This window comes from Engystomops pustulosus, chromosome 4 (genome assembly GCF_040894005.1).
Source record: "Engystomops pustulosus chromosome 4, aEngPut4.maternal, whole genome shotgun sequence".
NCBI lineage: Eukaryota > Metazoa > Chordata > Amphibia > Anura > Leptodactylidae > Engystomops > Engystomops pustulosus.
Genome location: NC_092414.1, coordinates 26,110,860 through 26,182,948, shown reverse-complemented (window position 1 = coordinate 26,182,948; position 72,089 = coordinate 26,110,860). Strand labels below are relative to the sequence as shown.

General features: G+C 44.4%; 2 protein-coding genes across 2 annotated transcripts; one reads left to right on the top strand and one right to left on the bottom strand.

The window, feature by feature from the left end:
* Window positions 1-15,070: 15,070 nt before the first annotated feature.
* Window positions 15,071-16,416, top strand: SMIM3 (small integral membrane protein 3). The gene is made up of 2 exons (XM_072145569.1): window positions 15,071-15,184; window positions 15,385-16,416. Exons 1-2 carry the CDS (start codon window positions 15,086-15,088, stop codon window positions 15,586-15,588), a joined length of 303 nt encoding a protein of 100 aa, XP_072001670.1. The 5' UTR covers window positions 15,071-15,085; the 3' UTR covers window positions 15,589-16,416.
* Window positions 16,417-43,294: 26,878 nt separating this feature from the next.
* Window positions 43,295-71,580, bottom strand: LOC140126298 (protein NDNF-like). The gene is made up of 4 exons (XM_072145568.1): window positions 71,463-71,580; window positions 55,731-55,945; window positions 48,456-48,556; window positions 43,295-47,361 (listed from the first exon to the last, which is right to left on the bottom strand). The coding sequence occupies exons 2-4, from the start codon at window positions 55,904-55,906 to the stop codon at window positions 45,989-45,991; spliced, it is 1,650 nt and encodes a 549-aa protein (XP_072001669.1). The 5' UTR covers window positions 55,907-55,945; window positions 71,463-71,580; the 3' UTR covers window positions 43,295-45,988.
* Between the last annotated feature and the right edge of the window lie 509 nt (window positions 71,581-72,089).

Below are 72,089 nucleotides of genomic sequence, written 5' to 3'. Positions count from 1 at the left end.
AAAATTTTGAAATTCCAATTGTCACTGGGGTAAAAGAAAAAAAATTGTCTAGAACTTCAATTATAAAATATACAGTTCCGACTTACATACAAATTCAACTTAAGAACAAACCTCCAGACCCTATCTTGTATGTAACCCGGGGACTGCCTGTATATATTTTTTTTATAGTTCTGCTTTAATTCCTCTAATTATGTCCGATAGAATTGTTTTCTAACATTGAAAATCATTCTGTATCTGATCTCTCCGAAAGCTTTTAAGAAAGTTATAAATGGAAGCAATTACAGCCGTAGCAGAAACATTTTTCTCATTTAGCCGAGAATAAAGAACGCCAGTCCCGAGCAGGCACATAGTCTGAGAGCAATTATCTGAGTGACATCAGTGAAATCACACTCGGAATAATTGTCTTGCATCCTCTCCTCTGTAAAGATTAACTTGGTTCTCTGTCCAGGCTTTACTGGAGGGAAGCGCCTATGGTTGGCCCGCTGCTTGTTTGTCTTGTGGCCAATCATTTCCTAATTGCTAAACAAACAAGTAAGGAACGTAGCCAAGCGCTGGATATACAGGGAAGAGGAAGAGCAAACACATTTATCATGTGAACATAAGTATCTCTTGTTTGCTGTTAAAATTCGCATTATTCGGACCTGATGAAAGTTATAGATAAGGCCGTCCTCCTTATGCAGTGTTTCCAGAGGATATGTCATTATGTTAATTTGGCATTAGGTCTTATTATGCAACCAAACTGCGTTCGATTCTCTAAGCGAAATGCGAAAAAATTCTGTTATGCCTTGCACCACATTTAAAGGGGAACCTGTCAGCAGAAATTAATTTAATAAACTGCTACCAAAAGCTTAAAACTTAGCAGATAATGTTCATGTCAAGGCCCAAAATTAAACTTTGAAGTTATGTTCAAAGTTATGGGGGCAGAGAGCTCTCCTTGCTGATGTCAAGCTCCCCTTGCTGAAGTCAAGCTCGCCCCCTCAACCAAGGTGATCTCTCTATTTATTTTTTTGCTTGAATTTTTAGGCACAATATTATGTTTTTAAGACCCGGGGGATACTGTGATGGTCCAGTCCAGCCCCTTGAAGGGACATACTCAAGCATATCCTTTGTTTCAATAGTCATGAGGTATTGGATGCAGTGGAAACCTGGGTTGTATCTGGAGTAAGGGAGAGGTAAGTAAAGATTTGTTATGTTTAGGACCTTATGATCAAGTGAACGTGGGTGAAACCACAAAATAAAGAAGCTGTGCTTGGTCTTTTTGTTATACCCTATCCACAAAATTTGGGTATAATAATCTGGTGGTGGAGGTGCTATACCGCCACTGGTCACGAGAGCAGTTCATACAACTGAGTCGAGCCTGAGTCCTGCAGTTTTATTCACTGTCTATGGGAGTGCTAGATCCATTCACAATTCACTCATAGATAGTAAAAGAGAGTGATGGATATGTTCATGTGGATAGGGGATAACAATAAAACAAAATAAAACTTGTACAATCCCTTGAAAATTGGACAGGGTGTCGGGCTTCCATGTCTGAAATGAAGTTACTTCCTATATATCTGGTTTTCTATAGCTCCAGCTATAGAGGTTGATAGTTCGGAGGGGTTCAGGCCACCAGGGCTATTGGCGCCCCCTTAGCTCAGAGCATGAGATTCACCCTGTACATTAGTATGCCTACTCTTAATGCCAGCCCTGAGAACTCCGGCTCAGATAAACAGAAACTAGTTCTGCCCTCGGTTAACATTTGTCAAAGGTGCCACTAATAATTATGGTTAATAATATTTCATATTAACTGTATTATCTGTATTATTTTATTTGACATGATTATTCGGGTCATTCCTCTAGGGATATATTTGTTCATGGCAAAAATCGATTTTGAACAAAGTGCACAGACTCTTTCATTAATGTGAAAAAACCTATAATCAGAAATGGCCTAATAAACCATTACCAGTATGTTGTCAATCTGTTGAACAGCTTCTAGATCATGTTTCTTTCATGACCCAGTGTGGTGGCATCATCCAGAAAATCTAGTTTGAACCGAGATGTAAGTAAGATCTATAAAGTCAGGGAGGCGGAGAGTTAAACACTGAAGTCAAGCTCTCCTTGCCTCGGAACACCTCATCCTATGTGATTGACATCATTCATTGGACTTCAGTAGATCTGATCAATGATGTCCCTGGACAGAGGACCATCAATTACAGTAAAGGGGTCGTTCTAAGGCAGGGGGAGCTTGATTTCAGTGTTAAACTCTCCGCCTCCTTGACTTCATAAAATCAATTTACATCTCACTTCAAAGCAGATTTTCTGGATGATGCCACCACACCAGGCCATGAAAGAAACAGCATCTAGAAGCTGCTCAGCTCCTTGCTAACCTACTGCTAGTGATTTCTGATGTGGATATGGAAAAAACAAAAGGTTTTTTGGAGCTATGTGTTTATGCGCTATTAACCGAATTTAGGAGATAAAGGATAAAAGAATGGGAACAAGCTGTAAGATGGAAAGATATGTGTAATTTTATTATTAGTAAAACAGCAGTAGGAAGTCCAAATGGTTACGCGTTTCGGGATACAATCCCTTCGTCAGACCATAAATGTAGTGGGGGACCTGCGATGTTTGGTTGCTGTTAGTTCGAACTCAGAGGCACTTGATACAGAATATGATTCTGTACTACCATCCAGGCTTAATATCTGTTAAGAAGTGTAAAGGGGTAGAATCACATGTGGTCTGCATCTGTAAATGGGGGTCGGGATGAAGTTTGTAGATTGGGAGTAGGCTGGCACACAATATAGGTCTGGCTTGTGAAAACTGTTGTCCTGGCCTGTTTTAGTTTAGGGAGTCTGGTGTGTGGCCTGTGTAATATTAGGGGGTCTGGTGTATGGTCTGTATTCACTCAGGGGGTCTGATGTATGGCCTGTATTAGTTAAGGGGGTCTGGTGCATGGCCTCTATTTGTTTGGGGCGTCTCATATGTGTGCAACATCCCCCACCAGGGCCTAGCCCTTGAGGTGAGGCCTGGAGACAGCCGGGGCCCGCGGTACCGGAGTGGCTGGCGGTTGCGGCCTAAGCACGCTATTGTCACGGTGCTTGGTACGGGGGGAACCGGAGGGCTGTCCTACAGCCTGGCAGGTCTCCAGCAGGGTGGTGTTGGCAAGAAATAATGAGGGAGAGGCTACTATAGCGGATCTCCCTGGGGCAACCCCGTAATGTCCCGAGTGTGAGTCTCTGGGTGATGGACAGGGTGCCGGTGATGAAGGCAGCCGTATTAGCAGGGACCAGACGGAGACAGAAGTTGAAGAAAACAACTTACAGTTCTTTATTTGAACTGGCAGGAACCGCAGCAACGTGCCTTTAACAGGTAGATGGAGTGCTGAGATGCTTTTGGAGGGAGCCTCAGGAGATAGTTCACCAGCCTGGATGTAGAGGGCAGGCTGGGAGGCAGCTGTGTCCTGGTAGGAAGCTTCAGCTTGTCCTGTAGGGCTTCAGATATCACCTTTAAAGGTAAGATGATACCCCTTTCCTCACTATACTAACTCTAGTCTTCTTGCTCCACTCTTCAGAGGCAGGGGCTAGGCTCTTCCTGCTCTGGTATGGGCTAGACAGAGATTACTCACTCACTCCCTAGATAGACGTACTAGAATTCTCCACACTAGAATCCTCCTGAACATTCCTGGCCAGGGGTTTTATTACTTCCCCTCTGGTCAGGTGGTGGCTGCTCCTCCAATCACATCTCAGCTTACAAAGGACAGGATGTAACACAAGACATTGGATGATAGGTTTTACATCATACACAGATTAACTTCTGCCTTGCCAGGCAGGATTCACCACTGCAATATCCCCTATGTCCTATCAGGACCATGTAGTGTGATGTGGGTACATGCAGGTGGGACGTATTCGCAAACACTCCCTCGCCATTGCATCGGCGAGGGTGTTGCATACCCCGGGGGCAATTGAAAGAGCCGCCCTCGGCTCGACTACAGATGGTTTGGGGCGCAGAGGTGGCTAAAGGCACTTCTGGGAAGTGCAGGCTATGTGAGGTGTAGGGACAAGCCGCCCATGGTCCTGGAGACAGGCACCTGGGTTGGTGTCGGACTAAGACAAAACATGTAAGGGCTTGACAGTTGGTCGCTGACGCCATTAAACCGAACTGTACAGTAGGAAAGGTGTGGTGTCATGTCCTGTAATCCACTCCTTGCACCAAGGCCTGTATATTTGTTATATCAACGCTTCTTCCCTGGCGGCAATTATATAGTGTGTATATCTGCATTGCGTTAGCATATGCGACACGAGTACCTCTTGACTGGCATCCTTACCCATGTATGGGTGGCATCCAGGTGCTATCTTTGTAACACCCCCGGTCCCCGAAGGACCCGCAGTTTACGGACTACCCCCATGTGCAAACCTCGGTTTGAGGGATCAGGTAGCGGTCAGTGTTTTACAAATAGACGGTCCGACACAGCCACACTACAACCTGAAAAGCCTATGAAAGGGTTAATGCAGACTACTGGCATATATTTTGACAGTGTGCAAACATTTGGTAAATTCACATTGGCTTAGGAGCCCAATGGGTACACATCTTGAACGTTACAAACGTTACAGAGGTAGTTAGGCTACTCAGGGTAGCAGCATAGTGAATGTCTCTTCACCTGAAAAGGAAAGTCACAAAGAGTGCAAGCAGAATGTCCATACCTAACAAGGAAGGCATCAAGTGCAAAATAATAATAAATTACATGGCAACTTTTCCTTGTAGTATCTGGCAAAAGTCTCACAGAAGGTCTCTAATGACAAAGTACATCTTCTGGGTACAGCCCTTGATGTGGGGAAAAGTGCAATAAAAGAAGCAAAGGGTCTCCTCTAGTGTAGAGGGACAGAGTCCTTTGGTAGGAATCTCTGCTGTGGCAGAGGAAGGGGTGCTATCATAGCACAGGACAATAATCAGTTCAAGGTATGTCTCTTGACTGAGATAAATAGGGATGAGAGTCTCAGGAAAGTCTCTGGCTCTTTAGGGAAAATGGAGATAAATACACAATATGTACACATGGAACAGTACCTGGAGAGGGCTACAGCCCTTCAGGGGTTACTCTGCATCGCTGGGTTCAGCAGGGACAGGATCCAAAGTCAGTAGGGAATCCTGTGCATCCTCAGCGGGAGTAGGTGCCGGCTGGGGACACCCGGTGGCAGTAGCGGGTACTGCAGGTGCAGCAACATCCTCCGGACCTTCAGGGGGAGGAGCGCTGTCGCCCGGGGTGTCGGCTGTTCCAGCCGGGGGCTCAACTGAGCCAGGGACCACGGAGGGGTCCAGGAAGACATAAATAGGAACCTGCGGCAGCGCCGCGGCTCCTTCCAGCTCCGGTTCTTCTGGGGCCGGGTCATCACCCCATTGGTAACCGGCAAGCGGAGAAGTGGGCCTCGTTGGAACCTCCGGACAAGGTTCACTAGCCGGGATGTCATCTCCCACAGAAGAGCCGCGGGACCTGGCAATGCTCCCGGCAGGGGAGACGGTGGGGGTGGTGCCCTGGATCATGCCCGGCCCATGGATGGCAATGGGACCCGTACTCACGATTACCGTGGATGGGGCATTCACGTGGGTCACCGCCCGGGGACTCGCAGCCGAGGAAGAAGAAGTGTTCGGGGATTCTGGCCACTCGTCGTCCTCATACAGCTCGTCGTACGATGGATAGCGGTCCTCATCGGAGTCCGGGATTCGGATCACACCAGCTGCCCAGGGTCCTCGGGGCCCCTCCTGCAGGGAGAACTCGATGCACTCTCCTGGCTTCAGATTGTGCAGTCTCTCTGGCAAGTCAGGCCTCTTGACAGACCGGCGGGGAATAAAGACCTCCCGTCCGGTGTAGTCCTGGGTGGCGAAGCCATAGCCACGGTGCTTATCGAAGAACCGGACCATGCCGGTGGTGCGGTTCTTTTCCACCCAAGCTCCAGCTGTAGACCGGCCGCCATATACCGTTGGGCCTCCTTCTCCCGGCGTCGCTGTTCCGAGACAGCGTCTCGGAGTCGCAGGCGGGCGGTCTCACCTGGGCCTTGAGGCTGCGGAGGTGCCGGTGCTGGGGCTCGTGGCTCCGGTGCAGGCTCGGATCTCCTTGGGCGACAGGTAGGTGCCGGAGGATCAGGAACCGCCGGAGGATCAGGAACCGTCACAGCGGGGCTGGCAGGCCGCACAGTGGGAACGGTAGGCCTCGGAGCAGGTGGAGCGGCAGCAATAGGCCCAGGCGTTCGCTCGACAGGAGTCGGGGCCTCCCCACGTGGCGCCTCCACGTGGGTCCGCGGTACCAGCATGGTAGCCGGGAGAGGCACGAGGAACCGCCCGGGTGGTACCTGGTGCTGCGTCACCGTTTGGAAATACGTCCTGGTGACGAAGGCCCGTGTCAGTCCTCGGTGCAGCCGGTGTCCAGCGGAGGGTCTCCGGACCGGCTGGGCAGAGACCACGACCATAGTCTCCAGTACTTCGAAGAACTCCGGCTGCTCCACAGGGGGGAATGGCGGAGGACCCCACATGGTGCTGACCTCACTCTCCTAGATCAGCACGAGTTCAGGCGCTTCTCTGAGGCGGGGCAGGAAGTCTGCCTCGAGCCAGTCGGAGGAGTCCAAGTCCTTCCTGCCAAGAGCTGTGGCGGGCTCTAATTTTTCCTGCGCCACAGGAGGCGGGGTTCGCGCCATTCGCGCGTGGGCGGAGTTTGGTGAGTCATCTGGGTTTCCCGCCAGTGAAGGTTTTGGCGGGCTTGAATTATTTGCTGCGCCACAGTTTCTGAGGTAAAAATCTTCAGGCGTGGCAGCGCCGGATGTAGCAGAGCTGGTACAGTTCTTTGCAGGGATTAACCTCTTGAGTGCTGGAGCGGTGCTCGACAGCACGTGGCAGCATTAACACAGTTCAATCCAGAAACACACAATCACTTGGGCCTAAACCCGAATGGCAGCAGGGTTAGGCAGCACAGTCTTTTCAATAAAGGAAAGTCTTTAATGCCGGAATAAGGCACAGAAGTATCAATCCTGTTCGTGACGCCACTTGCAACATCCCCCACCGGGGCCTAGCCCTTGAGGTGAGGCCTGGAGACAGCCGGGGCCCGCCGTACCAGAGTGGCTGGCGGTTGCGGTCTAAGCACGCTATTGTCACGGTGCTTGGTACGGGGGGAACCGGAGGGCTGTCCTACAGCCTGGCAGGTCTCCAGCAGGGTGGTGTTGACAAGAAATAATGAGGGAGAGGCTACTATAGCGGATCTCCCTGGGGCAACCCCATAATGTCCCGAGTGTGAGTCTCTGGGTGATGGACAGGGTGCCGGTGATGAAGGCAGCCGTATTAGCAGGGACCAGACGGAGACAGAAGTTGAAGAAAACAACTTACAGTTCTTTATTTGAACCGGCAGGAACCGCAGCAACGTGCCTTTAACAGGTAGATGGAGTGCTGAGATGCTTTTGGAGGGAGCCTCAGGAGATAGTTCACCAGCCTGGATGTAGAGGGCAGGCTGGGAGGCAGCTGTGTCCTGATAGGAAGCTTCAGCTTGTCCTGTAGGGCTTCAGATATCACCTTTAAAGGTAAGATGATACCCCTTTCCTCACTATACTAACTCTAGTCTTCTTGCTCCACTCTTCAGAGGCAGGGGCTAGGCTCTTCCTGCTCTGGTATGGGCTAGACAGAGATTACTCACTCACTCCCTAGATAGACGTACTAGAATTCTCCACACTAGAATCCTCCTGAACATTCCTGGCCAGGGGTTTTATTACTTCCCCTCTGGTCAGGTGGTGGCTGCTCCTCCAATCACATCTCAGCTTACAAAGGACAGGATGTAACACAAGACATTGGATGATAGGTTTTACATCATACACAGATTAACTTCTGCCTTGCCAGGCAGGATTCACCACTGCAATATCCCCTATGTCCTATCAGGACCATGTAGTGTGATGTGGGTACATGCAGGTGGGACGTATTCGCAAACACTCCCTCGCCATTGCATCGGCGAGGGTGTTGCATGTGGCTTGTATTTGTTTATTGGGTCTGATGTTTTGCCTGTAGTTGTTTGGGGGCTCTAGTGTGTCGTCTATATATTTTGTGGTTCTTCTATGTATCCTGTATTAGTTTAGGGTGTCTGGTGTGTGTGACCTGTATTTGTTTAGGTAGTCTGTCGTGTGTCGCTGGATTAGTTTAGGGGGTCTGGTGTGTGGCCTATATTTGTTTGGGGTGTCTCATGTGTGGATTGTAGTTGTAAATTGGGTCTAATGTGTTGCCTGTATTTGTTTGGGGGCTCTAGTGTGTCGTCTATATATTTTGTGGGTCTTCTATGTATCCTGTATTAGTTTAGGGTGTTTGGTATGTGTGGCTTGTCTATGTTTAGGGGGTCTGTGTTTGTGGCTGAATTAGTTTAGGAGGTCTGGTGTGTAACCTGTATAAGTTTAGGGAGTCTGGTGTATGGGGCTGGATTAGTTTAGGGGGTCTGTTGTGTGGTCTATAATTGTTTAGGAGATCTGACTTGTTCTCTCACATGTGGACTTTATGGGTCACGTTTTCTAAGAACAGTGCAGCGAGTACAATGTGCAGTTTGCCTGTGTATAGTTCAGAGGGCGCTAGATTCAGGATTTCTGGCGCCCCCTTCACTCTCCGACAGAGTGCACCTTTAACATGGGGCGTGCAACACATTTCTGTCGGAATTTGCATGTCAAATCTGGCGCACGATCTGAGCACCAAAACGCCCGTTCAGTGCAGAGATGAACATACTGGGACAGATTTAATTACCCGGTCCAGTAGCGATCGGGTTCTCCGACGCTGATTCGGGTCCGGCCGGGATTCAATAAGGTCCGTGCGCCGATATCCACTAGGTGTCGCATCTGCTCCGAGGTCCGCTGGAGTTCACCGGAGTTCACCTTCTATTTTTTGATGCAGGTAAGTGCGTGTCAAGCAAACTTTTTTTTTTAAATAACGCAAATTTTTTTAATCGTCGGTTTTCCCGACGGCCACGCCAACCGATTTCCGTCGCATGCATGCCGGCGCCAAAGCACCACAATCCGATCGCATGCACCAAAAACCCGGGACATTCGGCGCAAATCGGAAAAATTTGTGAAACCCGACGAAAAAAAGCGATTCATGCCCTTCGTAAATGACCCCCACTGTATGTGGTGCGGACACTTCAGTCAGACAGAAAACTGGCACATGGACCTTAGTAAAGGGGTCTGGCGTCAACTTCTATTTGTTTAGGGGTCTGATGTGCGGACTGTACTAACATAAGTGAGGCCACTTTGCTGTTCCATCTTTAAAATCCTTTTGATAAAATCCTTTCATCACAAATGAGGTGACGGATCTTATACACAATGATACCAGTGGTAGCTGATGGACTTCTTATTAATATTCATATGTACCAATAACTCAAACATCAAAGCTCCATAGTTTCTACAAAATCAATTAAAGGGGTTGTCTGAGTTTTTGAAAAAAACTAAAAGTGGCCGGGACAGGGCTGCTTAAAAAAATAAAGTCCTACTCAGCTTCCGGCCGGACCCGACAGCCTTCCGGCCCCCATACACAATGCTGTGTATAGGGACGGATAGGCGTGCCCAGCCACGGCCGGCTGGGAACTGAGTCCTGTGCTGCTCCGGCGGCCATGTTTGTTTACATGGCGCCCGGACCGGAGTGACAGCAGCGCTGGATACCGGAGGGCACCGGAAGGTAAGTAGGACTTTATTTTTTTTAAGCAGCCCTCTCCCGGCCACTTTTAGTTTTTTTCAAGAACTCGGACAACCCCTTTAAGTTCCCCTTTTTATCTTTTGTGTTGGTGTCATCCGCAGCCGAATTGTGCAAGTTCACTGAGAATGTGAGAAATAGGGGAAAGTTACTAGAATTGTCTATTTCTGTTTAACTTCCCTTTGAATTGTCATAAATATTTTTTGGCTGTCAGCTCTATGACCTTGACCCGACTTTTCCTACGAAGGACTGAGACTTCACGGCTGATATTTTCAGTGGGAAAGAAGTACACAAAAGCATCTGTGGATTATTTCAAAATAGTCGGCCTGGTACAGGGAACGTACAAATCACAAGGAGCTTTAGAAGCTGAGGTTATTTTGACATCTTTGAGGCTAATTTAACCCCTAGGCGCACCAGGACGTTATAGTACGTCCCCGGGGCTAGATGCTTAGCGCACGGGGACGTTCTATAACGTCCTGCTTCTGGCACCGGCTCACGAACGGAGCCGGTACCAGAAGCAGCGGCTGTCAGCTGTCTAGTACAGCTGACAGCCTGCGCTAACACCCGCGATCGGAGCCGGCTCCGATCGCGGGTGTTAACCCCTTACACGCCGCGGTCAAACATGACCGCGGCGTGTAAGGGTGTAAGCGCTGTGGATCGGATCCCCCGTGCCGCTTACCGGGGGATCCGATCCTCTGCCGGGCAGCTCCGAGGACTGGCATGTGCCCCGGAGCTGCCCGGTCTCCATGGCAGCCAGACCCCTTCCGGGTCTGGCTGTAAACTGTCTGAGCATGCGCAAGCTTGCTCAGACAGTTTACACTGCTCTACAATAAAATAGTATTGTAGAGCAGTGTATTGAACTTAAACCAGTGATCAGAGCATCACTGGTTTAAGTTCAAGTATGTATAAGTAAAAATATGCAAAAACAGTTAACACTACACATTATAATAAATAAAAAATAAATACATAAAAATATAAGCCCCTAAAATGTCACTTTCCCATAAAAAAACTTAATAAAGTATAAAAAACATAAAAACACAAAAAAACCCCGCATATTTGGTATTGCCGCGTCCGTAACAATCTGCATAATAAAACAGAATTGTTACTGGACCCGCACGGTAAACGCCGGAGGAAAAAAACGCAAAAAACGTTCCGAAAAAAGATAATTTTTAATTAATACCCTATAAAAAATGCTCTAAAAAGTGATTTAAAAAATGTTATGCACTCCAAAATAAGCCCACTAAAAAGAACAACTGTTCTCGCAAAAAATAAGCCCCTAACAAGATTTATCTGCCAAAAAATAAAAAAGTTATGCATATAAAAAGATGGTGATGCTAAAATGAATAAGATTTTCTCCAAATTAGTTTTTATTCAGTACAATTGAATAAAATACACAAAACCCCCACATATTTGGTATCCCTGCGTCCGTAACAATCTGTATAATAAAACAGAATTGTTATTAGATCCGCAAAGTGAACCCCGTAAAAAACAACCTAAAAAAACTCTCTCTGATAAAGATGATTTTTTATTAATGCCCTTTAAAAATGCTCTAAAAAAGTGATTTTAAAAAGTTACGCAATCTAAAATAAGACCACTAAAAAGAGCTATCATTCTTGCAAAAAATAAGCCCTTAAACAGATTTTTGAGGTGAAAAATAAAAAAGTTATGCATATGTAAGTCGGTGATGCTAAAATTAACAACAATTTTGCCAAATTACTTTTTATTCAGTAAAAATGGGAAAAAATAAAAAAATATATATAAATGAAGTATTTTCATAAACGTGGCGACACAAAGAATAAAAATAATATACTATTTTCATGGTATGGTTAACGGCCAAAAAAAAAAACACATAAAAATTTTCCTAAAAATTGATGATTTTCATTTCCTCCACCAACAAAGAGTTAATTAAATCTCACCAATTAGCTATAGATGCCCCAAAATTATGTATTAGAAAAGTGCATCTCATGTGGCAAAAGAAATAAGCCCCTATAGGTCCTCATTAAAAAAAAGAAAAAAATTATAGCCTGTACAATGTGACAGCAAATCTGCTCCGGATGGCGCCTCCTTCCCTTCTATGCCCGGCCGTGCGCCCATACAGCAGGTTACCACCACATGTAGGGTATCGGTGTACTCGGGAGAAATTGCGTATCAAACTTTGTGGAGCCTTTTTTCATTTTATCCATTACAAATGTTTAATTTTCCACCCAAAATGAGTGTATTGTGAAAAAATATTACAATTTGCAGACTCCACCTCCATTTTGTTTTAACCCCTATAAAACACGTAAAGGGTTAACAAACTTCTTAAAAGTGGTTTTTCATACGTTGAGGGGTGTAGTTTCCACAATGGGGTAATTTACGAGTCTCGCTATTATTTAGGCCTCTCAGTGTCAATTAGAAACTGTGCAGGTCCATCTAAATACAGGTTTTGGCGATTTTACAAAAAATGTGAAAAATGGCTCCCAAATTCTGAGCTTCATAACATTCTAGTAAAATATGTGGAATCTGAAAAAACCATGCCAACATAAAGCAGACATTTGGGAAATGTAAGTTATGAATTTATTTGGGTGCTATGACTTTCTGAATCAAAAGTAGAGAATTTAGAACGTTGAAAATAAAGAATTTTTCAACATTTTTGCCAAATTTTGTTTTTTTTCATAACTAAACGCAAAAGATTTCATCCAAATTTTTAAACTAATTTGAAGTACAATGTGTCACGAGAAAACAATCTCAAAATCCCCTGGATATCTCACAGCGTTCCAAAGCTATAACCACTTATAGTGACACAGGCCAGATTTGAAAAATGGGGCCGCGTCCTTTAGGCCAAAAGATGCTGTGTCCCGTAGGGGTTAATTTTAGGTATGACCATTATGCTGGAGATTTTTTGGAATGACTTGAAAATATGACCTCCTTTACGTAAGACTCCTGTTAGCAGAGAGCAATAATAACCTGCAGCAGGGATGTAACTACAGCAGTAGCAGCCATAGCAGCCACTATGGGGCCTGCAGTGTCAGGGGGCCCAGTCATCCAACCTGACACTAAAGAATGGGATATGTTCACCATTATATACAAATTATGCTGCACATTGTATGGTATGATATGATATAGAGCAGGAGGAGCTGAGCAGATTATACATAGTATTCCATTTGAAGGCGGCATGTTATAGAGCAAGAGGAGCTGAGCAGATTGTACACAGTGTCCCATCTGCACCATGTTATAGAGGAAATGGGCTGAGCCGATTGTACATAGTGTCCTATCTTCAAGCTGCATGTTATAGAGCAGGAGGAGCTGAGCAGATTGTTCATAGTTTCCTATCTGCAGGCAGAATGTTATAGAGCAAGAGGAGCTGAGCAGATTGTACATAGTGTCCTATCTGCAAGCAGCATGTTAAAGAGTAGGAGGAGCTAAGCAGATTGCACACAGTGTCCTATCTACAGGTAGCATGATATAGAGCAAGATGAGCTGAGCAAATGGTGCATAGTGTCCTATCTGCAGGCAGCATGGTATAGAGCAAGAGAAACTGAGTAGATTCAACATAATCTCCTATCTGCAGCATGTTATAGAGCAAGAGGAGCTGAGCAGATTGTAGATAGTGTTCAATCTGCAGGCAGCATGTTATAGAGCAGGAGGAGCTGAGCAGATTGTACATAGTGTCCTATCTGCAGGCAGTAGGTTATAGAGCAGGAGGAGCTGAACAGATTATAGATAGTGTTCTATCTGCAGGCAGTAGGTTATAGAGCAGGAGGAGCTGATGAGCAGATTGTATATAGTGTAATATCTGCAGGCAGCATGTTATAGAGCAGGAGGAGCTGAGCAGATTGTACATAGTGTCCTGTCTGCAGAAAAGTAATTTAGCACATACAGTTTTTTTCTATTTCAACCTTAGTTCCTTCTGGCATAAGAATACAGAGAGTGGTTGTGTTTACCTCTGTCTACATGTACAGTGCAGGAAATTCTTGCCACCACACAGGAGTACCGCCCACTGGACTCTTAAGCCTATTACATGTTAATCTGTATATCTTTCTTCTCCCTGTAACATGCTATCTACATACATGTTCATCATGATAGACCCCTTTATCAATGTGATCCAACCCCATTTGCCATAGGAATAAAGCAGAACCTCCCTGCAAACCTCTCAGGTTATTATGTTATTGTGGCACCGGGCCGGTTCTGTCATCCTCTATTATAGAAAATGGAAATACGTGAAGCCATTTAATAACTAGAGCTCTGATGATTGATGATCTGTAAGATCTTCTTAGGAATATTTACAGTGCAGTGATCCAGAGCGTAGCCTGCAACTTATTATATCAGCTGTCACTGTGTGCATTAAACCCAAGGTTATTTCGGAACATCTGTGCTGTGTACTTATACTGCAGTCACTTCTATGGAGCGAGTAATGCATGAAATGTAGCTGTGTAATGCTATAATAATACATCTACTAATATAATGTAGAATGGTAATACATAGAGTAGAAAAAGAGTTATGACACTTTTAAGCCGGTCAGAATGACCAGAAACACAAATCTATTGGGGAAGAGGTATTAGACCAATTTTTCCAGACTTTTAGAGTAATTTGCGCCACATTTATCAAGGCTTTTAGACCTGTTTTCAACACTTGTCTGACGTAAGGGGCGGGGCATGCGAGAAGAGGGTGTGGTCTCTTAGAAAAGGGGCGTGTCTGTGGCCCTGAACTATTATTCTGTGCCAGTTTTGTGTCTGACTTTGCACTAGGAAGAATATCTTTGTAGAAGGGTTTGCGGCAGTTTTGTGTCGCGGCTGCAAGACAGAAAAATGTGCACCTAGAGGGGGGTAGAGGGAGAGGCTGATGTACTGGTTCTCTCTGGGGCAACCCCTAAGTGTCGATATGTCCCTGGGTAACGGATGGGGAAGGCCGGGGTGGTAGACAGCTGTATCCAGGGATCCGACGGATAACATATTACACCCATTTAACTATTGCCTGTCCAGGCAGAGGCTACAGCTGCAGATTACCTGAGATCTCCCTGCATTATCCATTGGGTGAGTTGATCAGACTCACTATATGGATCCTGACAAGTAGAGGGCCTTATTCTCAACCACTCCCTTGCCTACACGTTGGCAGGGGTGTTGCACACACATACAGCAAATTAATACCCAATTCCTGACACTAACTCTGTGGAGCCTATGCATCATTGTTACATCTCCCTCATTGCATCTAAAGTAAAATATTAATCTACAGGATGAACTACAAATAATAATACATGTTTTGTATATACAGGCAGTATGCAATTCTGTGTGTCTCCATGGTTACAGACTACAAAAAAGAGCTGTGTAGTCTGATCCTGTAGTCATAAAGATATTGTTCGGATTGGAGTTCCCAAGTGGTGTAAATATAACTGAAACTCATAAATACTTTAGTCCTTACCTCCAAAGGGTCATCAATGGCGCCTTGTTTCTCCACAGCCCAGTACAGACCACAACCACTACGGGAGCGTACTGACAACACGACATCCCCGCCGAGCCTCTGCATATCAACAGAGGTGATACTAATCTACTACGATCTACTTTCTGAATTCAATGGTTTAATAAGAGAGCTGAAATAGATAAGAAGGAATTGTAACAAGAATGACTACACACAGTTTGTAGTCTGTTACCGTGGAGACACTTCATAGGAATTCTTAGTATTTTAGGAGTTTGTTATGAGAGATCTTCACCTTCTGAATTTATTTTTGTCTTGCAGACTGTTGTATCTACATCACAAGCCATCATGACTGATCTTGTGACTCCGACTCCAGCTGCTATCCCCAAACACATCCTGGACATTTGGGTTATCATTCTCATAATATTGGCTACCATCTTGGTGATGACATCATTTCTCCTATTTCCAGCTGCCGCCGTCATCATCTACAGAGTACGGACACATCCAATCAGAAGTGGGCGATAGCGCTAAGAACTGTTGGTATCATTCAGTGGACAGAGAGGCGATGAAGAGGAGGAGGGGCCAAGATGCCAATTGTTCTTTCCTCATACATTAACATTAAATGTTACATAGATCAATCTATGCTTACTGTCATACATAGCAACCTTAGAATCCCAAATTTGGAAAGAAATTAAAGAACACCTCATTTGACTTGGAAACGCCTCCAAATTTGCATTAACTCCACCCCTTCAGCAGCACAGGAGGCGATCTATCGGCTTGTAAGCCTGCAACTGATCTCATATTGTATCTACGGACTTAAACAACCCAGTATTAACCTAATGTCATGACTAAGCACTAAGAACAATCCCAAAAATTGTTCCACATATTACTTTGTTGGGTTTTTTCATACTTTTTTAGTGTATATCCACTTTCAAATGTCTCATTCTGGGAAGGCTAAAAATAGATGTTTTTTTATGCTCTGTCATAATTGTGGTTTACTCTGGAAATAACACCACAGCAACTCATGCAGTGTTATGTAATAAAATATTCAACTAAGAAGAGGGTGTAGACTGATAACACCAGCTAGAAGACATAGACATCAAGGGAACGGATTCATCTAGGGCCATACCCTTCATATGGGCCTAGGAGCCTATGGTAAGAGGCTTTCTTCTCCCTGCCACTAGGGGGAGTTAATACTACAGAGCACTTTCTAGGTTTAAAATTAAACTATGTGTAGGGAGCTCCACCTAGTGGTGGCAGTGATTCTATAGAGATTTATCATTTCATTTTTGACTGTGATAATGAAGAAGGGATTTGGAGAAAAAAAATAAAAAATCCTTCTTTTTAACCTTTTTGTACCCTACTCCACAGATTTTTTTTGTATAGATTTTTAATCATTTTATCTATCATGTGAAAATGTCTTTGTCTGATATTGTTTCATGAAATAGTAATAAGCTGTTGCCACAAGAAAGTACAAGATAAACTATGATAAACTCATTTTCCTATTTTTAAAAAGCATTTTTTGGGGGGCTGATGAAAATAAGAAGACACGGATATGTAAGTGAGCTCAGCTCAAAACAGAAGTGTCCAGTGGTTGATTTCCTTTAGCTACATCTATGGAGCTGCTATGATTATTGATCTGTAGTAATATGTACACTATTAAACCATCAGCTGTATTGCAGCTACTTGACATCTATTATTTCCTTGCTATCAGCCCTTGTCACTTGCTGTTACTGAAGATCAACATGACCTCTGACCTGCCGAAAATGCTGATTGAGTCATGTAAAGTGCATTCGTGACTCACAGATATTTAGATCTTACAGGCGGGGTGCACCCTGATGGTATTGTGGTAGCAGCTGTATAAACACGTCAGTGCGCGCAACTCCGATATTATATAACCTGCTCATAGTGTATTCAAGCTGATTGATATACAGCCCCAGGAAAAAGCAATACTAAACCTAAAGGAATGCTGGAACTTTTTACTTCTCTACAACTCTGGATTCTTAGTTTATACAAAGTTCAAGTTTGTGGGGGTTATACTGAATACAGGTATAAACTATTTCCCCCTCTATGCAACTTGGTTGGGAAGGACCAGGGCTGCCGCCAGAACAGGGCATACCTGGGCAGGTGACGGGGCTCAGAGCTGCTGGGGGGGCCCACATACGGCTGTAGATAAGGAATCCATGGGGGCAAGGGAGGCTGTATCTAATGAATCCATAGGGGGGCTTATTTAAAATAACCAAGAGGGGGTTGTTTGGGATGATAAACTACAGAATAGGGAACAGGAGACTGTTTTAGTTTCTGAATTTTTAATTTTAGTTTTGAGTTCACTGCAGAGGGGCCCACTGAGGCTCTGTCGCTCAGGGGTCTACTGAAACCTGGAGCCGGCCCTGGGAGGGGCAGTGCTGGGGTGTAAAGTATAGTGATAGGAAGTTCGACTTTTTATGGAGCCTTAATGTCTGTAGCATACACTCAAGACATGCATTTTATGTTGTGTTGTTTTATATATGTCTTGAGTGTATGTTTTTATATCTTTTATATTGTGTATTTGACGGAAGCAAAAGAATTTCCCCCCAAGGATTAATAAAGTTTTATCTAATCTGGATCATTAGTGGCTCCGCTCATTAAAAAGATCCAGTTCTAATGGCTCCCAAACAGCATGTTAGTCACCCCTCTGCACACCAATTTGAACCTGATTTTATTGGGTTAAAGGAGGCGTGGTGAGCCGATTAGGGGCGGGGTTTAGGGAGCCATGTTGTTTACACAAAAGTGCCAGCTCATTCGCGAGTGGGCTGCTAGAGGGGGAAAAAGGGTTGAAACTTGTTGTAGACACGGTGTGCCCATCTCACCAAGAGACCCCAGGGGTGGAGCTGACACAGGGCCGCCATCGGGGAAGGCTTACTGTGACTGCAGTCAGGGTCCGAAGTCACAGAAGCCATCAATTACATAAACATGCTGCTGATTCTCACAGGCAATTTGCAGTTCTTCATAAAAAAACTTTGTAGAAATCAGTAGTTCACTAGTAGCTTACAGCCTGTGTAGGGTCTGATCAACCCCACAGCAGGTCACTACATAACACAGAGGAACACTGCAGCGGTAGAGTCTGCCTGGCAAGGCAGGAGTTAATTGTTTTATGTGATGCAATTCCAGCAACCAATCACATGTGTTATACCTTATGTCTGTAAGCTGGAATGCAATTAGAGGAGTAACCACCACCTGACCAGTGGGAGTAATAAAACCCCTGGTCAGGAAAGTTCTAGAGTTAGGCTACATTCACACTGCCAGCGCAGCTCACCCCCGCCCCTCTACATAGGAAGTTATGGCGCACGGCGCCGTACTACAGAGAAAGATAGGACATGTCCTATCTTTTTCCGGTGTACGGAGCGGTACGGTGTGCTGCACCGTACGGCTCCCGTAGGGCGCCGTGCGCCCATTGCCGTCTATGGGGGACGTATATCGGCCGTATATATGTCGGCCGTATATACGTCTCCCATACGGTAGTGTGAATGTAGCCTAAGTCTTAGGCTAGAGCTGACACAACTCAGTACAGCTAAGCAAGTCAGTGCAATCAGCACACCAGACCAGAGCAGGAGAGCTCAGCTCCCTGCCTGAGTGGAGTGAGTTAGTTAGTGAGAGGAAAGGGGTATCATCCTACCTTTATGGGTGATATCTGAAACAACCCAGGACAAGCTGAAGCATCCTACTAGGACACAGCTACCTCCCAGCCTGCCCTTGCATGCAGGCTGGTGATCTACTCCTGTGGCTCCCTCCAACTACAGCCCCAGCATTCTACCATTTGTCAAGGCACGTTGCTACTGTTCCTGTCGGTTCCAATAAAGAACTGTAAGTTATTTTTGTTCAACGTCTGCCTCCGTCTGGTCCCTGCTACTACGGCTGTCACCATCACGGGCACCCTGTCCACCACACAGAGACTCATACTCTAGACACCAAAGGGTTGCCCCAGGGAGAACTATTACAGCAGCCTCTCCCTCATCATTTCATTGCCAACACCACCTGCTGGAGACCTGCCAGGCTGTAGGACAGCCCTCCTGTCCCCATACCAAGCACAGTGACAATAGCGTGCCTAGGCCGCAACCGCCAGCCACTCAGGTATTCCGGGCACCGGCTGTCTCCAGGCCCCGGTGGGGGATGTTGCAGATGTCCCTAGTGCAGTCTTTATCTTTAACATCTCAGAGGGAGACTCCCCATCTCCTTTCCTTAGACTTCTAGAAAGATGAGACAATGAGAAAGGTGTGACCCACAATGGCATTATGAGAATAATATTTTTTCTAACTGCACCCAATGGTAACACCGGCGATAGGTGCCACCACCCAGGGGCAAATTAAGACATGAATCAATCTTCTCGAATCCTGCGTCATTTTTGCATTCTTTCAATCTGTGGTTCCAGGACCTTTAGAGGACCTTCAATGGTTCTTGTGTGTCCATGTGTATTGAGACCAAGAACAAATGAAGGAGGGTTTCATGGGCGAAGGCCATTCTCCCTATAAAATTTGGTCAGGGGTTTGAGTGGCCATGGGTCCCCTAGATAGCTTTGGCCCCGGGCTATCGCCCAAACCCCCTATATTATAATCCACTAATGCCACCACCGGTAACATCTGCAAGAGGCATGTGGGCGCCGCCATATTGCCTTTGTTTGTCATTCCCTGTGATGTCAATGGGGAGCGACCATCTTTATAAGACTCCAGGACCTGTCATTGCTGAAGATCTGTAACAGTGGGCCAGTGGAATATTTTAACAAATCTGTATCAATTTCTCCATATACTGCAATGCAGTAGTATTGCAGCATATGAGAGGAGCAATCAGACTTCTTAGAGTTAAAGCACCCTACAAAAAAAAATTTTTAAGAAAAAGTTGTTCCCAGTGCTGCCCAAATGTCCAAAATTCCACTTTTTCGCACCACATAAAAAATGGCATAAAAAGTGATCAAAAAGTAATGCAGTCCCCAAAATGGCAGAAGAAAACATCAGCTCATTTTACAAAAAAATGACATTTTATACAGCTCAGTATCCCGAATTATGAAAAAGTTATTAGCGTCAGAATATGGCGAAATGAAGAAATTTTATTTTTGTATAGAAGCTTTAAATTTTCTAAAATGTACTAAAACACAATAAAACCTATATAAATTTGATATTCCTGTGATGGTACCGACCCAAAGAATTAAGGAGACATGTAATTTGTAGCACACAGTAAAAGTGTTAAAAACCGAGCCCACAAGTAAATGGCGCAAATGCGTTTTTTTCACCAGTTTCACTGCATTTGGAATATTTTTCCCGCTTTGAAGTGCAGGGAATGAAATAATAAATATCGACACTATGAATTACAATTTTTTACACAGAAAATAAGCCCTCACACAGCTCTGTACACAAAAAACAAAAAAGGGCAAGTAGTTAAGGGTTTTATATTTTTTTAGTCTGTAACTGAAGTCTGTTTTCAATTATTTTTTATTAAATCCAAATTATCATAACTAGGATTTTGCATATGCTTATAATTAACATTGTGTCTGCACTAAAAATAACAGGAAGCGATTTGTCTTCTTAGGCCCCTTGGAGAATTTTTTGCTCAGTTTCTCCGTGAAGTATTGATTGTTACTGACGAGTCTCTGTTTTCCATTACCAGACTGCGGTTGTAGCGCATGAGACTCACACGGGGTTATGATTGGAAAGAATTTTCGTACTATCCATGTTTCTGCAGTGTGAATAGATATTGATGAAATTTAAGGGGGAAAGGATATTGGCGGTTTTAGAGCAGAGAGGCCTCTAACGTAAGTTTTTTACTCATTAGAAGGATCCATTGTAAAAAGGGAATTACAGTCCCCTTTGGGACCCTCAGCAATCAGTTGTAATCCCATGGAAAACTTTGCTGGAAAAATTACAGTAAATATTACAGTTTCCATTGAAATCAATAGGTTGTCTGTGTTAGCGGGAAATGACAGGTCCTCAAGAGGCAAAGACATTGGAGGAGATTAATCAGAAGTGTCTGAGAGCAAAACTGTTCTAGTTACCCATGGCAACCAATCAGAGCTCAGCTTTAAATTTCCCACAGCTGTTTATAAAGAGAAAGCTAAGCTCTGATTGGTTTTCATAAGCAACTAAAACAGTTTTACCTCAGACACTTCAGATTAATCTCCGCCATTATCTGTATTCGATATTTTGATAAGAAAATTCTGCCACAGTACAATATTGTGTATGAAAATGGGTAACCAGTCCTCCCATTAATTTGTAACTAGACATGAGCAGACCCAAAGTTTGGGTTCTGGGTTTGGATATTGTCAAGGAAATACTATTCTTGAATGTGTAAGATTTGTTGATCTATTGGGCAATTACAAACTTGGTTGAAATATGTAGCATCCATTGAAGCGTCCAGGCCTCATTTACAACATCCTGGAGATCCTTACAACCTGATAAACTCTGACCTGCAGAATGTTCTCTGGTGACCTCAAAAGCCATTTGGTCACCTCTCCTCTGCACCTACCCCCACTCCTGCATCTAGCATTTTGGAAACAAAGAACTGTTTAATTATTCCTGGACTCTCCCCCCTCATTAACACTTTGCCCAATCGTGAATGACCCTCTGGACTAATTAATGAATGGGCGGTTCTGAAATCTGAACCAAACTGAGAAGTTATAAAACAATATGAAATCCAGGAATTGGTGTTCACATTTTGGGGGCTGCTTGACAAGCTGAGTGTGTCCCTTATTTCTCCCACCTCCAGGGATCAGGATTTACTTTAAGTTGTAAGTTTCTGTTATTTTTCTCCCTTTTTATTTTATAACTGTTTTGCCGTGTTGTGTGTCATTTTATTTTGTAATTCTTTTGTTTTTAATATCTTTTTTATGCACTGACCAACTTTTCGTGATTAAAGCTTTTCACTTTAATTTTGGTCCCTGTATGCTCTGCGAACTCATAGCCTTGTGAAGTGTGACTAACTGTGTGACTGCTAGAGTGCTGAGTGTGACAAGGTGACTGCTTGAGAGCAAGAATTGATGTAGAGTGGGATACTTATTGGTCCCAGTATAAATGCAATAAGTGGTGGCAGCGGGTCTGGTTCTGGTGCTGGAGCTGTATGAGGTGTGATTTATGCTCAATTTGTGTCCTGAGTGAAAGGTGAGCGCAAGTTTGAGTAGGCTAAATTAACCCGTACAGTTGCACCCCACGTCACGTGACGAGGCGGCGGCGTCCTTCGCCGTGACAAATTGGTGGCAGCGGTGGGATAAATTCATTTTTGTCAGAGCATTAAGTGTTGGGATTAAGTAACTAACCCCTGCACTTAAGGACTAGTGGAATCCTTGCGAGGAGTACCCTAGTTTTACACGGACCAAATCAGTGCTGTTCTAAGACACACGTGCAAACAGTTTCCCTTCCCCGTTTTTCTTTTCTATCTTTTATTTGGCAAAGGTTGCACTCAGTGATGGCAACCATCTACAAGAGACAGAGCAAGGAGGCTCTAGTTCACCTCTGTGAGCAGAGAGGCATCGACCCGGCTGACAAGTCCAAAGAGCTGCTGGTTTGTGCTTTGATGGAGCAAGATGCAGAGCAAGGATCTGGCATGGCTCAAGGGAGCCAAGATATGGACATTAATCCTGGAAGAGTTTCCCCTGAGGCTACCCACAGCAGGAGCCCTCAGGAAGGCATGGATGTGTCTCTACAAATGGCCCTACAGCAGCTAGGTGAATGTGATCCTAGCCTGCGTCTGCAGCTTATCCTTCAATTTAATCAGGCGGCCGCAGCGCGAGAGAAGGAGAGAGCAGCCGCAGCGCGAGAGAAGGAGAGAGCGGCCGCAGAGCGAGAGAAGGAGAGAGCGGCAGCAGAGCGAGAGAAGGAGAGAGTGGCCGCAGAGCGAGAGGAGAGAGAAGCCGCAGAGCGAGAGCGCCAGGCTGATAGAGAATTCAGGCTGGAAATGGCGCGTATTGAAAGGGGTATCAATTCTGTGCAACCCCAATCCCAGGATGTAGACCCCAAAAGACCTCGTCAAGAACGATTTCCAGTACTGGACAAGGATGGGGACTTGGACATTTTTCTGCGATCTTTTGAGAAGACCTGCAGACAATACCATCTGCCCCGTGAGCAGTGGGCACAGTATTTAAGCCCAGGGCTAAGAGGCAAAGCCCTGGAAGTATTTGCTGACCTTCCTCTTGAGCTTGATGAGGACTATGATGCTATAAAAGCTGCTTTGATTAAAAAGTACAACTTAACTCCAGAGGTGTATCGCAAGAAATTCCGGAGTGTAAAGCGAGAAACAACTGTGAGCTACGCTGATACAGTAGGCAACTTAAGGACTACCTTTCTACAGTGGACCCGAGGACTTTCTGTCAACAGCCGTGAGGACCTGGAGGATCTCATGATAAAAGATCAGTTTCTGCACATTTGTCCTGTGGATGTACGACAGTTTGTTTGTGACAGGGAGCCTAAAACTGCGGATGAAGCTGCGCAGATTGCAGACTCCTATACTGCCAACCGGATGCCTGAAGCCAAGAGGGAAACATCCCCCCAAAGGTCCACCAGCTGGAAGGAGAAACAAGCCAGGACAACATCACAGCCTTCTGTCTCCAAAGTGGGTGAGAACCTTACACTGAGGGAGTCTATAAATCAGGGGGATATGCGCAAATGTTTTAATTGTAACAAAGTGGGTCATCTGAGGTCTGCGTGCCCAGAGAGAGGGGCAACTGTCTGCTCTACAGTACCAGTAGTCATGCTGCTTTCTGGTGATATGGACAAGTTACAGCACCACATGCAGACTGTGATAGTGGGTGATAGAGTCACCCAGGGATTAAGAGACTCAGGTGCAAGTTATTCATTGGTTCGCCCTGAGGTTATAAACCCTAAGGACATCATTCCAGAAAAGACTTTGCCTGTGAAGGGGATAACCGGATGCCATCCAGGAGTGCCCGTTGCCAAGGTTTTTATGGACTGGGGTTCTGGTAGAGGTATCAGACAAGTGGGAGTGTCACAAGAATTGCCTGTGGATGTATTGTTGGGAAATGATTTGGGAAAAATGACAACTGTGTATGTGCCTGATGTACAACAATCATATGAGAAAATGGGCAGAAGCCCAAGGGGACTGGTCTGGGAGGGAGGACAGGATAGCAAGAGCAAGGCTATGCCTGCTCCAGAACCAGAGGTGTCCCAGTATGAGGAAGCTACGGGGGAGGGGGTGGTGAATGGGCCCCCAGAGATAACCCTGCAGTCAGCAGATATGATGCAGGGTGTGAGAGGCTGCCAAGATGGAGTCTCTGAATCTGCACCTCAAAGCTCTAAGGTCCTGAGTGTGGATCTGGTGGAGGCCATTACTCAAGGAGAGGTCCTAGAGCAGACCAGAGGTGTCAAGATGAGTAAGGCTCAGAGCATGAGCCACAAAGATGCCTCTACTCAGACTGGGGAGATGCAGTGTGTCTATGAGCCAAAGACAGCGTGTACACTAGAACCAGTGCTGAGAGAGGAGACTGGGGTCCACAGTGAGGTCGGGTTCCCAGTGATGAGTGTTGCCAGTGCAGTTTTGGGGAGCGATCAGAAAGGGGAGCAGGGGCATAGGGACTCTGAGGAGAGCGTTCAGTCAGTGGTCCAACCTAATCCCTGTAGTATAAATGATAAAGAGAGGGACCCTAATAGCTGTACAGCTGGAAAACCAAAGCATAATGTAATTGGGTACAGTAGTCCTACACTTAACTACATTGGTATTTCATCCAGCAGGGAGAGGGTTAAACGTTTCACACTTGGGAGAGGGGACACAGAACTTAGTGTTTCTGCAGCACAAAGCCATAAAGTCAGCAGGGGGTCCCAGCACAGCAGTGTACAAGTGACCAGGGGAGATATTACTTGGCCTTATACACAGGACAAAGGGCCAGATGGTTGATGTGCACAGGTAATCACATCTTATGGCAATGATTTTTATGGTACTGAACTTCTGCTATGTATTATTGGTAATTGGCTTGGGAAAATTTAAAATGGCGTGGGTCATTTCAAATTTGCCCAATCTTGAAAGGGGGAGGTGTCAAGGAAATACTATTCTTGAATGTGTAAGATTTGTTGATCTATTGGGCAATTACAAACTTGGTTGAAATATGTAGCATCCATTGAAGCGTCCAGGCCTCATTTACAACATCCTGGAGATCCTTACAACCTGATAAACTCTGACCTGCAGAATGTTCTCTGGTGACCTCAAAAGCCATTTGGTCACCTCTCCTCTGCACCTACCCCCACTCCTGCATCTAGCATTTTGGAAACAAAGAACTGTTTAATTATTCCTGGACTCTCCCCCCTCATTAACACTTTGCCCAATCGTGAATGACCCTCTGGACTAATTAATGAATGGGCGGTTCTGAAATCTGAACCAAACTGAGAAGTTATAAAACAATATGAAATCCAGGAATTGGTGTTCACATTTTGGGGGCTGCTTGACAAGCTGAGTGTGTCCCTTATTTCTCCCACCTCCAGGGATCAGGATTTACTTTAAGTTGTAAGTTTCTGTTATTTTTCTCCCTTTTTATTTTATAACTGTTTTGCCGTGTTGTGTGTCATTTTATTTTGTAATTCTTTTGTTTTTAATATCTTTTTTATGCACTGACCAACTTTTCGTGATTAAAGCTTTTCACTTTAATTTTGGTCCCTGTATGCTCTGCGAACTCATAGCCTTGTGAAGTGTGACTAACTGTGTGACTGCTAGAGTGCTGAGTGTGACAAGGTGACTGCTTGAGAGCAAGAATTGATGTAGAGTGGGATACTTATTGGTCCCAGTATAAATGCAATAAGTGGTGGCAGCGGGTCTGGTTCTGGTGCTGGAGCTGTATGAGGTGTGATTTATGCTCAATTTGTGTCCTGAGTGAAAGGTGAGCGCAAGTTTGAGTAGGCTAAATTAACCCGTACAGTTGCACCCCACGTCACGTGACGAGGCGGCGGCGTCCTTCGCCGTGACAGATATATTGCCTGATTAATGGCCCAAAATCCGCCAAATAGATGTCCCTAGCAACCAGTCATCTCTATGATCAGCCAAATCTAAATGAGTCACTCACCTATAGTCATAAACATGTCTTTAATGAAAAATTCATGGCCCGAATGCTGATATATCTCCATTTTTACTAACTGTATATACTTGAGTATAAGCTGACCCGAATATAAGCTAATTTTGTCACAAAAAAGTTGGAAAACCTATTGTCTCGAGTATAAGCCTAGGGTGGGAAAAGCATTGGTCACAGCCTCCCCCCAGTATATAGCCAGCCCCTACTCCCTCAGTATATAGTCAGCCAGCTCCCTGTCCCCCAGTATATATCCAGCCAGCAGCTGACCCCCAGTATAAAGCTATTCAGCCCCCTGCACAACAGTATATATACAGCCAGCCCCTTGTCCCCCCGTTTATAGCCAGACAGCCACCTAACCCCAGTACATAGCCAGTCAGCCCCCTACCCCCCAGTATCTAGCCTGCCAATCCCCTGCACTCCAGTACTTAGCCAGCCCATGTCCCCCATTATATAGCCGGCCCCAAGTATATAGCACGCCCTTCAGCATATAGTCAGCCCCCAGTATATAGCCAGCCAGACCCCTGTATATAGCCATCTAGTCAGCTTGCCCCCAGTATATTGCCAGTCCCATCCCCCCCAGTATATAGCCAGGCTGAGTATACCCAGCACATAAAAAAAGTCGATACTCACCTTTCCAACCCTCCCAGAGGTCTTCTCTTCTGCTGCCATTACATTGTGTGTGACAGCAGCTGGCCGTACTATTACTGCACGTGTCGGGAAGGGTTAAGCAAGAATTTTTCTTGTTAAAAGTGTCTTATAGTCCGAAAAACGTCTTTTCTCATTGGAATCTGAAATAAAAAGAGGTCCTGGGAGTCACCCTGTGTATTAAGGGTAGTCCATGAGGGTTATTAAAGGGATCATAGCAGCCTTGGTGCAGTTTACTGCTTAATGGTGATGGTCAGAATTGTGTTAGGATTGATCATCGAATATATGGGGTTAATCTGCAATGAGCAGCTCCTGAGCTGCTGCCATAACACACCACACAGGACAGCTCAATACTGGGTCTATATCTCAGGATCTGAAGGTACATAATGCTCTGCTGTGAGACTGATTAATATGGAACACAGCGCTATTCATCCTCTCCTGCCGACACACACACATGCGCTGAGTGGCCGCCTATTGTGTCCGCTTTTATCAGGTAATCTATTTTCTACATCCCAGACTGGTTTTCTTATGAAGTGTAAATCACCTCATCCATTGTGTGTGAGAAGCGACTGTTCTTCTCTCCGCGATTATTTCTCTGAATACAAATATCCTTCGGATACCTGTCCGAGGGCCGATACCTGCTGTGGTCGGAGAAGAGACGAGACTTTCCATTAGTGATCGCGGTAGGGGGGGTCATAAAGTTATAACCTAGAAAGTGACAATATTCATAAAAGATTACCCAGAATTTCTCTCGTATTATGTATAATATAATTATACAAATGAATCACTATCTGTCTACAAAAAAAGGAGCCCAGCCATAGGAATAATGAGTGCTATCCCAGGACACCATCCAAAAGGACCACCTGTAAGTAAATGCCAGGCCACACTCCAACTTTAAAGGAAACCTGTCATCAGGAGCCCTTTTTCTGGCTCCCTAATGCCCCCATAGAGAGTCACATTGCCAAAGTGTTTTTATAATAACATAGTTTTTTTTCTGATAAAAAGAAAAGTTAGATGAAAGTTCACCTTTCTCTCTGCAGAGCAGCGTCCCGTTTCCCATGGGAGTGGCCAATGAGTAGTGGTCCCTCTCACCCCCACCCATGGGAAACCACTCTATTATGTGTCTATTTGAATTAAAAAAACACCCATGTCCCTCCTATTTGAAATCGGTCTGTACTATGCGCCAGAATTCCTAAGAGAACCTATAGGGGGCAGCACAAGGGGAGGAGGGAAAACATACTCACAGCGGCTACTGTGACAGAGACAGTAGTCCCAGAGACTAATGAGCATAATTATTTTTATCAAAAACCAGTGGTTTCGTGGTTAATAAAGATAACATACAGATTCAGTAGATACACAGCGCCAAGTAAGTGGTGTGCTTGGCTCAAAACACGTTTATTGGTGGTAGGTAGAATGTCTAACATGTTTTGGGGATGCAATTTTTTTTTTTTTTAAATGTGCACATTTTTACATAAAAGAAAGGGTTTTCAGCTAAGCCAGCCAAGAGAAGTTAAGCTTTTGCACATTTGTTTTGCAACATTCATGCATCAAAACATTTGGAAAAATAGATGGATTGCAAAGATGTCTTTCTGGATTGTGAGTTTTAACTTACCCTGCAGACTGACAAAATCCTATTCTGCGTCCCTGGTTTGCTCTGGTTTGGCTGCATTTAAAAAGAACCCATGTGATTTGTCTGTGCTATGGACTGCTCGGCTCTGAGCCCTAACCTTTGTGCTCCTGTAAAGCTATCTATCTATCTATCTCATATCTATCTATCTATCTATCTATCTATCTATCTATCTATCTATCTATCTATCTATCTAATACAATAAAGGAAAGTTCAGAGCAGCACAGCAACGTTGGTGGGTGCACGGACCGTAGGTCCCCAGGACAGGGGACTGTAGGGTTAGGAAAAGGCAGCACTCCAAAAGCAATGTTTCATGCATGCTTGAAAAAGGCTCGTAATGAGCTGAAATGTTGCTTATGGAATAAAGACACCCCACTTCGTTTTACACTACTTTTGGAATGCTGCCTTTTCCTAACCCTATCTACCTATCTATCTATCTATCTATCTATCTATCTATCTATCTCATATCTATCTATCTATCTATCTATCTATCTATCTATCTATCTATTTATCTATCTCATATCTATCTATCTCATATCTATCTATCTCATATCTATCTATCTCATATCTATCTATCTCATATCTATCTATCTATCTATCTATCTGTCTCATATCTATCTATCTATCTATCTCATATCTATCTATCTATCTATCTATCTATCTATCTATCTATCCCATATCTATCTATCTATCTATCTATCTATCTATCTATCTATCTATCAATCTATCTATCTCATATCTATCTATCTATCTGGCTACTATCTGTCTATCTACAGTATCTATGTCTATATAGGGCAGAATTATCAAGTGTCTGAAAGTCAGAATATTTCTAGTTGCCTATGGCAACCAATCACAGCTCCCCTTTAAAATATACATGAGCACTGGTAAAATGAAAGCTGAGCTGTGATTGGTTGCCATGGGCAACTAGAAATATTCTGACTTTCAGACACTTGATAAATCTGTCCCATATATGTATCTATCGTTGTCTGTTTATCTTATATGTAAAACATATCTATCTGCCTATTCCATATTTATCTACTGTATTTTATCTGTTACATCCATAGAATGATTCACTGAAATAACCAGTTACATAAAGATAATAAAACCCCAATGACTTATGGAATAACCTTCTGTGTAATGAAGAGACGAGGCCTAGAGAAATAATCCATCCTGGAAACAGCTCACACAATAAATTGTCATCTCCAACACGGAGACGCTACAGATGAGATTGTACAATGTGCTTCGTGTATTCATGAGTTTTGGACTAGAACATTATTTTTTCGTCTCTTGAGGAAATTTGGATTCCCCGGAGACATTATGATTGCAGCGTGAGGAAAGTAATAGATGACAACGTGCTGTGCGGAGAATTCCTCACTGTATACACAGGCCCCATCATGTTTAAAGAAGCCTCAGCTGCTCTTCACAAGGTGTCATGAGGGTGACGATGATGAGGGAAAGCAAGTGAAGGGAAATTTCGGGAAGAGCCTCCTACTTTTCACAGAAATGTGAGATTTCATGGAAGACCTTGAGGTAAATCATAACAATTTATTGTTATAATTCTTTGTGTGACGTCATCAAGGCCTGAGGCATGGGAGACGTCACGTCTAAGGGCACGTTCACATTGTTTATGTTAACATCTCGTGCCTATAAATCGTGAAGTGGATCCAGTAATGGATTATAATATTGGTGGTTTGTTCAGCTACCCAAGGCCCATGGATACCCAACACAAACACGTATATGATATGATATTGCCCTAGAGAGATGATAGAGAGAAGGACCTCAAGCCCTGATATCCTCAAAACATATTGCACCAGACTGAGGTCGCTTGGGCCCACCAGACAATATAATTGTAGGGACCCACCCTTGAAGATCTTTTTGTAGCCTTCAATCTAGACCGCCTATTACACAATTTCTAAAGCCCATTAGTGTATTATAGCTTGAGACCAATGGAGTATCCTCTGAAATAATGATGGGACAGTCTAACCATGGTCCCACATGTATACAAGACAAAGGTCTTCCAAGGGTTCTTAAAGGAACTCTACCATCAAAATCAACCTCTCTGTGATCTGGCTTTGCAGGCTCTTACCTCCCTCTCCCCCTACTCCCTCAGCACTTGTGCAGTGAGCACTTCTTGCTGTATTCTAAGTGCTGACAAAGCCTGTAAAGACAGATCATAGAGGGGCTAGGGTAGCTCATAAGCTCATGATGGATGGTAGATGGTAGATTTCCTTTTCCTCTTGCACTGAGGAGAGGTTTCCATCATTACATTCAGCCACAGGGATCTTGGGGTTCTTCTTTACCCCTCTCACCAAGGCTCTTCTCGCACAATTGCTCAGTTTGACTGGACAGCCAAGTTGAGGAAGAGTTGTGGTCGTCCCAAACTTCTTCCATATAAGGATTATGGAGGTCACTGTGCTCTTAGGAAACTTTCTGCAGAAATTCTTTTGTAATCTTGGCCAGGTCTGTGCCTTTCCACGATTCTGTCTCTGAGCTCTTTTGGCAGTTCCTTAGACGTCTAGATTCTCATGTGCTTTGACATGCACTGTGAGCTGTGAGGAGGTATGTACCTTTCCTAATCAAGTCCAATCATAATGTTAAATGTTGATTTCAGAAGGAAGGATGCCATGGATAACAAATATAAGAGATTTCCCACAGTCATGGTGCCTGAAACTGTTTGTAAGCGTCTCTGGTTTATCATGATGAATTTTGATGGTAGATTTCCTTTTAAAAACAGAAAAATTCCTTCTCGGACCCCAAAATTATTTCAGACACAGGACGCTGGATGATGTATAACACACCCTAACTTTATAAATAGGCATGTTATTCATTTTAATTTCCTCGATTATGCCATGTTGGATGTTGATATTGTAGAAAAAGACATGGAACTATAGAATAGAAGGATTCATAGAATGTTACTCAAGTGATCCACAACAGTTGGCAAATAATTGATGCGGTTTGTGTAATGAAAAGTTATACAATTTTCCAAAATAATTTCTGTATCATATTTCTATCCACTGGAAGTAAACCTGGAGGCTTTCTATAGAAGGACAGCAAGCAGAGATCTAGAAAACCATGAGGAACTGATACAAAAAGTATATTGGAATATTGTATTATATATATATGAGGGGGCTGTTTGGGATGATAAACTAAGGAATATTTAGGAAGCAGGAGACTGTTTTAGTTTCTGAATTTTTAATGCCACCACGTGAGTTCACTGCAAATGGGCCCAACCGAGGAGCTATCGCCCAGGGGCCTACTGACACCTGGAGCCGACCCTGCCTTTAAATCAAACAGTACCCAACATTCAGGGCCGGCGCCAACATTGGGCATACCAGGGCAAGTCCCAGGGCCCAAGGCTGCTGAGGGGCCCACATAAGGCTCTATATAAGGAATAAATGGGGGTGAGGGGGGCTTTATATAAACAAAACCATGAGGGGGCTGTTTGGTATGATCAACTATGGAATATTGTAGGGAACATGAGACTCTGTCGCCAAAGGCCTACTGAAACCTGGAACCAGCCCTGCCAACATTGCCCAGTGTTCCCATGAATTCCTTCTATTCCCCCTGGAGCCCAATGGAAGGTGCCTGAGCCTAAACAACTCCTATGTTTAGTTGAGTCCTATAGTCTTTGGGTCCTGCAGTCATAGGGTATTGTACATGGATATTGCAGTCACTTGTATTGCTATAGGAGTACAAAGGTAGCATTCACCACTGAACATTGAACTCCTATGTAATATCCTAATGATACAAGATACAAGTAACATGCGAAAGACCTCGGAAGAAGTCTCAGATTTTGTAGTCCTGTCTAAACTATCTGTTAGGAAGCTTTCACAGTTACTGGCTCTTCCCTGGTATAATCTAAATATTTTCTTAGCTGAGGCCTCAGTTTCCACTAACAGAAGTGACCTCTCGTATTCCTCCGGGACTTCTACACCCATCATTACTGACGTGTGATCTCACCAGGGAGATCTACAGCGAATCATGTACAGGGAGAAATACCAAAACCAGGGGACGCATCTATCTCTTATTATAATATATTATTACCATATTTCTATAGCGCCATCATATTCCGCAGCGCTGTACAGATTACGGTGCACTTTAAATAACAAAAGACGACATTACAGAGTAACAAAACAGTCATCAGCTGAAATACTATAAATTATGTATACACTGGGACCGGAAAGTATTCAGACCCCTTAAATTTTTCTCCCTTTGTTTCACTGCAGCCAACTGGTAAGATCAAAATAGTTATTGCTCATAAATGTGCACTCTGCCCCCATCTTGACAGAAAAAACAGAAGTATAGATATTTTTACTAATTTATTACACAAGAAACACTGAAATATCACATGGTGATAAGTATTCGGCCCCTTTGCTTAGTGTTGAGTAGAAGCTTTGGAGCTGGTGCAGCCAGTAGTTTTCTTGGGAAGATGCTACAAGTTTCTCACCCCTGGATTTGGGCATCCTCTGCCTCTTCCTTGCAGACCCTCTCTAGTTCCCTCAGGTTGGATGGTGAACGTTGGTGGAAGCCATTTTCATGTCTCTCCAGAGACGCTCAATCGGGCTCTGGATCGACCAGTCAGGAATGGTCACAGAGATGTTCTGAAGCCTCTGCTTTGTTATTTTAGCTGTGTGCTTAGGGTCATTGTCTTGTTGGAAGGTGAAACTTTGGCCAAGTCTGGGCCAGTCTGAGGAGAGGCTTCCATCGGCACACTCAACCACAGCGATCTTGGTCTTCTTTACCCCTCTCACCAAGGCTCTTTTCTTACGATTGCTCAGTTTATCTGGATTGCCAGGTTGTGGAAGAGTTGTGGTTGTCCCAAACTTCTTCCATATTAGGATTATGGAGGCCACTGTGCTCTTAGGAAACTTAAGTACTGCATAAATTCTTTTTGTAACCTTGGCCAGAACTGTGTCTCCCCACAATTCTGTCTCTGAGCTTCTTGGGCAGTTCCTTAGACCTCATGACATGCACTGTGAGCTGGGAACTTTTATATAGACAGGTGAGTGCCTTTTATAATAAAGTCCAATTAGTTTCATTAAACACAACTGGACTCCAAAGAAGGAGTAGGACCATCTCAAGGAGGATCAGAAGGAAATGCACAACATGTGAATAAAATATGAGAGTCACAGCAAAGTGTTGAATACTTATGACCATGGGATATTTCATTTTTTCTTGTTTAATAAGCAATAAAAATAGCTATGTTTCTTTTTTTTCTCTCAAGATGGGTGTCAGGATTCGGGAACAGTGGATCCTCTGGACCACCGAGGGAGGTGGTACTAGCCAACACCTGGGACCGGAATCTAAGTGGCACCTGGTCTTCAGCAGAGCCTGCCGCAAAGCAGGAAGGTCTTGCTGTGGCAGGGTACCACCAGGTCGTTCCACCGGTGCGACTAACCCGTGTTGGCAGCCAAGGTCGAGGTACCTTTGTAGGAGACAGTCTCGTGGTCAGGTTCAGGCACAGGCTCAGGGCAGGTAGCAAAGAGATGCAAGGTCAAGTCCAAATCCGGGGTCATCAAGAGGTCCAGGCAGAAGGGAAACGGGAACACAGGAACGGACTGGAACACACAGAAGCCCAGGAACAGGAACACAGGAAGGGACTGGGAATTTATCAGGAACGGCAGGTGGCCAGTGCCAATTATCGGGGCACTGGCCCTTTAAATTTAACAGAGCCAGCGCGCATGCGCCCTAGACAGCGGGGAAGTGCAAGGTGCCACTGAAACCTGGCGAGGCGAGAAGCGCAGCGGGGCACACAAAGGAACACAGGTGCGCCGGCGACCCAAGACAGGGGTCGCAGGGGCACCCGTGACATTGGGGAGCAGAGTGGACATTAATGAGCAAAATAAAGAACATTTTTGAACTTTAAATTGAAAGGGGTCTGAATACTTTCCATACCCACTTTATGTTTCTCCATCTATGATCTGCGTGGAACTTATTTTTCTTCCTTGAGACACCTGTGCTAATCCTCTCCGTCATGCGATCTCTTACAGAAGACGGCTAACTGTGTTTTCTATGCTAATTAGTATTTTAATTACATTCCGTCTAAATCCTCTCTGCCTTCAAACACTGGAGAAATATCTTTACAGATGTCAATTCTCCATAATATAATAAAGGATTTAGAAAATAAAAACGTGGCTCGGAGAAGTCGGATAATTATAGGGAGTTGGCCTCCTGCGTCACAGCATTAACACTCAGCTGTAACCCTGTGTGACTCACTGATACAGAGAAATGATGATGTACAGCAGGTGATCTGCTCCAATGTTACTAGTGTTTGCCAGTTTTCTTCATTTGTAATTTCGTGTTTCCAAGGGTCTGGAGACAATAGTGTAATAAACAATAAATGATAGAAATCTATAGTATTAATAAGTAACTTGAGAATGGGATTATTACTACTTCTTCGCTACACTGGTTATATTTGCACTTTATGCTTATGTAGATGGAATGTAAGACTATAGCTCTCGGAATTACATGACTGTCCAGCAGGGGGCATAAAGTCAGCCCATTGGGGCAAACAAATGAAAGGGGTCAGCCACTTATACCAAACTCTAACAGGGTAAGTATAATATCCTAATATATCTGCATGCCCCTCCAAGCACTGATATGGATGGGGTTATACAGTAATGACTGCACGGCCTCCTCCATTCCCCGGACAAGAATGGGTTGACCACCTTTGCTCTATAAAATATATCCCTGCACCTATATAAGCTACTTATACCAAACTCTAACAGGGTAAGTATAATATCCTAATACATCTACATGCCCCTCCAAGCACTGATATGGATGTGGTTATATAGTAATGACTGCACGGCCTCCTCCATTCCCAGGACAAGAATGGGTTGACCACCTTTGCTCTATAAAATATATCCCTGCACCTATATATGCTATAAATAATATTATATGGTACCCAAAAAGTCCTTCTAACTTTTTTAAAAGTTTGCAAGAGCAGCACAATAAAAGGCTACGGGCCTCATATATCCGTTGCTGGAGTGGACGGACAATTCTACCCGGGCCACACAGCGACCCTCCAGGTCCATCTGGTATGGAGGTGGAGTAAGGGTGAGGGGTCACAATTTCTGTCGGTATGCTGGCATACAAGCCATGGTAAATCTCCTCCTTCAAACCACACCCCTAAAATAATTTAGTATGAACCACAATCTAGACATCAAAATTTATTAAGACCCTAGATCACATTGAAAAATTCATTTAGACTCCCAGACCCAACTCTTAAAAATTCATAGTCTTATCTAAATTAAACTAAAACTCTGAATAGACAAAACATTGGTTTAGATCCTTCTTTACACTCACCGATCCACACTCCTAGATTTTCAAATGGTAGGTTTAAGCTGCAAACACCGAGCACCAGCTCAGGGTGAGCTGGTGCCGGTGCTTAGTCTCGTTAGTGTTAAAACCGCGGTATCGCGGTTTTAACACTTTTCAAACTTTATAGCATAAACTGCTTCGGCGCTGCGTGCGCACGATCGTGCGCGCGCCTACATAGGAAATGCCGCTGGCGTTGCGCGCGCACGGTCGCGCGCAGCGCCGAATTGGCTTCAGCTATAAAGTTTAAAAAGTGTTAAAACCGCGATACCGCGGTTTTAACACTAACGAGACTAAGCACCGGCACCAGCTCACCCTGAGCTGGTGCTCGGTGTTTGCAGCTTAAACCTACCATTTGAAATGGTAGGTTTCCTTTGAGAGCCCGAGCTTCACTATAGTTGGTCTGCTCCCCCTAGTGGCTGGTTTATGGTGATTAGAAGTTTTGGAGGTAGTCTTCTAAATAGATTAAGTTTTTGCTATGGATTGCACAGTGGCACATATTAAAGCAAGCCTTTTACCAGAAATAGAATTTTAGCTGGTGACAGATTCCAATAGCCTCTGCTAAGCTTATTTTACCATTCTAGTTGATTTAAGCATTTAGCTGTCAGCATTCTGAATCGTTTCAGTACTTTATAAAACTCAATTTCACATTACCTGGCTGCCTGCCAGCAGCGCGTGAATTCTAGGTAGTGGGGAGGTGGCAGCTGTAGCCTGTGCGTGCCTGCGTCTCCTCATGCATTCTCTAGCTACTCCACACCATCCCCCTCCCTCTCCTGCCTGCTCAATGCACATGACAGGAAGTGGAAATGGGGGAGAGAGCTGGAAGAAGTTGGAGGAGAGGAAAACTTCTGAGACACATGCACACACAGGCTGCAGCTGCCTAAACCCCATCAAAAAATCACCACACGCTGCTGGCAGGGAGTCAGGTAATGTGAAATAAAATTTTATAAAGCACTGAAATAATTCAGAATGCCAAAGGCATTTTAAAATCAGAATTGCATAGACTATTGGAACCTGTCTATTGGAACCTGTCACCAGCTAAAAATCGAATTCCTGATGACAGGTTTGCTTTAAGCTCCTCACACCAAAGCAGGTTAAAACTCTGGTTTTGAACCCCCTTCCTCCAGCACTGGCACAGGACTTATGTCAAGTCTCAAATTATGGGAAAACATACTCCAGAAAGCCTGACTTTAAAAATTCGTCCTTCCGTCTTATTTTTCAATGCTTCAGAGCTCTATTCTGCGTTCCGCTCTCTGCGTCATCATGTCCTGCCACAGAGATTATACCATAGATGAATGGTCTATAAATTAGAACTGTGTCATGATCTCTATGGGGCGCGCGGCCAAGAAGCCTCGGCAAATGCTCTGCGCTCAGAAATCATAGCTGTAATAAAAAATAATCAATCAACCAAGGCAAATGAAAGGGTAAGATTTTCTGGCTCAGCTTAACGCTCGCCACCTCACATCACAATGGCGTTACATTGGAGAAAGATTGTTCTAAGGGGAAATTTGGCGCAGGTTTAGGGATAGATGACAAGTCTACAGTACATAAAGAGCTCATACCTGGCCTGTCTGCTAGACTATAGGAGGAGATTTATCATATGTGTGATCAGGGTAGTTTCTAGGTAATTTACTTAAACTTAAAAAAGAGCCCACTCCCTCTCCCGCAAGTCTTACATATACATTGCCCCCCAAATTCATTACAACTGTTTTAACAGAAGCAATTTCCCCCCTGCAATTTAAAAATCTGAAATAAAATTAGTATTTCGTGCTTCCCCTGCACTAATTACCCATATACAGTGACCCCCACCTTTAATTAGAAAGTGTACAGAGTCTGTCAAATTATAATATATTGCCTGCCATGAATTATTAGAATAATGTAGTGCATAACTACAGACCCAGAACCAAGCTCAGTATATAAATACAGCAAAAGTACTAAGCTCCATACAAGAATACAGCACCAGAAGCCAAGTGATGTACAACAACACTGCAACAAATTCAGGGTCCTTTTACACATATTTACATGTATTTATATATAGTATCCTCAATGATTTTACATATAGAAAATGCCCCCTATAATAGAATAATAATACATAGAGTACCCCTATAATTATAATTACAAGTGTAATATATTTACATACATACATACATACATACATACATACATGCAGTCATCTAAGCATACTGTGCCCTCTGTTATGATATAAGCATACTGTGCCCCTGTAATTATATAAGCATACTGTGCCCCCTGTAATTATATAAGCATACTGTGTCCCCTGTAATTATATAAGCATACTGTGCCCCCTGTAATAATATAAGCATACTGTGCCCCCTGTAATAATATAAGCATACTGTGCCCCCTGTAATTATATAAGCATACTGTGCCCCCTGTAATAATATAAGCATACTGTGCCCCCTGTAATTATATAAGCATACTGTGCCCCCTGTAATTAATATAAGCATACTCTGCCCCCTGTAATAATATAAGCATACTGTGCCCCCTGTAATTATATAAGCATACTGTGCCCCCTGTAATTATATAAGCATACTGTGCCCCCTGTAATTATATAAGCATACTCTGCCCCCTGTAATAATATAAGCATACTGTGCCCCCTGTAATTATATAAGCATACTGTGTCCCCTGTAATTATATAAGCATACTGTGCCCCCTGTAATTATATAAGCATACTGTGCCCCCTGTAATTATATAAGCATACTGTGCCCCCTGTAATTATATAAGCATACTCTGCCCCCTGTAATAATATAAGCATACTGTGCCCCCTGTAATTATATAAGCATACTGTGCCCCCTGTAATTATATAAGCATACTGTGCCCCCTGTAATTATATAAGCATACTGTGCCCCCTGCAGCCACACACACATATGTTGTGCTCCCTATTAGCTAGGATGGAGTTATGAACACCAGCATAAATGATGCTACCAACCAGAATGCTTAGCACGTTCTCTAAAATTTGGTGGAGGAAGGATACTGGTCTGAAAGAGTTTGCTACAGCCAGGGGCGGATTAAGACTGCCATGGGCCCTGGACTGTATGATTATTATAGCCTCTATAAGTCTGGAAACTTCCCACATCTGGTACTAGAATCAGCTTCTTGGGGAATGGAGGATGTGTCCCTTCTGCTGCTTTCAGTCTTCAGTTAAAAGACCTTTGGAGGACCTTCTAAAATGCTCTTATGTACATGTGTATTGTAGGAACAGATGTTTGAACAATTCATGGGTGAAGGTCCTTCTCAGTATAAAATTTGATGGGTGCTCTGAGTAGCCTTGGGCCCCCTAGAAGACTTGGGCCCTGGGCTATTACCCAAACCCCCTATATTATAATCCACTACTGGCTATAGCAGTTACTTTGCAGAACATTTTAGGGAAGGCTCTTACCCCGTTCTATCATGACTGAGTTCTAGTGCACAAAACAAGGTCCATAAAGGAATGGGTGGGGAGTTTGAGATGGAGGAAGTCAAGAGGCTGCAAATTGACTTGACTGCAAACTCCTACAACCCATTTAGGATGAACATCTGGTGTGTCTGGAGGCCTCAAATTTGGCCCATTTAGTGTTGTACTTACACCCATGTGTAAGTACCTACACCCATAATTCACTTCTGGAAATATAGGGGCACATTTACTAAGGGTCCGCGGAACGCATTTCCGCCGGTTTTCCCAGAAATTTCCGCTTTGAGACGCATTTAACTGGGGTTTTTGGCGCACGTGATCAGATTTTGGTGCACCTGCGCCAGCTTTCACGTGACACAAATCGGGGGCCGGGCCGTCGGACAATGCGACGGATTCGGACAACGTGCAGGATTTAACATCTCAAATTGTTCGTAAGACATGAACTCACATACACCGGGAAGAAGAAGGTGAACTCCGGCGGACCTGAGCGGGGAAGCGACACATGCAGGATCTCTGGTACACGATCTTGGGGAGTTGCGCCGGCCTTCATCTTCGTGGGACCATCCGGATCGGGGATCGCGACAGGACCAGGTAAATAAATGTGCCCCATTATTCATGGCAATGTTGATGTTCACATTTTTGTCAAAGTTCACCACATTGATAATTTCTCCAGAATTACACCCAAAGTTGTTATATTTAGATTGGAGTCTGCATAATGTTGCTTTCATGATGCAGACGTTTTCCCACATGTGACCCGTGTCCCCAGAGGCAGAAAAATGCAGTATCTGATATCCTGTTTATGGTGCACGGAGAAATATTACACAGATATGGGGGATGGGAAACGTGGCTACAGAGAGGACATAGATGGATAAGGACCTTATACAGGTCCTTATCCCATGAGCTCTCTCCATACATCAGCCCATGAGCTCTCTCCATACATCTCCCGCAGCACGTCTGCGCGTAGGGGGTGAAAGGAAATCGGCCATTTGCTTTAATGTATTATGAACCAAACATACCCTGAGAATGCTGTAGCTACACACATGCGGAAACATAGTTTAATCCCTGAACCGAGTGGTGCTGAAAAAAAGATTGTGAGCCCCATGGGGACAGGGACCAATTTGTCATGCTGTGTGCAGCGCTGCGTAATCTGTGTGCGCTATATAAATAAAGAATTATTATTATTAAAAAAACAATTATGCAATTATGATAATGCGGCTGTTTTTCCTGTGGCTTCTCTTCTTAACCTGATTATGCACTGCTTCAGAAAACGCTGTATTCACTGTGTTGACAGGCAGAAGTAATCAATCACTGCACCATTCCCCAGCTGCTGTGTATGATCTGTGCTGAGTCATCCAGCTCAGATTAATTAGTCCTGTCTGAACAGTTCAGAAAGTTCTGTGGCCCCAACGTGTGTGGAAGAGACCTACACCAGGACTGTGCTACCGTGACATCCGTAGCTAGGCCGCAACCAAGCCAGTCACTCATTTTGGGCCCCGGTGGGGATGCTGCAGGTGCTACGTCAGCATCCCTTGTAACTACACTCCTACTTTACTGTTCAGTTACTCTTTCTTGATGGATATTTTTGAGTTCCACCCTTTGTTGTCAAATTTTTTGAGTTACAAAGAAGGCTGAGGCCCTGTACTATGTTTTGCTACAACAGCGACCAGGGCCGGCGCTAGCACTTTGCATATCCGAGAAGGTGGCGGTGGCCCAGAGCTGATGGGGGGGGGGCTGTACATAGGGAATTCACGGGGTGAGGGGGGCTGTAACTAATGAATCCATAGGGGTTGAGGGGGGCTTTACATAAAATAAACATGAGGGGGCTGTTTGGGATGATAAACTAGGGAATATTTTAGGGAACAGGAGACTGTTTACGTTTCTGAATTTTTAATGTCACCACGTGAGTTCACTGCAGAGGGGCCCACTGAGGCGCTGCCGCCCAGGGGCCTTCTGAAACCTGGAGCTGACCCTGACAGAGATACTTAAAAAAAATTGACTGCAGTTTCACTGTGACCACTAGAGGTCCACAAGTAACCGCATGAGGATTGTGCAAACACAGGACCAGGTGCATCCACTAATCCCTTCCCACATAGTCATCTGCATTGTAATGAATACATGGAGTCTGCATTTAGGAAGCATTTGGCCCACGCTCCCTATATTAATATTCTGGGTGTGTTGTGTATGATAGGAGTACACTTTGCTTAGGTGTGAGAAGAACACAAACTCCTCTGAGGATTTGATGCAAAAATAAAACTCAAGTTAAATATTATTCCTGGCCTGTGGTATATTGGGGCTGCCAACCTGCAACCCAAAAATGTAGTCAACGACTCAACCCCCTTCCTATTCTACTAGAAAAAGAGTCACGTATACAGGCCCTGCTCTACAAGCCAGAATAGTGACCTGCTGAATCCTTAGGCTGCGTTCACACATTGCGTTTTGTTTGCGTTAACGCAGCTGAGAAGAGGAGATTTGCCCAATGACATAGTTATCAATATGTTAACACATGAGTTAACAGTGTTAACAATCACTTATGTTGACACATGGGTAAATGTTGTGTTTGCGCATACGTTTTGTAAACGCAAAGTTAACATGAACGTAATTAGGCAACATCTCCTCTTCTCAGCTGTTGTGATGCGTTAACGCAAACAGAACGCAACTCGTGAACGTTGTCCACAGGATAAAAACTATTGCTGCTTTCTCCCAAAAACAGTAGCACTCCTGACTCTGAGTAGTACATGATATTGCAACTAAGTTCCATTCATTTCTATTCAGATGAGCTGCAATACTAACACACACCAGGATCAGGGTGTGGCGCTGTTTTTAGGAAGAAAGCAGTCATTTTTTTCATTCGACGGAAATCCCGTTTCAAAGTGGTTTAAAAACATTTCCATGGTTTGTGCTGATGTTTTTAGAAAAACAAACGAAGAAAGACACACACAATATATTTTCTTGTTATATTTTGTATATGTTTATGTTTATTATGTTGTGCATATATGCTAATAGAATAGGTGTTGTGAGATTTTTACGTAGTTTAGTATTTCATTTTGCATTTAAGTTTCAAGCTTAATTTTAAGGAATGTGCAAATATGCCTTATATAGTTAAATCCAATACATGTTCCCCTTTGGGTCCTTTGCTTACTTTAAAGGGCACCTACCACCACAAATCTACCTATAAAGGTAGATCGGGTGGTAGGTGAATCAATGGGACGTGAGGAGAGCCCTTTTAAGGGCTAATCCTCACGTCCCCGCACTGTTTTATAAACTTTTATTACCCTAATATGTTAATTTACTGATGCGGCTACTGGGGCGTGGAGTAGCCGCATCTGAGGTTACACGAGGCGGCTACTCCACGCCCCGGTAGCCACATTACCCCTCCTACTCACCATGTTCGGCGCGCAGCTGCTTGTAGCTGCGCGCCCTCGTCCGCCGATCCTGCCGTCTGCGCATGCGCAGAACAGCAGGCCCGCGCCTGCGCAGCCCCGGCTTCAGAGCAGTGACCGCGCAGGCGCGGGCCTGCTGTTCTGCGCATGCGCAGACGGCAGGATCGGCGGACGAGGGCGCGCAGCTACGAGCAGCTGCGCGCCGAACATGGTGAGTAGGAGGGGTAATGTGGCTACCGGGGCGTGGAGTAGCCGCCTCGTGTAACCTCAGATGCGGCTACTCCACGCTCCAGTAGCCGCATAAGTAAATTAACATATTAGGGTAATAAAAGTTTATAAAACAGTGCGGGGACGTGAGGATTAGCCCTTAAAAGGGCTCTCCTCACGTCCCATTGATTCACCTACCATCCGATCTACCTTTATAGGTAGATTTGTGGTGGTAGGTTTCCTTTAAAGGAAAGCTTTCACCAGATTTTACCCCATTAAAATAGCCGCACTCTTAGGTAGGGGGATGAAATGTCCCCTCTAGAATTCACTCCTTTATGTGAAAAGGTCATTTGAAAATGAGCAGAGAAGAGTCATATTTACCTAAGATGAGTCAAGATAAGAGGCTGCAGGAGAGCATCACTTCAAATCCCCCTATCTTCCATTCTATAGGAGCTAGAAACATGCAATGGTGTCATATTAAAGATAAGAATCTCATCTTTCAGATAAAATCAGGCTTGTAGTTCTGTGATCTAAACTGGGGAAACTGGAAGTTAAAAGGGACCAATCCCCCAGGTTCCCATAGAGCCCTTATACCACAAGGTGCACCCATGACTCTGATTTCCTACATGGTAACCAGGCTGGGAATCTAGCGAGTCAAAGTGGGCGTGGCCTGTATGGGTGAGTCAACATGGTCCTCCGCTTCTCAAGGGTGCAGCATAAGGGCTCTTTAGGAACCAGTCGATGCCGAAATTTTGGCCAAAAGTGGTGACAGGTTCCCTTTAAAGACAGAGGGGCAGATTTTCTTACTTGGTCCACTCGCAATCCAGCGGCGTGTTCTCTGCACTGGATTCGGGTCAGGCCGGGAATTATTAAGGTAGTTCCTGCGCTGAAAAGCATCGGAACGCACTGGAGTTCACCGAGCCGGGCTGAGTGAAGGTAAGTGCAAGCTCCGCGATAGATTTTCTGTTTTAAATGCAGCGGTTTTTACGAATCCGTCGGGTTTTCGTTCAGCCACGCCCCCCAATTTCCGTCGCGTGCATGCCAGCGCCGATGCGCCACAATCCGATCGCGTACGCCAAAATCCCGGGGCAATTCAGGGGAAATCGGCGCAAATCGGAAATATTCGGGTAACACATCGGGAAACCGCGAATCGGGCCCTTAGTAAATGACCCCCATAGTAAATGAGAACTTCCTATACAAATCCATTTCCCACCTCTTTTTCAACAGTTTCTCCATTTCTGTAGTTCACTGAACCACAAACCTCAAAGATGAGATTCTTATTTTTAATATGACACCAAAACCTCTTTCTGGGTATTATAAAACTGAAAATAGGGGTGTCTGAAGGGAAATTACCCCTGCAGCCTCTAAAAGTGACTCATCTCAGTCAAAATATGACTCTTCTCTGCTTATTTTCACATGACTTTGCAGGAGCTTCCTGCAGCTTATATGATTTCTTGGTGGATAATGAACATGAATCACATTTTCTGGCTATATAGATGATATATTGATGCCATATAAATAGAAAAAATAAGTATAAAAGAAAAATACAAAGAACACTATTTCTATCTATCCAGTATTCTATTAAAATAATAACATACCATACAACTATTATACAATATTTACAACAACCTACCATCCGGTAATGTAACATTAACTTTTTTTTTTTTTTTTTTTCCCCTTATTAGGATTTATATAGGATAAAAAGTTTCCCATTTGCTACTATCTCTAGTATGGGGTTAACGTTCTGTAGGTTTCCTTGCTGCTGGGACCTCCATTGATTAGCTGTAATTTATTAGGGTGCCTGGATGTAACAATTCGATTTCTCTGCAGCGCCCCAACAGGAAAAATGAAGCATTGCATGGTAGCCATTGAAATCAATGTGCAGTGCATACAATTTATGGTCAGACTGGGTCTTTTAGAGAAGATGAAACCTTTTGCAAATTTTCTACATGCACCTAATAGAGCGCAAGTGTCAAACACAAGGCCTGCGGCGTTATCCAACCCATCTCCCTGCCCCTATGCTGTGGTAGCCATGAGAGCAGCATTGGGCCTAGGGCACTTCAATACGCAGCAGTCTTCCTTACTTCTCCTCTGTGCAGCGGCTGTACACGGCTCTGAAGCCAGCAGACATGATGATATCATCACATCCTGTCTGCCAGCTTCAGAGCCTCATAAAGAAGAAGAAAAAAAGACTACTGCTGCTTCGGGGGAGTAGGGAAATGCTATTTCTGCACAGCAAAACATACATCAGCACAGACTTCAGGGGAGGGGGGGCAGGGGATTCTAAACAGAGTGAGGGGTCTTGAGAAAACAAGCTATTATAATGACCCCTTTTATGGGGCTGTGACTATTGGCTACTGTGAGCGCACTGTGACTATTGGCTACTGTGGGCACACTGTGACTATTGGCTACTGTGGGCACACTATGACTATTGGCTACTGTGAGCACACTGTGACTATTGGCTTCTGTGGGCTCACTGTGACTATTGGCTTCTGTGGGAACACTGTGACTATTGGCTACTGTGGGTGCACTGTGACTATTGGCTTCTGTGGAGGCACAGTGTGACTATTGGCTTCTGTGAAGGCACACTGTGACTATTGGCTTCTGTGGGCACACTGTGACTATTGGCTTCTGTGGGCACACTGTGACTATTGGCTTCTGTGGGCACACTGTGACTATTGGCTTCTGTGGAGGCACTGTGACTATTGGCTACTGTGAAGGCACTGTAACTATTGGCTACTGTGGGCACACTGTAACTATTGGCTACTGTGGGCACACTGTGACTATTGGCTTCTGTGGGCATACTGGACTATTGGCTTTGGTGGGGGTACTGTTACTATTGGCTACATTGGAGAGCACTGTAACTATTGGCTACTGTGGAGACACTGTGACTGTTGGCTACTGTGGGGGGACTGTGACTATTGGGCACACTGTCACAATTGACTACTGCTTGACACTTCAATAATTTGCTACTATGTGGGGAGACTTATTGGCCGGCATTCTCCTGTATTTAAACAGGAGTGGTGAAGCAAGTGTGACTTTTTACATTCTTGAACTTTATGAACTCGGTGGACAATTCCTTTAAAATAGCTTTAGAACTCACCTTTACTTTTGCCCAGTAATACACGTAAGGAATCTGCTAATTGACAAACCAGAACCAACCACAAATTTGATGTTATTATAGAAAAAAATATACATATAGTATTTTAGGAATGAAAAAGTGGAGAAGAAATGGTCAACGATGTCCACCATTGTTGGTATCCGACATCTAGTATAGAGTTAAGCCTGAGATGTCCTTTAGGTCAGAGGTCTCAAGTGCACCAGTCCTGAGCCTTTACGACCTGACTTGGGAACTTGATTGTGTTGTTATGGAGCCCAATAAAGTACAGGTCTACGAGATAGGCTTTACCTGGTTTCAGATCTGTTATATGCTCTTCATAAGTGGTTTGACTTCCAGCCTGTCGGCAAACCACCTTCTCGGCCCGTGACCTTGCATTGGTGTTTAGGCAACTATTCTGGTGTTTGTGTAAGAGCTTCAGATCCAAATGATGCTCTAGGTGTCTGACGTAGATGCAATACTTGACTCCAGGGCCGCTTCCAGTCCAGGTGACTGCTGCAGAGGAGCAAGATCTCTTAGATACAGACATGTTGATGTCAGGAGGTAAGTTGGAAAACGGCAAATGGTTGTGTGCAGTAGTGGTGAAGAGCTTCACTAAACCTGGACCTCCTTTACTTGATTTTAAGCTGATGACGAAGTTATCCTCTGGATTTCCAAGAAGTTTGAAATTGTGGGCTCCTTGAAGACTCCTGGAGACATCAATTCGACCATTTACCATGATTTGTAGATGGACTTTATGGAGACAGGAATGGACAAAAAGCCACCTCAGTCCATGGGTCGACGGACTAATGCTCATAATTTTAACACCTTTACGTTTTAGGAAAATGTTCACCATTTCATCATCAGGAAGTTGTTGGATTTGGGATCTTTGTTTAGGTTTGGTCTCGGCAAAAGTACCAGTGTAGGCCACACTTGTGCCATCCTTAGGATTCACTGCAAAAACATCAATGTAGTAGAGGCTTTTGGGCTTTAGACCACTTATAGAAGCATTCAAGGAGGTCCCCACACACACTCTTTGACCTCCAGAGAAGGTTTTCGAAGACAGAAAGTTATCATCCCCCACCATACCTGGGTCCTTACCACTCTTATAAGACTTTTGGTAGGAATTTACTTTGCTTTTGGACTTTTCTGTAATTATATTCAGTTGTTTCTTTGCTTTGGCGTCAAAGTTGTCTTGATATTCGATTTCATTCTTGGCGCTTAGTTCCGTGGCGCACAACGTCTTGTAGTTATGTCTCCTATTGATAAACACACAGTACTCAAACTTAGCTTCAGGAGGTCCCACACTTGGCTCCCAAGACAAATCAACTTTGTTTTCTTCCACCGAAATCACATCTACACGCGGATCCTCAGGAAGTGTAGGCCACGGGACAGACTCATCCCCTTGGCCCCAGACAAAGACCTGGAAGCTGGTGTCCGACTCCAGCGACACGACGTCAAGAAAGTAGTAGCCATCTGACTTTACTATGGATGAGAATGCTTCTTCCCCATTTCCTTTGAAAGAGAATATTCTCTGAGGGCCTATGTGATGATACTTTTTTTGAGGGATGTGATGTTCAGAGTAATCTAGAAAATAAAAAGAATAGATGAATTAATGTTGGTAAATTTATGTTTGCCTTGGTTCCCTGGAGGTCTGGGGTAATAGAGGGGGTAATGCTTGTCTTCTTGGAGGACTAAAGTAGTGGAGATTTCACCTTTGCTACCCTGATGGTCTAGTCTAGTGGATTTAAAGACTTCCCCTTCAATAATACCTGAATGACGGAAGTCTAGCCATTGTTTCCAGAGAGTCAAGAGATTGGAAATCCACAAGTGGTTATGGCATAAGTGTCGCTGCTGGTGGAGAGGCTGGTACACAATGGAGGGTTTCCAGGCACAAAAAATATCTATCCATAAAAAAGGTTCTAAATATCAGATTATGTCCCATTATCCATTCCCACATAGATGTTCTTAGCACCTAATAAACGCAAAATAAACAGGAAGCAGACACTGCCATTCTCTGTGTAGTGGATAGATCAGGTTACTGCATCTCCGCTCTCATTCATTTGAGAGGAAGGTTCATTGCTGTGACTTGGTTCCGCCACTACACATAGGGGCTCATTTACTAAGGGTCCGCGGAGCGCATTTCCGTTTTGCGCCGCATTAAACAGGGGATTTTGGCGCACTTGATCGGATTTTGGCACATCAGCGCCGGCTTGCACGCGACACAAATCGGGGGGGGGGGGGGCGGATCGTCAAACAACCCAAACACGAATTGTGTCGCAAGACACGCACTTACAAGCACTGGGAAGAAGAAGGTGAACTTCGGCGCACAAGCTACGTGAATCGCGCCGGACTTCATCTTCGGCAGACCGCCCAGATAAGTAAATTTGCCCCATAGTGTTTTTTTCCAAAAAAAGTACCACTATTTGTTCATTGGATGCATCTGGTATTGTAGCTTGGACCCTTTCAATCAGTTAAATTTAAAAACCAGAACCACAGAACCCAAAAGCAGGCCCTTTTCTCCCTGAAAATACATTTAATTAGAATTCTCAATCACATGCAGAATAAGAAGTGTATTGTGCGTTGAATATTATTCCCCTGCGCCCCACCATGGATGGAGAATATGGCACCTGCTACCATCTATGTACCAGTTTCCATGCCCTATCCGTATGACATCTTACCCTGAGTGGAGAGGACGAAGAGCATCCACAGGATGGGGGATTCACATGGCGTCACTCTCACAGTCACCTCGCTCTGACTTTTATTCACTATAAAGTAATACCTGCAGAAGGAAAGGTACAGAGGTGAAGGATGGCATAAGACACCTAAAAGTTACATACAAAACAAAACAATATGAAACATACGATGAATAGAAAACATACTACAAGGCGAGTGAAAACTCCCAGGTCACCTATTTACAGTATTTCAGATACAATAAGACATCCGAATAACCCAGCAATTACTGGGTGAGGTGTCCAGAACATGACCGCCATCTTGAAAGCCGCCATATTTAGTTATATAGATGAAAGAGTTATACTTTAGTTATACCATATTTAGTTATACTTTAAAGATGAAAGAGGTACTTCTAAAAACATATGTAAATTAGGATTCGGAGCACCCGTGGTGTTGTCCTACCCTGTGGGATGCAGTGCCTCCCTCTTTTATTAAACCCCCATCTTCATTCTACCTAGAATTACCCCCAGTTGTCAAGATTCAGGGGTAGTGGACCCACTGAACCACCGCTATGATGAAGTAAGCCGATACCTGGGAGCAGAGTCTAAGTGGCACCCGGTTTTCACCAGAGCCCGCCGCAAAGCAGGCTGGACTTGCTGCGGTGTACTACCACCAGGTCGCTCCACAGGTTCGACTTTGGGCCGTGCTTTCAGATACCCTTTATGCATCAATTGTGCAAAAAAAAAACCTTATCAATTCCCCACAATGAAAGTATTCCCCTTACATATTCATAGTTTCCTCTTCATTTACTGTAAAACTTAAAAAGTATTTGCTTCTCCTAAATTGTTCAACAGCAAATTAAGCATTAACATCTCTGGAACGTAAAAGCTAAACACAAATAATGGTGCGGCACGCGCTGAAACGTAAAGTAAACTTAAAAAGTTAATATATGTCCGAAACAGCTGGGAAGTTGTGACTCAGCATTTGTCAGGGATGAACCTTATGTAACAGATGTGTCAGAACTCTCTAGGATGTTATGAGGTGATATGTCCAATTGATAGGGACTGTGCAGTATTTGGAGAAGAAATCTCACATAGCAGTGCACCAGAGTACAGCTACAATCCTGGAATATAAATACATATTCCACAGTCCTGCTGCTCCTAACAAGACACACAAATTTATGATTACCCAGATCTCCAGGGCTACTACCTAACACAGCTTTCAAATTTTATATAATTCAAACTAATGGTAAGACACCCTTTAAGTGTCATTGTTGTGGTGACTTGTCAGTACTGCTGTTGGTTGCCATTATGATGCAATGATCAAGATTATAATGGTTCTAATATTCCAGTTACATGTATTTCTTCAAAAATTCCAGACTTTGGAGCATAAAACTAAAGTTATGTTCTGCCTAAGGCAAAGTGCACACTTACAATAAAAGCATAGAAAGAATTTCCAACATACCTCTTCCCTTTGAATAAATTACAGGAGATTGCGTTTTTAAAGGGAATCTCTCATTATGTTAAATGGCAGACAAGGTTAGGTAGCAAACCTAGAGAACTGTGCAATCATACCGATCTGTTTGCTGTTAGTAGCAGCAGGACTGTGAAAAATGTATTCATGTTCTAGGATTGTAGCTGGGCTTGGTGCACAGTGGTGCACTGGTGTGTGAGATCTCTTCACTGAAATGAGCCCAATCCTCTGAGTAACTGCTGTAGAAAGAGAAGCCCACTACAGCAGTAACTCAGAGCAAAGGAGGGACTAAATTCTGTTGATTGTTGAGATTTCACACAGGAGTAGACCCGGCGCTATAGGTCTAGCTACAACACTGTAATAAAAAGCATTTTTCCCAGTCCAGCTGCCACACACAAAGGCAATGGTCTCCAGGGACAATACCTAACACTGTGCAGTGTTTTATGGTCAAAACTGCGGACAGATTCCCTTTAATCTCTTAAAGGAGAATGGTTGAGCAATACATGTTGTTCAATATCTGACAGACAGCTACACTACTTAGAAGTCAACAACCTACTGGATATGAGGGTTTCCGGCAAATAATTGGCTGCTCCTGTCCTGAAAATGGGACAGGGCAAAGGGTAGAATACATAGTGTAATGTGCTTAAACGAAGAAAAGGTGGGTGCCATGAGGTGGGGTGGCAACCATTGCCCCGGGTTACGATTTTCAGGGGAATTTGCATTTATGGCATATACAGGCAGTCCCCGAGTTACATACAAGATGTTCTTGTTCTTAAGTTGAATTTTAATGTAAGTTGAAACTGTATATTTTATATCATTATAGCCTGGAACTATAGTAAAGCTTCCAGAGAGCTTCACCAGAGGTCACAGGGGGCAGAGTGGTCCGTCTTTAACTAAGGGTCGGGTGTCCTTAAGTAGGGGACCGCCTGTATACCCTAATCAGGTGTTTATGTTAAAAAGGATTCTGTCTGCAGTTTTGACCATTCAGCCCCGGAGACCTGTGTTATCATACCTTTGTGTATGTTGTTAGTAGCATCAGGAATGTGAAAAATGCCTTTATATTCCTGGATAGTAGTGTTATGTGACATGCTGTTCTGTCCCATAGCACCTCCTCTCTGCTCTCAAGAAGAATTGTTCTCTATAACATAGTGTTGGAAACATGTTTTAAAGAAATACACTGTAATTTCCAGGTTATCTTTATTATTTCTGTTCATTATGCTGTATCTGAGAAATTCCCATTGCAATCCGTATGTTAATGAAGCAGTTGGTGTACCCGAAATGTATCCTTAGCACTCAGAGCACTGCGACTGCTTTCTCTATCAAAGCAGCAGAAAATTTATATAGATTAGGGTAACACGGGGAAAAGAGTTAAGAAGTGGTTTAGGTAGGACTAGTAGCGCTTCAGGTAGCGAGGGCACAATCTGGGTGCACCAACTGCACTATTAGCATATGGATTAAACTGGGAATATCTTGGAAATGGAATAATGGTCATAAATATGTTGGAGATCACAGTGCACTTACATACAATATGCAGTGGATTATAATGCTTAGTGGAGGTGGTAGACTCCCTTTAACCCCTTAAAGGAAACCTACCATTTACCTGTAAATACCGAGCACCAGCTCAGGGTGAGCTGTGCCGGTGCTTACTTTCGTTAGTGTTATTAAGCGCTGTATCGCGGTTTTAACACTTTTTAAAGTTTATAGCAGAAGACGTATGAAACCCAAAATCCTGCTATTAAAAACTTCATTTCACCCACCAAAAAAACAAGACCCCATACAGCTATAGTGACAGAAAAATATAAAAGTCAAAGTCGAACGAATTACTGAAAATTATCACTATTTTTTTAAGATCTGCATTCCTAGACCTCAATATTTATATGAACATTTTTTAACACATTTTTTCCCATGAGGGCAAAAAAACAAGGCACTGTGTAAGGCCACCAAACAGTTAATACAGACTTGGCAATTTTATTTTCGTATTTGTTTGCGTTCAGTTACTGGGAACAAGTGAGTAAACTTTGTCCTAACACAGGCCTCACAGTGACCTCCTTATCACACGAAAAACAACATCCCCTGTGTGTAACGTGGGGCACGGGAGTGGAAGCCGTAAACAATGTAGTACATGATCTGGCGACGTCTCTGCAGATTTTTTTTTCAAAGTTGCAAATACTGAAATATCTAATCTTAAAATGGCATGTGCAGAGCGTTCATTACGAGAGAAAAGATCTGCAAATAAATCTGTACAGAACATGTCAAGTATGTCGCAATAAGTTGTGGACTTTGTATCAAAGACTTGTCAGATTCCTTAATACAGCCTTGGGCATCGGTCAGTCAAAGTGAGACTGTATCCCTTATCCAACCCCCCCCCCCCCCCCCCAATACTGATAAGATGGAAATTCATTTAATGCTACTTTCCTCTAAAGCCAAATATGGTGAAGATAAAGATAGAACGATTGAACTGCCATCTTCTTTTGTTATAAGGACATCTTATAAGAAGGTCCAACCAATAGTCAATGTGTATGAGGACCTTGAGAGTGATAGACAAATAATCATTTCTGTGTTGAAGCCTTAAAGTGAACCTATCACCAGGAATGTCATTTTTAGATGGTGACAGGTTTCAATAGCCTAAGCTATGCTGATTTTGAAAATGCCTTGGCCAGCATTCTGATTTATTTCAGTACTTTATATAAGTATAATTCACATTACTTAACTCCTTGTCAGCAGTGTGTGATGAGTCCAGGAGACTGTGTCTCCTCATGTATTTTTCCTCTACTCCACACCATCCCCATCCCTCCCCTGCCGGCTCAATGCACCTGACAGGAAGTAGAGAGGGAACTAGTGAACCCCGGCTCTTCTTAGTGAAGTGGATCATTGGGCTCCGCTTACTAAGAAGAGCTGGCTCTTCTGGCTCCTGAATGGCTCCCTATTAAATATATAATAGGGAGACTCAGTCCAGAAAGTCAAACCACTCCACTTTTAATTTATCGGGTTAAAAGAGGACGTGGTGAGGCATTTAGGGGCAGGGTTAAGTGAGCTATTGGTTCACTAAAGGGAGCCAACTCCCAATGTTCATGCTTTGTGAACGACCCATCAATAGAGGGAACAGTATGACTGTGGAGGAGAGGAGACTGAGACACAGGCAGCAGCTGTCCCTCCAGGACTCACCACACGCTTCTGGTAGGGAGCTAGGCAATGTGAATTAAACTTATACAGACAACTGAAATTATTCAGAATGCTGACAAAGGCATTTTTACAATCAGCTTAGTATATGCTAGGTGAACCTGTGCCCAGCTAAACATCACATTGTTGGAGACTTCTATGATAAACTGTTCACTCCCAATAAACTGCATGAATAAAACAAAAATATCAAGGATAGCAGGCAGGCATGCGAAGCGTGAGTCCCTCACTAGAGACAAGCTTCTGAATTTGAGCACGGATGATGCTGCCCTCACATGCCCATTAGATCACAGGTCTTGAGGACCAAGCATATGAGATATTTGAAGCTAAGTGCCACCGATGTCACGGGCCAAAGATTGGAGGGGCTACAAAGGGCCTGGATGGGATGGGAAGGGAGTGGTCATGGATGCCATGAAATTATTGGAGGGTATAGACAGAGTATTCGTTGAACTCCCATTAACATTTGGGGGTTATACACCAACAGTGGTTCAAACTAAACCTTCCTATTCTGGTCTCATGGTTGTATTCTTCTGGGAATATTACCGCCCTTGTCCATAGGCTGTTACTGCACCTAAGGCCCATTCAACTTCTCTGGAAAACTCCTTTAAGGACAATTTTACCCTGGGAAGAGCAGTAAAGAGTGCAAAGGAGATGACTGAGTGAGGAACAGAACATTAAAAGGAATAAATCCCACAACACACATCAAGGAATTATGAGTAATAGGTGAACTGTCGATAACCGTCTGCACTTTTACTATAGCCGTCCTATTAGTCACTACATTCTTCCTATTCAGTGTGAGGTAACATGAGGACAGGACTCAGCTATGACTAGAATAATACTATTACCATCGTCCTCATGCTGTTCTGATAACAATCCCATCCTGGTGCCGAGGTTCAATGTAGGTCAAACCTCAGCATAGTCTTCAGCTGCAGTCTTATTAGCACAATAAATCCTTCATCTTGGGTCCAAAAACATAACCCAAAATATTAGACAATATCTATGGTATACCATGACTGTTTGGACTACAGAGCCAGAGAGGGGCCATAAACCAAAATTCTCTAAAAGTATATCTGCCAATAGATTGTCATGAGATTGTCTCAACATTTCAGTAATTGCAGGTTTTCTCTCTACTTCTACAATGATGTCTCCCGGAGCAAGCAGACTCTACTCCCAATCTCTCCTGCCCGATCTATAAAGTATGGCAGAAGATCCCCTGCTTACATGGTTTTTGTACCTTGTTTGTATTCCATCCTGCACTAGTCTTCAAACTGCCTTCTTTCACTGATGGTTGTCCTAATAAATTTCACCACACCTGACTGTCTCCTGCTGACTTTGTTCTGGGCTGAAGATGGTGAAGCTAGCTGTGATGGATAGATACTAATAATAACCTTTATTTATATGATGCCATTATATTCCACAGCACTTTACAATTCATAGGGGACATATACAAATAAAATAAAACATTCCAGAGTACAAACATATAGAATGTTTGGAACATATATGGAATACAGGCAGTCCCCGGGTTACATACAAGATAGGGTCTGTAGGTTTGTTCTTAAGTTGAATTTGTATGTAAGTGGGAACTGTATATTTTATCATTGTAATCCCAGACAGACTTTTTTGGTCTCTGAGACAATTGGATTTTAAAAATGTTGGTTTGTGATAAGAATCAATATTAACACTAAAGCTTCATTACAGACACATTTGATAATAGCTGATCATTGTAGCCTAGGACTAAAGTACAATAAATTACCAATATCCAGAGGTCCGTTTGTAACTAGGGGTCATATGTAAGTTGAGTGTTCTTAAGTAGGGGACCGCCTGTATATGGAACAGATCCCTTCATCAATCATGTTCATCCCGTTAGTGAGGTTTGTCTGGATGTCGGTGGACCAGTCCAATCACTCTCTTGACTGGAACATAAGAACATTGTCTGCACACTTCCCACTGTTTGCTGTAAGTCTTCTTTGGAGCCTTCTAGCATTTTCTGAACTTCCATATTTTTGATCTTTTGATCCATGCTCATCTTCTGCCCATCTTTTTGTCTTGTGATTCTGTACTGCATAGTCCTCTTGCTTTTTGGTCTCCATTTTTTTAATTTTGGCAAAAGAAGGAAATGTCAACCAGTTGTCTACTAAGACCTAGTGTAGGATTAGCAAGTAGGTAGGGACAGCTGGGTGAACCTAGTCTTAGGGCTCACTGTCTGTGTCTGTCCTTCCATTTTTCATCACTGTTCATTACCAAACAGTAGCATTACAGTTAGATAGAGACGTAGAAACTTTTGGGAGGTCAAAACAGAGTTAAGGAGAGGGAGAGAGGGGGAGAAAGGAGCATTTTTCTGTATTGTATTGATTAAAAGTTTTTTTTTTACAAAGTTCATGCTCAAATCATGACTAAACTAGACAAGGTGTAGAGATTTTAGTAAAAAATCTTTTTTTCCTTATCTGCATATATACTGTCTCTATTATTTCTGTACATCAAAAACTTGCAGGGCGGAGTTGTTGAAGGACTTGGCCAATAGTTGACATCATATGTCTGGAGTAACTTGGATGATACCACCTTGTGTCTGGCATTTAGTGAATCATCTTATGATCCTAGACAGAAGAACACAAGTGTTTGCCTACAATGCTTACCTGACCGGCTTATCCAAGGAAAGAAATCCGTCCACTCTCTGTCCTACGGGAAGAGGCCTCCTGATATCTCCCATATGATTAGAGTGCACCGGAGACAACGCTTCAGCCATGTAACCCCCAAAAGCGAAATCCAAAGGATACAAGGAAAGAAACAGGATCACAATCACTTTCTCCATGATTTTTGGGTATCACACAGGCACATAAGCCTGTCTGCCCTGAAATAGAATACAATATATGTTAGAGGATATGTTCTGGATGTCAATGGAAAAACATTTTATGTATTGAAAGACAACCCAGTGCATTATGGGGTTTGACTGAAACAGAAACATCTGGTCTTAGAATAACTATGTTTTTGTATTGGAGAAGAAAGAAAAGTGCATTTCCATATATAATGTATGTACTGCAAAAGCAAATGCGGTCATTAGAAATTCACATACGTAAAACACCCTGGGAGAATGTAAATACATGCTACACATGCAACCAAAGGCGATATCCTAACCACATTTTGTAAACTATAATGACTTGTTGCTTCAATCACGATATATGCAGCTTAGCTCCACCCTAACCACACCCCTGATTATCCTAGTCACACCCCCGAGCAGTATTTATTTACTTGTATCATGTTTACTGTAGTAATCAGTTGCCCATTTTATTTCTCAGAGCTGACTAGAATTTATGTAACACCCACATATTTTGGTATATTTGGGGTGGGATTAAGTTACCCGAATGAAAATTTTGACCCGACTGGGTCCACTCATCTCTACTAGAGATGAGCGAACATACTCGTCCGAGCTTGATGCTCGATCGAGCATTAGCGTACTCGTAACTGCTCGTTGCTCGGACGAATACTTCGCCCGCTCGAGAAAATGGCAGCTCCCGCCGTTTTGCTTTTTGGCGGCCAGAAACAGAGCCAATCACAAGCCAGGAGACTCTGCACTCCACCCAGCATGACGTGGTACCCTTACACGTCGATAGCAGTGGTTGGCTGGCCAGATCAGGTGACCCTGGGATAGACTAGCCGCTGCCCGCGCTGCTCGGATCATTCTGTGTCTGGATGCCGCTAGGGAGAGAGCTGCTGCTGGTCAGGGAAAGCGTTAGGGTGTTCTATTAGAATAGTGTTAGGCAGGAGTGATTCAACAACAACCCAACAGCCCTTCTTAGGGCTACAATAACGTTATACTTTTTTTTTTATTTGCTTGTGGCTGGGCTTGCTGGCACTAGTAGTGCAGCTAGTACCATATTGTGAGGAATTTGCAGGGGGACTTGCTACCGTTGTGTTTAGCTCTTAGTGACACACATATCCACCTCAAACACCAAAGTGGGAAAATTTATTAGGGGTTTGATTTCAATTAGGCACAGTCTGCCAGTTTCTTTTTATTTTACGTTTATTTTTTTAATAACTCAGTGTCATCTCATCTGGCATAGCAGTGTGCTTTCATACTTGGCTAGAAAATAGCCATAGGAGAATCCAAACGGCTTACTTACGCCTACAGTAGCGTTATATATATTTGATTTCTGGTTGATCTGCTGGTGGCTGTACTTGCTGCAGTGCATCTACTAGCAAATTGTGAGCAATTTGGAGTGAGACTTGCGACCGCTGTGTTTTGCGCTTAGTGACGCACATATCCATCGCAAAGACCGAAGTGGGAAAATTTATTAGGGCCCGGGGTTGTATTTCAATTAGGCACAGTCTGCCATTTCCTTTTTTATTTTACGTTTATTTTTTTAATAACTCAGCGTCATCTCATCTGGCATAGTAGTGTGCTTTAATACTTGGCTAGAAAATAGCCATAGCAATAGGATAGCATCGTTTGGTTTTAAAAACTAAAAAACACAAAAAAAAACAAAAAACACAAAAAAAAGTTAAAAAAAAATTAAAGTTATAACTCTCATTTTCAAAATGTTTAACCCGAGGGCTAGGGGTAGAGGACGAGGGCGGGGACGTGGGCGTCCAACTACTGCAGGGGTCAGAGGCCGTGGTCCTGGGCGGGGTGAGACACCACCTGCTTATGAGGGAGCAGGGGAACGCCGCAGAGCTACACTCCCTAGGTTCATGTCTGAAGTTACTGGGACTCGTGGTAGAGCACTGTTGAGGCCAGAACAGTGCGAACAGGTGATGTCGTGGATTGCCGACAATGCTTCAAGCAATTTGTCCACCAGTCAGTCTTCCACGCAGTCCACCCATGTCACCGAAATCGGCACTCCTCCAGCTCCTGCACCTCAGCCCCCCCAGTCTGCCCCCTCCCAGGAAAATTTGGCATTTGAACCGGCATACTCTGAGGAACTGTTTTCTGGACCCTTCCCACAGTCACAAAACACTTGTCCGGTTGCTGCTGAGCAATTTTCCGATGCCCAGGTTTTCCACCAGTCGCAGTCTGTGGGTGATGATGACCTTCTTGACGTAGTGGAAGAAGTGTGTAAAGAGGTGTCCGACGATGAGGAGACACGGTTGTCAGACAGTGGGGAAGTTGTTGTCAGGGCAGGAAGTCCGAGGGGGGAGCAGACTGAGGGATCGGAGGATGATGAGGTGACAGACCCAAGCTGGGTTGATAGGCCGGGTGAACACAGTGCTTCTGAGACGGAGGAGAGTCCTCGACCAGAACAGGTTGGAAGAGGCAGTGGTGGGGCCAGACGGAGAGGCAGGGCCAGAGCAGGTGCATCAGCGCCAAATGTGTCACATAGTGAAGCTCCCGTGGCGAGGGCTCCTGCGGCGAGGGCTAGATTTTCAGAAGTCTGGAGGTTCTTTAAGGAAACACCGGATGACCGACGGACTGTGGTGTGCAACCTTTGCCAAACCAGGATCAGCAGGGGTTCCACCACTACTAGCTAAACTACCACCAGTATGCGCAGGCATATGAATGCTAAACACCCCACTCAGTGGCACCAAGCCCGTTCACCTCCGGCCGTGCACACCACTGCTCCTTCCCCTGTTTCAGCTGATAGTCAGCCCCCTGCCCAGGACCCTGGCACAAAAACCCCATCGTCGCCTCCACGATCCTCCACAGCATCCACCAGCGTTCAGCTCTCCATACCCCAGACGCTGGAGCGGAAGCGCAAATATAGTGCAACCCACCCGCACGCCCAAGCCCTTAATGTCCACATCTCCAGATTGCTCAGCCTGGAGATGCTGCCCTATAGGCTAGTAGAGACCGAGGCCTTTCGCAACCTCATGGCGGCGGCCGCCCCTCGGTATTCGGTCCCCAGCCGCCACTACTTTTCCCGATGTGCCGTCCCAGCCCTGCACCAGCACGTGTCAGACAACATCATCCGTGCCCTGACCAACGCCGTTTCTGACAAGGTCCACCTGACCACGGACACGTGGACGAGTGCTGCCGGGCAGGGCCACTATATATCGCTGACGGCACATTGGGTTAACTTGGTGGAGGCTGGGACCGAGTCTGACCCTGCGGCTGGTCATATACTGCCGACGCCAAGGATTGCGGGGCCTACCTCGGTCCAGGTGTTTCAGGCCTACTATGCCTCCTCCTCCTCCCACCCCTCCTCCACCTCCTCCTCCGAACTACCATCCGTGGGCATGGCGCCATCAGTCGGTAGCTCTAGGCACAGCAGCAGTGCCGTCGCTAAGCGACAGCAGGCGGTGCTCAAACTGCTGAGCCTAGGCGATAAAAGGCACACCGCCCAAGAACTATTACAGGGCATCACGGCGCAGACTGATCTGTGGCTGGCACCGCTGAACCTGAAGCCAGGCATGGTTGTGTGTGACAACGGCCGTAACCTGGTGGCGGCTCTGCAACTCGGCAGACTGACACATGTGCCATGCCTGGCCCATGTGTTAAATCTGATAGTTCAGCGTTTCCTCGAGACATACCCCAATCTGTCTGATTTGCTCACGAAGGTGCGCCGCATCTGTGCGCATTTCAGGAAGTCCAGCACAGATGCTGCCACTCTCAGGGCAGCGCAGCGCCACCTCCAACTGCCCGCTCACCGACTGTTGTGCGACGTGCCCACGAGGTGGAATTCAACACTGACCATGTTATCCAGAGTTTACCAGCAGCGCCGAGCGATTGTAGACTGCCAGATGTCAACTTCCACCAGAACTGGTAGTCAGGTCAGTCAGCTTCCTCAAGTCTACAATGAGGAGTGGACGTGGATGTCTGATATCTGTCAGGTGCTGAGTAACTTTGAGGAGTCAACACAGATGGTCAGTGGCGATGCCGCCATCATCAGCCTCACCATCCCGCTGCTTGGCCTGTTGAAAAACTCTCTGATCAGCATGAAGTCGGAAGCTTTGCGCTCGTCACAAGAGACGGGGGAAGAAGATTCCCTTGTTGATAGCCAAAGCACCCTTAGGTCTGTTTCTCAGCGCATATCGGAGGAGGTGGAGGTGGAGGAGGATGAGGAGGAAGAGGAGGAGAATGTTGGCGAGACACAAGAGGGGACCATTGTTGAGTCCTTCACTGTTCAGCGTGTATGGGCAGAAGAAGAGGAGCTGGAGGAGTTGGAGGAGGAGGAAATGGACAGTCAGGCCAGTGAGGGGAGTGAATTCTTACGCGTTGGTACTCTGGCGCATATGGCAGATTTCATGCTAGGCTGCCTATCCCGTGACCCTCGCGTTCAAAGAATTTATTCCAGCACCGATTACTGGGTGTTCACTCTCCTGGACCCACGGTACAAGCAAAATCTTTCCACTCTCATCCCTGGAGAGGAAAGGAGTGTGAGAATGCATGAATACCAGCAGGCCCTGGTGCACAAGCTGAAACAGTATTTCCCTTCTGACAGCGCTAGCGGCAGAGTGCGTAGTTCTGCGGGACAAGTAGCGAGGGAGAGTAGGCGAGCAGGCAGCTTGTCCAGCACTGGCAAGGGTACGCTTTACAAGGCTTTTGCCAGCTTTATGTCACCCCAGCAAGACACTGTCACCTGTCCCCAGTCTCGGCAGAGTAGGGCTGATCTTTACAGAAAGATGGTGAGGGAGTACGTAGCTGACCATACCATCGTCCTAAATGATCACACAGCTCCCTACAACTACTGGGTTTCAAAGCTGGACATGTGGCACGAACTGGCGCTGTACGCCTTGGAGGTTCTTGCCTGCCCTGCCGCTAGCGTCTTGTCCGAGCGGGTTTTCAGTGCAGCTGGTGGCATCATCACCGATAAGCGTACACGCCTGTCGACTGACAGCGCTGACAGGCTGACGCTTATTAAGATGAATAAAGCCTGGATTTCTCATAATTTCCAATCTCCACCAGGTGAAGGAAGCTCAACCTGAATAATTTATCCACTCCTCCTCCTCCTCATTTTCCTCCTTCTCCTCCTCTTTGTAGAGTAAAGCAGAGGAAACTGGCTATTTTTTGACAGGGCCCACTGGCTCTAGCTATAGTACTTTATGCATTTAATTTTTCTGGAGGGCCACCGACCCGGTCCTCTATTTTAAACAATTTTTGGGAGTGCCACATACAGGCACTCAATCTATTCAATTTTTCTGGAGGGCCACCTACCTGCTCCTCTGGTTTGAAAACTTTTTTGGACTGCCACATACAGGCACTCAATCTATTCCATTTTACTGGAGGGCCACCTACCTGCTCCTCTGGTTTGAAAAGTTTTTTGGACTGCCACATACAGGCACTCAATCTATTCAATTTTTCTGGAGGGCCACCTACCTGCTCCTCTGGTTTGAAAACTTTTTTGGACTGCCACATACAGGCACTCAATCTATTCAATTTTTCTGGAGGGCCACCTACCTGCTCCTCTGGTTTGAAAACTTTTTTGGACTGCCACATACAGGCACTCAATCTATTTCATTTTTCTGGAGGGCCACCTACCTGCTCCTCTGGTTTGAAAACTTTTTTGGACTGCCACATACAGGCACTCAATCTATTCAATTTTTCTGGAGGGCCACCTACCTGCTCCTCTGGTTTGAAAACTTTTTTGGACTGCCACATACAGGCACTCAATCTATTTCATTTTTCTGGAGGGCCACCTACCTGCTCCTCTGGTTTGAAAACTTTTTTGGACTGCCACATACAGGCACTCAATCTATTCAATTTTTCTGGAGGGCCACCTACCTGCTCCTCTGGTTTGAAAACTTTTTTGGACTGCCACATACAGGCACTCAATCTATTTCATTTTTCTGGAGGGCCACCTACCTGCTCCTCTGGTTTGAAAACTTTTTTGGACTGCCACATACAGGCACTATCCAAATTAAATTGTCTCCATAGCAGCCTCCACACGTTGTCTCCATTGCTACCTCCAAAAGTCGTCCATATAGCTGCCTCCATACATCGTCCCCTTATCAAACGAGGTGTGTCAGGCAGAAATTTGGGTTGTTTTCATGGATTCCACATCAAAGTTGTTAACTTTGTCGCCACCCTGCTGTGTTATCCACAAAATATACTGGCAAACTTTTACCATTTAGGGATATTATTTCAGCGCTTCTTGCGCATCTGTTTACATTCCCCTCACCCGCCATATCCTAAACTTATAAGAACGCTACTACACTTGATCTTATACAAAAGGTTCTTAGAAGTGCTGTTTGGGGAGTAGCCTAGAGACAGGGGCTTGGATTGGCGAAAGCTCGCCTGGCAGCGGAGCGCCAGCTCCATGCGCGTCATGCGCTTCTTGCGCATCTGTTTACATTCCCCTCACCCGCCATATCCCAAACTTATAAGAACGCTACTACACTTGATCTTATACAAAAGGTTCTTAGAAGTGCTGTTTGGGGAGTAGCCTAGAGACAGGGGCTTGGATTGGCGAAAGCTCGCCTGGCAGCGGAGCGCCAGCTCCATGCCAAGATCCAACTAACATAGTTTTAACTGCAGCACCTTTAATCCACTACTAGTTCACTGCCTCCATACATGGTCCCCTTATCAAACGAGCTGTGTCAGGCAGAATTTTGGGTTGTTTTCATGGCTTCCATGTTAACTTTGTCGCCACCCTGCTGTGTAATCCACAAAATATACTGGCAAACTTTTATCATGTACCGATATTATTTGAGCGCTTCTTGCTCACCTCCTTTGGTTCCTCTCTGCCACCCATTGGTTTGAAGCCTGAGTCCATTTAGGGTATGTCGCCATGCCACTCTCTAGCCTGCTGCCGCTGCCTCTGCATGCCGTCCCCTATAGTGTCAGGGTCAATTATTGGATGTTTTAGATGCTATCTAGCTTCATTCTGTCACTCTGTCATGGCCATGCTGTTGCCCATAATTTTGGCATAATGGTGCGATTAAGCAGCCTCAGAGGCATCCATGCATGTTGCCCCTGCTGTTTCCTGTCCATTTCCGTGGTGTTTCCATCCTTTTCTGAGGTTCCCAGGTGTTTGGCCAAGCTTCCCTGTGCAGAGCCTTGGTCCCCTTGAAAAATGCTCGAGTCTCCCATTGACTTCAATGGGGCTCGTTATTCGAGACGAGCACTCGAGCATCGGGAAAAGTTCGTCTCGAATAACGAGTACCCGAGCATTTTAGTGCTCGCTCATCTCTAATCTCTACCGATACTATTATTTCATGTTATGAAGTGGGTGTTTGTCAGCTTCATCATCTCTAATGTCACCCTTAAAGGGCACACACAAAACAAGACACATGCAATTATTATAGTTCAGGAGTGTATTATGTACAATTATATATCAATGGTCTTGCTTAATAATCAGAAAATATAGAGACCTTTTGCCGTTCTCGATGTGATATTTTTGCTCTCTTTGTACCATTGCCATGGAAACTGAGATAATCAAAAGCCCATTTAGTTAGTCAGCCGTGTAACAAGACGCTCCTGATAAGAAAAGGAAAGTAGTTTCTGCCGCGGCGAGACATTTATGATGTTGTTCAGCTCTAATTGCGCTTTTTATGATATATTTTTGCTTAGAAGCTCAGGTGTAACAGGGGGCCACCTGCCAAATTCTAGTCGCACCCATGGCCTATAACACCTGCAATGGCCCTGTCAGAGCTTGCCAGAGTAACTTTATTACATCCAGTTGATAGATCAGTGTATTATGCTGGCAATGTGTTCCCTTTAACAATATGGTGTAAGGTAGTCTACCCTAAATACCATATTTTACACTTAAAGGTAAAGTTTATGTTTACCATCCGACACCACGGTTATAATTTACCTCAACAGCTGAGTAATGTTGTAAATATGGTTCTCTACTTGACTTATCTGTAACTAATGATTCCGGGTTAAAGTTTTGATGGTTCTCCAGAGCTGCATTCTAAAAGGAAACCTGTCATCAGGAAAGTCATTTTTACATGATGACAGGTTCCCATTGTCTCTGGCGCGTTGACTTAAAAAATGCTGAATAATTTCACTACTTTTTAATTGATTGTTGTACTTTACCTGGCTCCGTTCCAGCATTAACGTCCCCCCTATGGACTCACCACACAATGCTGGCAGGTAGCCAGGTAATGTTAAAAGAACAATTAAAAAGTACTAGAATTATTCAGATGCACAACAAAGACACTTTTGAAATCAACATACCAGAGGTTATTGAAACTTGTCATTATGTAAAAATGGCATTCCTGATGACAGGTTCCCTTTAATTGTAATATTTGTTGTTAGAAACAGTCAACAAAAAGCTAAATAACTTTTTCGATCACTTTTCTTTATGGGGGATGATTGCACTATAGGTTGTGTAAAGATTTCCCAAAATGCAAAGTCTACATACATATACAGGCGGTCCCCTACTTAAGGACACCCGACTTACAGACGACCCCTAGTTAAAGACGGACCCCTCTGCCCACTGTGACCTCTGGTGAAGCTATCTGAATTCTTTCCTTTAGTCCCAGTCTGCAATGATCAGCTGTAAGGTGTCTGTAATGAAGCTTTATTGATAATCCTTGGTCCAATTATAGCAAAAAATTTTTAAACTCCAATTGTCACTGGGGCAAAATTTTTTTTTGTCTGTATCTACAATTACAAAATATACAGTTTCGACTTACATACAAATGCGACTTAAGAACAAACCTATGGACCCTATCTTGTATGTGACTTGGGGACTGGCTGTATACTGGAAGATTTCAGCTCTTCTCCCACTTCTTAATGTAACTTTAACCTGTAATACAGACTGTAACTTGGGAACAGTAAAAGATAACCAATGTAAAATGTTTACTCAATGTCTTCTATGGAGAATTATTCTTTTAGTAATATTGTATCTGAGGGAGGAGATGTACTGTACTGAGCAAATGTTTGAGGTAGGTGTGGAAAAAATTCTGCAAAGAACGATTTTATAAATAGAAAAGTTAAAAGTTAATCCAGATTTATTCTTTTGTAGAACCACAAACATACATTGTGACCCCCTTAGGCTAGCTGCATGCGTTGCTGATTAGGTGCGGAATTTGGAAAACCAAATTTTAATACAATGGGAGAGGGATTTATAAAGCCTTATCTGCCAGTTTTCTGATGGACAATTTTTGTTCTTAAGGATTTCCTGCACACCACTTTAGGCGTGAGAATGGGGTAGGCAATAAGCAGGCAGGGGCTGTCGTATTTACTACTATCCCTGCCAGAAAATGGTGGAGACTATGGGGCACATTTACTAAGGGTCCGCGGACCGCATTTCCGTTGGGTTTCCCGACTATTTCCCATTTGTGCCGCATTTAACAGGGGTTTTTGGCGCACGCAATCGGATTTTGGCGCAATCGTGACGACTTTCATGCAACACAAAACGGGGGCGTGGGCGTCGGACAACCCTACTGATTCGGACTGAGCGCGGGATTTAACATCTCAAATTGCAAGACATGCATTCACATACCCCGGGAAGAAGACTCCGGCGGAACTCAGCGGGGAAGCGACACATGCAGGATATCGGGCAGACGATCTTGGTGAATCGCGCCGATCTTCATCCTCGTCGGACAGTCCGGATTGGGGATCGCGACAGGGCCGTGTAAGTAAATGTGCCCCTATAGCTGAAATCTCCACCAGGTCAGACCTGCCGGAGATCCCTTTCAGATCAACTAAGAGGCAGGATCCCTCTTAGATCCTCCATAGATTCAGGACGCGGTGCGCCTGCATGGTAAGGGGAGTATTTTAAGACTGGCGTGCAAAATCTCCCGCAATGGGGTTTTGAAAAAGTACTTAGAAGATGATGGGTCACTGCTTTCTCTAAATGTTTGCAGGCCTGGACAGAGAGGATATAGGATATATGGATTGGTGGTTCGTTTGATGTCCCAACTGGCTATGAAAGGTTCCCTTTAAAAGAAATCAACCATGGGGAATCTAATTTCTGACAGATTCCCCATGGTAGATTCCCCCTCCCTGCCGCATCCCATCTATTTCTGATTCTGGGATGCAGCAGCTGCAGAAATAAACTTTAATCCGTGTATATGCAAATTTATTTTAGAGGCTACTGGGGTCGTGGAGTAGCCTCATAGAGCTCTGGGGCCAAAGGCAACTCTATGCCCCCAGTCGCCCGTGCGGGAGAGGTGCCTGCTGCGTGTTGCCGAAATACAAATGGGATTGCGCAGATGTCGAGTGGTGCCAGAGACACGGATGGGGGAATCGGTTAGGCGGGTATATGGGGCGACTGGGGGTGTGGAGTAGCCTTCACCCAGGGAGCTGTCTGAGGCTACTCCATGGCCCCAGTAGCCTCGGAAAAAAAATTTGCATATGCACAGATTAAAGTTCATTTTTGCAGCAGCTGCATCTGAGGATTGTGGAAATAAAGGATGCAGCTGCTGCAGGGAGGGGGAATCTTCCAGAAAGTAGATACCCAATGGTAAATTTCCTTTAAGAACTATCATTAGTGTAAGGAAGAACAAGATCCTGGAAGTGATCATTACCAAGTCTGTATGAGATCACTTAAAGAGAAAGACTGATTTGTAGATACTTGCTCAGAGGATCTGTGCTTAAAGGGAACCTTTCATTACATTTTCCCATATACAGCTGGTGACAGGTTCCTATTACCTAACTGACACCCTTCTTTTAGCTAAAAATTGTTTCCCATCCACATAAATCCACTTTATGTTATATTCCCTGACATCTGAGAAGTCTTGAACTGCTTGGCCAGCCCCTCACATCTACACCTTCCCATATCCCATAGCTATTCTCAGCATGTCATGTGGCCAGGGTAATGTCATCTAGGGTCCTTTAGCCAGCTTACATTAGCAAACTGCACACCATGCATATATCTGATCACATGAAATCACAGCATGTCTGTAAGAACTTCTACTTCTCCCCATCCTCCATGGAGGCATACTGTAATTTCATGTGATCAGATACATACATGGGTTAGATGTTGCAGATGTAACAGGACCTTAGATGATGTCATCCTGGTCACATGACTTTAAGTGTACAATGATATAACAGAATTCTCTCTCAATGTTCTACATAGTAATGGGAAGTCCGTCTCTTCTAAGTGAGCTGGATCCCCTAGAAATCTCATTTAAAATATATAAGAGGGAGCCGCAGGCCAGTCAGTCACCCCATCCACTCCATTTTAACCTGATTTTATCAGGTTAAAGGGGGCATGGTTAGAGGCGACGTTAAGTGAGTGGGAGCCGACTCCCGTCATTCACGCGAAAGAGCCAGCTCTTCATGCCAGCTCGTTCACTAGTTCTGCAGCAGAATATAATAGCACTGAGACCTGTCAATCAGGAACAATGCAGGGCAATGCAAGTAAATTTTAAAATACATGGCATAATTAGTGTGAATGACTTACATCAGGTGATTTGCATATAAGTTTACAAACTGATTTTTGCATTCCTCCCAACTATCCCAGATACGGCGGGACATTCAGGGTTTTTGGGCACTGTCCCGCAGTCACGGGCAGTTGGGAGAATGTCCCGGGCTGTGTCTCTCTCTCTCCCAGTTTGTTCTGCCTCCTGGTCCTATACATTAGAGCTACAGAGCAGCCAATGTGTCGGGGCCAGGAGTAGGTGGGACCAGCCCTTGTTACTTTCTCACATGATGTCTGAAGGAGTCATGTGAGGAGGTAGCTGCTCTCTTTGGCTGGCCTCTCCCCCCCCTCCACATCACAGTCAGAGCCCTGGGAAAGAGGAAGTGAGACTGCGGAGGTAGTAGCTACAAGGAGGCTGAAAAAGGCTTTAACAGGAGGCTACAGGAGGAGGCTGGAGAACAGGAGGCTATAGGAGGAGGCTGGAGGACAGGAGGCTATAGGAGGAGGCTGGAGGACAGGAGGCCACAGACTGGAAGCTGGAGCACTGGGGATCACGGAAGGAGGCTGGAGGACAGGAGAAGGCCGGTGGACAGGGGGCCACAGGAGGAGGCTGGAGGACAGGGGGCCACAGGAGGAGGCTGGAGGACAGGGGGCCACAGGAGAAGGCTGGAGGACAGGAGTCTACAGGAGAAGGCTGGAGGACAGGAGTCCACAGGAGAAGGCTGGAGGACAGGGGCCACAGAAGGAGACTGCAGGACAGGAGGAGGCTGGACGACAGGAGGCCACAGGAGGAGGAGGCTGCAGGACAGGAGGCTGGAGGACAGGGGCTACCTGTCCTCCAGTGATACTGCTGTAAAGGTAAAGGACGGTCACACCAACTCCTTCACTTTGCATTTTGTTGAATTATAAAATAAACTACTAGGCATTATAAGGTCTCCTTCACACGAGTGAGTGTAGCACATGAAAATGAGCCCATATGTCATCCTGTTCCCACGGACCGCACACCTTATACATGAAGGAAGTCCTTGCCTTATACCAAAATATGATGCAAGGACTTCTCTTCTCCCGGCTGAACTTCAGTGTTGGCACTCTCACAGTTATTACAGCGTCCAAGAAGCATAACTTTGCAGCAATTTTTCCAATTGTGGCTAAAACTTTTGCACAGCAGAGCAGACCTCCGAAAACATATCTGTGTGCTCACTAATTTGTGAGTTACAGTCACGCACCATATATACATACATACAGCATATACACACATACATACAGTACCATATACATCTATGCATCATATTCACAGACATACACCTTACACACATCACATTTGCGCACATATGTAGAGCCTATACACATCACATAAACACATACATACATACAATATCACATATAGACATACAGCATATACACACCCAATATCTCAGAAGCTGGGGCCCCCTGACACTCTGGGCCCCATAGCAGCTGCAATGGCTGCTACCCCCCTACTAACAATTCTCGATTCTGAGATTTTTCAAATTTTAAAATAGCCTGTGTTTTGACCAAACAGTTTCTGTGGAGAGAGAACAATTGTCATTCAGCAGAATTAAATTAGTAATATTACGCCATAAGATCTAATTTTCCACAGTACAAATGTTCACCTGGTCTATATTTATATAAGATGTATTGGGATCTAAGACAAATTGGCAGATGACTGAGGGAGTGGTGAAACAAACAGGTGCACCCGTCGGTGTGGCCAATGCCCCTGGCGCACCAAGAACCTAATTCGCACATTAAAAGTTTTCGGTTTCATTAATTAAAACATAGTCCGTATTCACTACTTACACAATCCCCGCCATTAAACTATCATTACCTGATTAGTCATTTGGGTTACACTGGGTTTTTTTATTATTATTTTAAGCGTTGTTTCGCACCGTGATGTTATATTACGGCAAATGAGAATCAGACATGACAAACCACATTGGTGAAGGGGTTTAGAAGTTGGTAGACTTTTTGTTTTGTTTATGTTCTAAAAAAGGTGCCAAAAAAAGTATAGGAAAAGTGTCAGGATTGAAGATCTGCGCCAAAATTGACCGACAAAAAAAAGCGATTGGAAGAAACTGCTAAATAGATAATTTTTTTAGATAATTTTTGTGTGTTAAAAGATTTTTTTATGGTATTTTTAATAACTTTTTGGATGCAGATGAAAATTTTCCCTCGATTACACCCATTACATTTGGAGTTTAGAATTTTCTGAATTTGGAGCAGCATGTCCGGGGGTATCCCGTTTTCACAGGATTTTTTTTCCATGAGTGTTTCTAAAGTAAAAAATTGGACTATGAGAAGGACTGCTTTAAGAGTGATCTCCTGACAAGTTGTTAGGGGGTATTATTAATAGCTTTCCGACAGTTTTTTCTTGTCTTAGTGCGCCTTGTGCTCCTTTTCCGACACTTCCACCATTTTTTTTTTGGTCGCTCTATTTGGGCGCAGCTTGGGAATCCTGACACTTTTCCTGTGCTTTGTCTACCAAGTTCTATTTCACCTTCATGTATGTGGAGTTAGTTTAGACCCTTTTGGTCGTGCGCCAATTCATTAACCCCTTGAGGCAAAATCCAACATCCCAGGCAAAATTATTCTGCACCTAAATAACGGACCCCACAACAATTTTAATGAATGCCCCTCTATTATGTCTTGCACCGACAGAATTTTATGCAGCTTTAGGACTCAACTTTACAAATCCGTGTTTTAAAGTCAGTATGCTATCCGTGATCCATGATGATGTAGCTATTCACATGTGGCTCTTTTTTCAATTTTCTGCGTTCCACTGGAGAACAATTGGATCATGTCCTATTTTTTCACATTTGTGGACCGCGAACTTCCATAAGAAGTCAAAGGGGCACATTTATTATGCTGTTTGCACCAGTTTTTTGGCGCAAGCTGCCATTTTTTTTCTGGTGCACTGCTTACGACTATTACTTATGTGTCAGTGCCAAAAATTTTCCTTTTTCCAGCACTCACAACTTTTAATGAATTAGTCTCTCAATTTGGGCGCAGCTTTTCCTGCATTTTTCTTTTACCAACATCTTCTTTTGCCGCACACTTAGGCCCCTTCCACACTAGCGAGTGTGATGCGATGAACTCGCATTACACTCGCAACGCAAGCTGCCGGGAACGCGCGGCCCGAACCCTGCACCGCGGGAGTGAACTGACATGCTGAGTTCACTCCCGCGGTGCAGCGTTCGGGCCGTGCGTTCCCGGCAGCTTGCGTTGCGAGTGTGATGCGAGTTCATCGTATCACACTCGCTAGTGTGGAAGGGGCCTTAGGCAGGCATTTCTCAATTTGGGCGTATGGAGGGGCAGGAAATATGCTATAATTTTCAATGGGATTAATGATTTGATGCACAAGCAAAAAGGTTTAGATCTGTCTCCCCATTCATGAAGGTAAAATAGAACTCTGTACACCAGCTTTTAGCAGGTCTAATTGTGCACCAAAAATTGTGCCAAAAACCGAATTAGAAAACTAGATGCGCCAGAAAAGGGTCAAATTCACAAGCGGCACCAAAATTTTGCACACGCAAAGGAGAAACAAATCAAGTGTTGGAAAACCACCAATATTGAGGCACTGACACTTCATAAATAATGCACAACAGGCGCAACAAGGGGTAAAAACCTTGCCAATTTTCCGTTCCAAAGTCGATAGTAAATGCTTCCTTAGACCCACAAAAAGCAAGTTTACCAAGTTCTATAAGACCTTCATGAATGTGGAGAGACATTACAGACACTTTCTGCCATGCGCCAAATTATTAAGCCCTTGCAGATCTAAAAATCTGTGCGATTTGTGCACCAAAGAAAACGGACCTGGCAGCACAAGTAACAAATGTGCCCAAAAGTGTCTACGAAATAAAAAAGTAATGATATTTATGTGGATTTCCGTTTTTACCATGTTTTTTTCTCAGGTGATGTCTAATTTTTGGAAATTATGATTTTTTTTTCCTTTGCGGACATGAAGAACAACAGATGCAAATACAATACTGACACAGTTTTATTTTGCGGACGAAGAATGCGGAATTGATACGTTGTAATCTTAACATCATTCTGTTAGAAAGGTTTTATGAAATCCGCAGATTTTTAGACAAAGTTTTTCCATTGTGGAAAATTTTGTTCCATGCCAAGACACCCTTTAAACGCTATCATTCCATTTAGTCTTACCTGAGAAGCTGCGATGTCCAGACGTAACAGATCCGTCCAATGACTGCTCTGCTCTGTTTACCTGTTCCATGTATCGCAGCTCACACAGAAATGTAGCAATGTTCTCCTGACGCGACCGCGCCCCGTGCAGACACACCTGCAGGTTTGCATGCAATCAGTGAAAATCTACATATGATAAAAACAGGAATGCTGGCCTGTATAATAAGTATGTACCGTACCTCCGAGATATTTAACCCATGTAGAAACTGGCCGAGTCACAAGCCTGGGTTATTAAGGCAACTTACAAGTGCACATTTCCTTTAAGAAGATGCCATTTCCTCCGAGCAGTGGTAGAACTGGCTGATAATTATGTGGTTGGTCAAGGACAGTAGGGACCCCGGCGCGGCCGTCGCTGAGCAGGAGTGGGTTAAAGTATGTGTTTGATGTACGTGTATTAAATGGTTGTATAGTTGTAAAGGCGACGTTTAAAGACTGGTGTTAGAACTAGTTCAGTTGATGCCTGAGGGGATGAATGATGAAGAATTGCACAAAGTGAGCACCTGTGCTATAGTATAGATCATATACAGGGAGATAATCCTTCTGAATGGCAAACATGCCAGCTGCCTAAAGGCGCCCACACACGTGGCC

Excerpts from the sequence above, each read along its gene's own strand:
- LOC140126298 (XM_072145568.1), bottom strand. The coding sequence starts at position 55,906 with ATGGAGAAAGTGATTGTGATCCTGTTTCTTTCCTTGTATCCTTTGGAT. Across the intron at positions 48,557-55,730 it reads TCCTTGGATAAGCCGGTCAG|GTATTACTTTATAGTGAATA; the intron begins GTAAGCATTGTA and ends TTCCTTCTGCAG. Across the intron at positions 47,362-48,455 it reads CTTCGTCCTCTCCACTCAGG|ATTACTCTGAACATCACATC; the intron begins GTAAGATGTCAT and ends TTTATTTTCTAG.
- SMIM3 (XM_072145569.1), top strand. The coding sequence starts at position 15,086 with ATGGCGCCTTGTTTCTCCACAGCCCAGTACAGACCACAACCACTACGG. Across the intron at positions 15,185-15,384 it reads GCCTCTGCATATCAACAGAG|ACTGTTGTATCTACATCACA; the intron begins GTGATACTAATC and ends TTTGTCTTGCAG.